The sequence below is a fragment of the Triticum aestivum genome, chromosome 6A (assembly GCF_018294505.1).
Source record: "Triticum aestivum cultivar Chinese Spring chromosome 6A, IWGSC CS RefSeq v2.1, whole genome shotgun sequence".
Lineage (NCBI taxonomy): Eukaryota > Viridiplantae > Streptophyta > Magnoliopsida > Poales > Poaceae > Triticum > Triticum aestivum.
The window spans coordinates 108430259-108501426 of NC_057809.1; the positions used below are offsets into that span (position 1 = coordinate 108430259).

Consider the following 71168-nt stretch of genomic DNA (forward strand, 5'->3'; position numbering starts at 1 on the left):
AACCAGACACTACGCAATCAGAAAAGTTGCAACCATTGACAGAGAAAGCTTCAATCGTATGTGCGAAAAGCTTCAGCCGGCGACTTGCGAGGGGGAAAGCTACGGCCAGTGACCTGGGATGGGCGAGACGAAGATACTACATTGGTCTTTCTGCTGGAACCGGCACTTGTTTTTTGCTACGACCGGTGGTTAATTTTGCTGCTACTGGCAACCCGAGGAGGGATGCATCTTTTTTGTGAGCTCGCCGTCGAGACATTGTGCCCGACGAGCCGTCGCCATCGAATCGCGGCCGTTGTGCACTGGAGTTGCGAGCATCGCCACCGAACCTGCAAGCGCGCAACCACGGGCACATGCTGTTGCATGCACGGAGGCGAGAAAATGCATAAGGTAATCGACGCAGGTGAGGATGACTGCCGGCGGCAACGAGCAGGACGCCGGTGAGGGCGGGCGGCGCAGTGCTGCGACCGAAGGCGACAAAGCACGGCGTCGTGCATTCGAGGAGCTGCGCGAGATGCAGGACCAACGAGAGGAAGGAGAAGCGCGAGGGCAAACCGTTTTTCTGCCCGATCCAATGGCCCACCTGGATCACATCCGACGGATCACGCTTGACCGGCCGGAATTGTTGGGCCGGTGCGCCGACGCGTATTAGTCGCCTAATTAATATCCTTTATCAAAGAAAGAAAGTAAGATTTCATAGAGTTTAGTTGTGTAGATTTGAACTTCCTTCGTTTTTATTTACTCTACTCCCTCCGTTTCAGTTTACAAGTCCTACGTGTATACCTAGGTTGTCAATTTTATCACCCTAATATAAACTATATAACACAAAATTATACTGTTTGAAAATAGAACATCTAAAAGTTATATCGGTATATTTTTTGTAATATATGGCTTGTATTATGTTGGTCAAATTGACGACCTAGGGGCACGCGCACGCCTTGTAAACTAAGAGAGTGGGAGTAGCGTATTATAGTTGACTGAAGTTAAACTTCGTAAAGTTTGACCAAGTTAATAAAAAAAGTACAAACATTTATTATAACAAATTTATATGATATGAAAGTACATTCAGTAATAAATCTAATGGTATTGATTTGATATTGTATATAGTAATATTTTTGTTTATAAATTTTGTCAAAGTTTATAAAGTTTGATTTTGATTAAAGTTAATACGCGGACTAAATAAAAACCGAGGGAGTGCTTATTTATTTATTTTAGAAAAATAGTCCTTAGATGTTCGGCCGGGCGAACTTCAATTCATGGATCCGCAAGTGACCTGCTACCTGCTGCTGGCGCCAAAAATTATGCACAAGGAAAGTGACCTGCTGAAACTGAAGCCTAGCAGCCAGGTGTCACAACCAGCGGAAGTTTCTCCTTCCTTCGATCACAAACGCAAATCTCAACTAGATCCTCCCGCAGCCGGTCCCGGCCTTTTATCCCCAGCCATTCCCCGCCACTCCCAGCTGCCACAGCGGATAACTAAAGCTAAGCAATCACAAGAACTCACGCACGCACGCACACGAAGAACACAGAGACCAGAGGAGCATAAAAAAGATTAGCAAGATGCAAGCATTCCTCGCCTACTCGATCCTTCCGAATCCATGCTCCAGATCCTTCTTCCCGCGTCCAACAAATCGACCCCAGTTCCTCCTGTCCTCGGTTTCGGAATCGAGGACGGGTGCTGCTCCCACCGCGAGAAGATGCGGTGGGACGGGCCGGAGCGTGGTGACCGCGGCGTCATCGTCCCCGGCGGTGGCCACCACGGCGACGGACGTTCCCGGGACGATGAAGGCCTGGGCGTACGAAGAGTACGGGGACGCCAGCGTGCTTAAGCTCGACGAGGCCGTGTCGGTGCCGGCGGTGGGCGAGGACCAGGTGCTGGTCAGGGTGGCGGCCGCGGCGCTCAACCCCGTCGACTCCAAGCGGCGTATGGGCAAGTTCAAGGCTACCGACTCCCCACTCCCGGTGAGCTCGGGCGCCCCTTCAGTTTCACTTCCTTCCGAGTTCGAGGCTTCGAGCTCTTGATTTGATCACTTGTGTCGTGGTTGGTCTGCAGACTGTTCCAGGGTACGACATGGCCGGACTGGTGGTCAAGGTCGGCAGCCAGGTGAAGAGCCTCAAGGAAGGCGACGAGGTGTACGGCCACATCAGCGAGAAGGTCCTGGAGGGACCCAAGCAGTTCGGCTCGCTGGCAGAGTACACCGCCGTGGAGGAGAAGCTGGTGGCCCTCAAGCCCAAGAGCATCGACTTCGCGCAGGCCGCCGGTCTGCCGCTCGCCATCGAGACCGCCCATGAGGGCCTCGAGAGGGCAGGCTTCTCCGCCGGCAAGTCCATCCTTGTCCTCGGCGGCGCCGGCGGAGTCGGGACCCTTGTCATCCAGGTCCGACATTGCTCCCACTTCAGTTCAGTCTCCAAATGGACTGAATTTCTCTCCAGTCAAGCAATAGCCAGCTGAACTGAACATCATTTTTACACTGTGATAATGCGTAATGAAGCTGGCGAAGCAAGTTTACGGCGCGTCGAAGGTGGCGGCGACGGCGAGCACCCCGAAGCTGGAGCTCCTGAAAAGCCTGGGGGCCGACGTGGCCATCGACTACACCAAGGAGAACTTCGAGGACATGCCGGAGAAGTACGACGTCGTGTTCGACGCAGTCGGTAAGTTCCTTTGTCAACAGTACAGAAGACTGCCAAAACACGCACACCAAGCAGTAGTCCGGAGCTGACACATGCTCGGGGGTTTCAGGCCAGGGCGAGAAGGCGGTCAAGGTGGTGAAGGAGGGCGGCAGCGTGGTGGTGCTCACCGGCGCGGTCGCGCCCCCGGGGTTCCGGTTCGTGGTCACCTCCGACGGGTCCGTCCTGGCGAAGCTCAACCCTTACCTCGAGGCCGGCAAGGTGAAGCCGGTGGTCGACCCCAAGGGGCCCTTCCCCTTCTCCCAGGTCGTGGAGGCGTTTTCCTACCTCGAGACCGGGCGAGCCACCGGCAAAGTAGTCATCTCACCTGTTCCATGAGACACTTCTGTAAATAGCTAGCACAAGTGATGTGTTTTTGTCAGAGTTTACTGAGCAAATATTTGTTGGATCGTGCGTATAAACAGAAAAATATGTGATGTTATCAGAGATGGCAGTAGGTTCCTGGCGTATTACAATGAACATAAATCTTTTTTTGTTCAATCTGTACCTGGCCTTTCACCATTCAGTTAAGTTTCAGATGCTTCAAAAGGCTACAGAGGGTTGTACTGCTTTCCTGAATTTCCAAAGTGAAAGTGAGCGCGCTAATTATTCCGAGGCAATCGACAATTTAACACCTTGATGATTAACTAGCCTACGCGGTAGGATTTTATTAGGATCAGAATGAAGAACTTGAATGATTACAGTGCCTTACGGTAGCACACCGGAAGTGGTTTAATGTAGGGAACCACTAGGCATCAGACTAGTGATGCTTAGCCTCCCGTCAGATCAGTCGATTTCTGCAGTTACTAGTGTTAAACATATGATTTAGGAACTGCTCGACACCCCTAACCTGGGGTGTGGCTATCTCATTATATAGAGGTATCCAAGGGGTACAATACAATGTTACAATACAGATATACAGAGGTTACGTATATACAGTCTAACACCCTCCCTCAATCTTAACTATGTCCTGAAGTACAAAGCAAGTTAAGATTGCGCCTACAGCCTACAAACTGTGATTGTGGAAGAGGCTTCGTGAAGATGTCAGCAAGTTGATCCTTTGACGAGATGAACTTGATACAGAGTAGCTTCTGTGCAACACGTTCCCGAACAAAGTGATAATCCACCTTAATGTGTTTTGTCCTAGCATGAAACACCGGGTTAGAAGAAAGATATGTCGCACCAATGTTGTCACACCACAGGACCGGAGGACGAGCTTGAGGAACACGCAACTCTCTCAACAGAGACTGTACCCATATGATCTCAGCAGTTGCATCAGCAACAGCTTTGTACTCAGCCTCAGTACTACTGCGAGACACAGTTGCTTGCTTGCGAGCATTCCAGGCGATCAAGTTAGGACCCAGAAATACCGCATAGCCCCCCATGGATCGCCTGTCATCCGGACTACCAGCCCAATCTGCATCAAAGAAAGCCGAGAGCTCATACGACGGTGCAGACTGAAGAAGCAAACCATAGGAGGCACTAAGACTGACATAGCGCAAAATACGCTTCACAGCTGACCAGTGAGACGTCCTCGGTGCATGCAAAAACTGACAGACACGGTTGACTGCATAGGAGATATCAGGCCTAGTAATAGTAAGGTATTGCAGACCACCAACGATACTGCGATACTCAGTAGCATCATCAGACGAGAGAGGATAACCGTCAAGAGCAGACAACCGATCAGTGGCAGACATCGGAGTGTTAACATGTTTGCATGTGAGCATTCCAGCACGACGCAACAAGTCCAAGGCGTACTTTTTCTGAGTGAGAGTCAAACCAGCAGAGGACCGTGAAACCTCAAGACCAAGGAAAAAATGAAGAGCACCTAAATCCTTGACAGCAAAATCATCACGGAGAGCAATCACAAGGCGATCAGCAGCAGCAGCAGTGGAACTGATGAGAATGATATCATCAACATAAACCAAAAGATACATCGTAACCTCAGGGCGCTGGAGGAGAAACAGTGACGTATCAGCAGTGGAGGGAGTAAACCCAAGAGCCCGAAGAACAGATCCCAGGCGAGCATGCCATGCACGAGGAGCCTGTTTGAGCCCATACAGTGCCTTAACCAGACGACAGAGATGGTGAGGTCGTGTCGGATCAACAAAACCAGGTGGCTGACGCATATAAACCTCCTCCTCCAGAATGCCATGCAGAAAAGCGTTCTGCACATCAAGCTGACGAAGGAACCATCCGCGAGTAACCGCAATAGACAGTAGTAATCGAATGGTAGTAGGCTTGATGACGGGACTGAAAGTGTCTTCATAATCAAGACCATACCTCTGTTTGAAGCCCTTTGCAACTAACCGTGCCTTGTAGCGTTCAATGGAGCCATCAACATGTCTCTTGAGTTTGAAAACCCACTTGGAATCAATGACGTTGACACCGGACACTGGAGGAACAAGACGCCAAGTATCATTCTGTTGGAGGGCCTGAAACTCTTGTTCCATTGCAGCACGCCAATGAGGAATACTTAGTGCAGCCTGAAAGTGACGAGGCTCTGCAGTGGGATCGCCAGCACTGTGAGCCATGCACGTAGCAAGCCACGCAACCGTGCCATCCGTCTGCTTCTTTGGACGAAAACCACCAGACTGGCTCCGTGTGCGAGGACGAAGGGTGACAGCAGGTTCAACTGGCAAAGTCGGTGCAGCAGAGGATGTTGACGAGGCCAACACCGAGTCGTACGAGTCAGGCACGCCAGTGATCGAGGCAGGGCTGGTCGGCGACCCTAGCGCAGAGGCGGACCGGGCCGGAGTAGGTGACGAGGCCTCCGGGCTGGCGGCAGCAGCAGTCGGCCCGGGCGAGCCACGCGAGGCTGGCGCTGGTGAGGCCTGCGCGTCGGGCGAAGCGGGCGCTGGCAAGGCCATTGGTGCTGACGAGGCAAGCGAGCCAGGCGAGCCCAGCGCCCGTGGGGCCAGCATGGAGCCAGGCTGACCCGGCGCCCGCTAAGCAGGCGAGACGGTGACGGGTTGGCAGGTGCCGCCCGTCATGCATGGCACATGCACGTCCCGACCAGGGAGCTCATCGGTGACCTATTCATCAAGTAGCTCAAGCCGGGCACCGCGTCCAATACCTGCAGCATGATTAGGGAGCAACGAAGGGGCATATGCAACATCCACAAATTGATCAGGCGTAGGTGTGGACACAGGCACCGGTGGTGTAGAAGTGGTAGGGTTAGTCGGAAGTGCACGAAAAGGAAAAACATTTTCATCAAATACTACGTCACGAGAGATGTAGACGCGGTTGGTAGGAACATGCAAGCACTTGTACCCTTTGTGAAGAGGACTATACCCGAGAAAAACACACTTCTTAGACCGAAACTCTAACTTGCGTTTGTTGTAAGGACGCAAGTGAGGCCAACATGCACAACCGAACACTTTGAAAAAAGTGTAGTCTGGAGTCTCATTAAGCAGAAGTTCAAGAGGGGTTTGCATTTTCAGAAGTCTCGAGGGAAGCCTGTTTATGAGAAAACAAGCTGTGGAGAAGGCATCACTCCAGAACCGAAACGGGACGGAGGCATGAGCGAGCAAGGTTAGACCAGTTTCAACAAGATGGCGATGGTTACGCTCGGCAATACCATTCTGCTGATGTGTATGAGGACATGACACGCGGTGCAAAATCCCAAGTTTGTTAAAAAACGAGTTGAGGTTGTGGTATTCACCCCCCCCCCCAGTCGGATTGGGCATGGATGATTTTCTGCTTAAGAAGACGCTCAACGTGTGCTTGAAACTAAATGAAGACATCGAACACATCAGACTTACGTTTAATAAGATATAACCAAGTAAAACGGCTGTAAGCATCAACGAAACTGACATAATAATTGTGACCACTAACGGATGTCTGGGCATGACCCCATACATCAGAAAACACAAGCTCAAGAGGATGTTTCACAACACGACTAGACTCTAAAAAAGCAAGTTGATGACTCTTGCCCAGCTGATAGGCATCACAAATAGTTTCAGCAGTTTTATTGGACACAACTGGAAGATCATGACGATGCAAAACATATCGAACTATGGGAGCCGCCGGGTGACCAAGGCGCGTATGCCAGTATGTAGACGACACACGAACACCACTGAACACCTGGGGAGAGGACGGCATGGAAGGTGGGCATGGTGCATCAAGTGCATACAGGCCATGGCGAAGACGACCGCTAAGCAGAACGGCCCTCGTGTCCCGATCCTTGATAAAGAAACGAAAAGGGTGAAACTCAACAAGGACATTATTATCACGAGTAAGTTGAGGAATAGATAATAGACTACGCGTAGCAGAAGGAACACGAAGGACATTAGAGAGGTGTAATGTGCGAATATTGTGTGCAAGGAGAGAGGCCTGACCAACATGGGAGATGCGCATACCTGCTCCACCGGCGGTGTGCACCTGATCATGACCACGATATGGCTCCTGAGTTGAGAGCTTACCCATCTCACTGGTGAGGTGGTGGTAGCTCCAGTGTCCATGTACCATGTAGGATCAACGGAGTAAGACGGAGTACGGCCATGATCATGGCTCGTCACGGCAGCAGCGGCTTGCTTGTCGTTCCCTTTGCCGTTGTTGCCGAGGCCCAGAAAATCTTGTTTGTAGTGATGATGGCAGCGAGAGGCAATGTGGCGCTCAAGACCACATAACTGGCAGGCCTGTTGGGCACCACAAGAAGAACAACACGCCACCGGCCGGTTACCACCTGAGATGGTCGGAGCACTGCCCTGCGAGGCCGGTTGTGAAGGCAACGCCGGTCTGCCTCCTGAAGATGATGACCGTTGGGGCTAGCCACGAGTTGCGGCATTGGCGGAGGCGAAACTGGGGGAGGCTCGGCGCGCCTTAATGCGCTGCTCACGGCCAAGCAGACGTGCATAAAGCTCACGAGGTGGAAGCGGTTCATCGCGGCCATGAACATTCTCGATGAGATTGTCATAATCATCATCAAGCCCATTAAGCACGAAGGTGTTGAACTCCTCATCCTGCAGCGACTGGCCAACTGAGGCCAACGTGTCGGTGAGACCCCGCATCTTGTTGAAGTAGTCAGTGATGCTGAGGTCACCAAGCTTCGTCTCACCCAGCTCGGTGCATATAGAGTGAGAGTGCGCCTGAGACTAAGAGGCAAAACTGGTGTGAAGTGCCGCCCACGCCTCCCGGGACGTAGCGACGAAGATGACCAGCGACGAGACGCTCGGGGTGAGCGAGGACTGAATGGCGGAGAGGATGGCCTGATCCTGAGCCACCCAGGTGTGGTACGCCGGGTGATGAGGGGGCGGACATGGGGTGGATCCGTCAACGTAGCCCTCCAGATAGCAACTCCGCAGAAGAGGGAGCACCTGGGCATGCCAGGACAGGTAGTTGTCCGGCGCGAGCTTCACCGGCAGCAGATGCGAGAAGTAGAACGGCGCAGGCACCGTGGCCGAATCAACATGGGCATGCGGCGATGCATATAGGCCCATCGACGAGGCCGCCCCAGGATGCATGGGATACACCGGGTAGGGCGGGTAGGAGCCGGGGGACGCTGCCCTGGGAGCACCATAGTGTGTCGCGAGGGGCGCCATAGGGTGCCGCAGGGGCACCGTGGTAGGGTGTCGCGAGGGCACCGTGGTCGGCCGCGGTCGAAGCCACGGGCGGCGATGCAGCCGCAGCTCTGTGCGGGTGCGGGGAAGACGCCAGCGTAACACCCTGGATATGATTTTCCCAATATGTACTCCAACTCTTGTCGTTTCCGGCATTAAGTTATTTTATTTTCTCAGGTTCGGGTTTTTGTCTCCGTGTGTTGTTGTCGTTGTCATGCATCTCATATCATGTCATCATGTGCATTGCATTTGCATACGTGTTCATCTCATGCATTCGAGCATTTTCCCCGTTGTCTATTTTGCATTCCAGCGCTCCGTTCTCCTCCGGTGGTCAATTCTACCTTTCTTTCATATGTGGGGATTAAACATTTCCGGATTGGACCGAGACTTGCCAAGCGGCCTTGGTTTACTACCGGTAGACCACCTATCAAGTTTCGTAGCATTTGGACTTTGTTTGATACTCCAACGGTTAACCGAGGGACCGAAAAGGTCTCGTGTGTGTTGCAGCCCAACACCCCTCCAATTGGCCCAAAACCCACCAAAACCCTCTCCATCATCTAGAGCGTTCGATCACGATCGCGTGCCCGAAAACCGCACCTCATTTGGACACTCCTAGCTCCCTCTACCTCTATATAAAGACCCCTCCTTGAAAATCCGGATCTCCCCCGTCCAAACCCTAAAAAAATCACCTCCGCCGCCCCCGGACACATCCGGACGGCGCCGGACGCGTCCGCCGCCTCCGCCGACCTATCCACGCGCGCCACGTGGCCCGGCAGCGCCCACTTCACCGCTTCCCGCCACCGGCCCGCGAGGGCCCGAGGCCGGCCCTCCCCGCCGACCGCGCGGGCCAGATCCGTCGCGCCCCGCCGCCTCTTCTTCTCCGCAGCGCCGCCCGCCTCCTCACGCCGAGCCGCCCGCCGCCCTCCGCCGCATCTGCTCCGACCACCGCGCGACCTCGCCGGAGCGGGAGGTCGCCTCGCCTCCTTCCGCCGCCCGGCTTCTTGCCGCCGATGTTCGCCGTGGCCAGGAGAGCCCGAGGCCGCCGTCCCGTCGCCTCCCCGCCTCTCCGGCGATCCCCGACGTCAAGGCCAGCCCCCGCTTCTCCTCCGTCTCCGCCGAACAATGCATCCCGACCATCCTCGTAAAGCGTGCCGGCCGGATCTAGATCTGGGATTTGTCTCGGGTTGACTTTTTGCCCGAAACCCTAATATTTTGGCTATGTTCATCGCATAGCATATCAAAATGTTCGCCTCAGAGAGCACATCATTTCATCTCATTGAATCATTGTCATTTGAGTTCATCTTGATGCCCTAAATGCTGTTAGAAGAATGCTATTTGAGATAATTGTCAGATCTGCTGCTCCAATTAGACATTTGTCATTTTTGCCATGATTAATGTGTGCATGATATGCCCCTGAGCTCTACATGAGTTTTGTTATATGTTTTACCATCTATCCAGAGGTGAAATCCATGTATTTTTGTGATGTGTGTAGTGACTAGCACAAGCTTGCAAAGTGGTGCATTCGTTAATGCTGATTTCAGGGACTTAGCATTTCCACTAAGTCATTGATGTGTTTATCTTAGTCTGCCATATGTTCTTATTGTTTCCTAGTGATCCGTGCCTCTTTTGAGGATGATCAGTAAGGATGTTTTGTTAATATTGTAGTGCTCTATCCATCCATGTCTTTGTTTGCAATTATGAAGCACCCTAGCTTGAGTCAATCGAGCTCTACTTTTGTCATTTCGTGAATCTGGGCAGATTGTCTACTTGTTAGCAATTTTGCCGAGGATGTTGTAGTTGATCCGTGCATGCTATGTTATTGTTCTTGCCATGTATAGCTTGTATTTTGTGTATTCTTGATGGGTGTATGCTTAGTTTGTCATGACTTGCTCTGTAGTGAGTGCATCGAGCTCGTAAACATGCCTACTTGATATCTGTTTCAGCATGCTCCAGTTTTCACTAAGTCTGAGAACTGATTATGTTTTTGCCATGTTCACATGCTTGCAATTGTATTTTTTGATCCCTTTTGGCTCAAGGTCACTAAGGGACTTTTGTTAAGCTCTTTGAGTAGCTCCATGCCATGCTTTACTTTGCCATGTTCAGGTCCTGTAGCATATAGTTTTCATGCTCCAAAGTGTGCTATCTGATCTGAAATTCCAGACAAGTGTTAATTTCACTAAGTCTGAAATCTGTTTACCAAATGCATTTTTGCCATGCTTGTTTGAACCTGTTAATGGATGAATTGGTCGTAGCTCAGTGTTCCTATTTTGTTAAGCATCATGAATGGATCCCTATCATGTATTTTGATGCCATGTTTGGGTGCTATAGCATGTTCATCTTGTTGCATCTAGTTGGCTACTTGCTGTAAATCGCAGAACGTGATCATATTTGAATTGCTTGCCATTTCCAAACCGTAACTCCGATTCCGGTGTTCTTTATATCATTTTCAAGCGATTTCATCTCATATTTCCAGTGGCACACTTGGATTTCCAAGTTGAGGCCAGGTTCATGCATTCCTTGTCAAATCTTGCATATGCATCACATATTGCATCCCGCATAGCATACCATGATTGCATCATATTGTTGGAGTTTTGCACGTGGTTGATTGTGTCCTTGTTGCTTGTTTGCCTTGTTTGGGTAGAGCCGGGAGACGAGTTCGCTAATGAGGAGCCCGTTGAGTTTGCTTTCAAGGATCCAGTCAACTCTGACAACTTTGCAGGCAAGATGATCATACCCTCGAAATCACTACTATCTTTGCTTTGCTAGATGCTCGCTCTTTTGCTATGCCTATGCTACGACGCCTACCACTTTCTTATCATGCCTCCCAAATTGCCATGTCAAACTTCTAACCCACCATGTCCTAGCAAACCGTTGATTGGCTATGTTACCGCTTTGCTCAGCCCCCTCTTATAGCGTTGCTAGTTGCAGGTGAAGATTGGAGACCGTTCCTTGTTGGAACATTATTTACTTGTTGGGATATCATTATATTGCCTTGTTATCTTAATGCATCTATATACTTGGTAAAGGGTGGAAGGCTCGGCCTCTCGCCTAGTGTTTTGTTCCACTCTTGCCGCCCTAGTTTCCGTCATATCGGTGTTATGTTCCCGGATTTTGCGTTCCTTACGCGGTTGGGTGATAATGGGAACCCCTTAATAGTTCGCCTTGATTAAAGCTTTTCCAGCAATGCCCAACCTTCGTTTTATCATTTGCCACCTAGCCTCTTTTCCCTTGGGTTTCCGGAGCTCGAGGGTCATCTTATTTAAACCCCCCCCCCCCCCGGGGCCAGTGCTCCTCTAAGTGTTGGTCCAACCGAGCGATGTCCGGGGCTACCAGGGGCAACTCTGGGCTGGCCTACCCGACGTCTGGCTCATTTGAGTGTGCCCTGAGAACGAGATATGTGCAGCTCCTATCAGGATTTGTCGGCACATTCGGGCGGTGTTGCTGGATTTGTTTTAACTTGTCGAAGTGTCTTGAAGAACCGGGATACCGAGTCTGATCGGAATGTCTCGGGAGGAGGTCTATTCCTTCGTTGACCGTGAGAGCTTGTCATGGGCTAAGTTGGGACTCCCCTGCAGGGATTTGAACTTTCGAAAGCCGTGCCCACGGTTATGGGCAGATGGGAATTTGTTAATGTCCAGTTGTAGACAACTTGAACCTTAACTTAATTAAAATGAATCAACAGTGTGAGTTACCGTGCTGGTCTCTTCTCGGTGGAGTCCGGGAAGTGAACACGGTGTTGGAGTAATGCTTGCCGCAGGATGTTCTCTAGTTACTCGTTCGCGCTTTGCCTCCTCTTCTCGCTCTCTTTTGCGAACAGGATAGCCACCATATATGCTAGTCGCTTGTTGCAACTCCACATATTTTACCTTGCCTTACCTTTAAGCTTAAATAGTCTTGATCGCGAGGGTGCGAGATTGCTGAGTCCCTGTGGCTCACAGATTACTTCCAAACCAGATGCAGGGTGTGATGACTCCATTCCAGATGACGCGCTTGAGCTCAAGTGGGAGTTCGACGAGGACTCACGCCGTTACTACGTGTCTTTCCCTGATGATCAGTAGTGGTGCCTAGTTGGGGTGATCGGGACTGTGTCGCATGTTGGGTTATCTTTTATTTTGGTGCAGTAGTCGGGCCATGAGTGTTTGATTGATGTAATGCTATTTATGTACTTTGATTGACGTGGCAAGTGTAAGCCAACTATGTATCTCCCCTTTTATTATCTATATTACATGGGATGTTGTGAAGATTGCCTAACTTGCGACATTGCGTTCAATGCGGTTATGTCTCTAAGTCGTGCCTCGACACGTGGGAGCTATAGCCGCATCGAGGGCGTTACAAGTTGGTATCAGAGCCTTCCCCGACCTTAGGAGCCCCCATTGCTTGATCGTTTTTAGCGGCCGAGTTGAGTCTAGAAAAATGTTTTGAGTCATTTAGGAATTATATATCGGAGAGTTTAGAAATTCTTTTTACTCCCCAGTCTCCTCATCGCTCTGGTAAGGCATCCTGATGTAGAGTTTTGACTCTTCTCTTCTCAAATTTCACAAAAAAAATTTAGGATCATGCGGGTATCTTGGAATCGTTCCGATGGTTTTGTGACGAGAACATTGTTCTTGGTGCCTCCTGTCTTTAGGGGTTGTGGCAGTGTCCCGGGGAGTTGAGCTCCGAGGTGTTGTCGTCACAATTTTATCGTTGCAGTTCTAGAATACCTGAGTTTAGTTCGCCAACATCGAAAATCTCTTTTATGCAGTTCGTTGGTGAGATAATCTCGACGCCACCCAGTACTGGGGCGGGAATTCGGGAGTATCGCCATAACTTGTATAACGGATGCTTTTCGAAGGTTGAGGTAGATGGTTTCCGAAGTTTTTCTCGGTTATGTGTTGAAGGATGGATACAGCTGGATGTAGGATTTGCTAGATTTGGGTGAGATATTATGCTTCCCCTGTATTCCCAACACCTGATTGCATAACCGGAAAGGTTCGGGAGTTTCATAGGTGGGAATTCTTGTAGCTCTAGTTCTTCTTCCACGGATATTAGGTTTGAGATTGGGATTTCTTACCGAGTATTCGTTCTTGATCCGTACCTTGTTGATTTATTCCTCTACCTAAATTCTAAGTGGCTTCAATTTGGATATGTGACCATTTCAAGTGGAATGCATTCGTTCTTATGTTCGGATGTGAAGACTATATGTTGCAATTTCAACCCGTTTGATTCAGCTTCATTTTATCTGTCAATGTGCTAACGGGTGTCACCCTCTTCAGGATGGCTCCCGCTAAGAGCACCAATCAGAATCAGAATCAAGATCCGCCACCACCTCCACCTTCTCCGGAGGCATGGCAAGCTGTGATGGCCGCAACCAATGCAAACACACAGTTGATCATGCAAATTCTTCAAGAGCGCAATCAAGCGAACCAAGGCAACCAAGGCAACAATCAGAATCACTTTGCTACACTCAACCAGTTCCTTGCTAACGGGCCAAAGACTTTTAGCAATTGTGTTGAGGCAACTGATGCTGACGATTGGCTCGTGGATCTGTGCAAGCATTTCGAGTGCAGTAACGTCAGGCCTGAGGACTTTGTCAAGTTCGCTTCCTTCCAACTCAAAGACCAAGCTGCAGAATGGTTCCAGCAGTACAAGGATTCCAGAGGAGGCCGTGTGATACCTGGGATGAATTCCGTCAAGACTTCAAAGCTCATCATATTCCTTAGAGCGTGGTTGAAAGCAAGCGTGAGGAATTCCGCAACCTGAAGCAAGGCTCTTTGTCTGTCTATGACTACAACAAGTTGTTTCAGAAGCTCGCCCGCTTTGCTAATCAGGACGTCCCCGACGAGAAGAGCATGATATACCAGTTCAGGGGTGGTCTCAGGGAAGAAATCCAGCTAGCTCTTGTTCTCTTTGAGCCCTTGAGGTATGATGAGTTCTACAACATGGCATTGAAGCAAGAGGCCGCTCAACTGAGGTGTGATGCTTCCAAGAAGCGAGTCAGAGATGCTACTCCTTCTTCCTCTACTCAAGTGGCCAAGCAGCAGAAGTATTGGCTTCCTCCTCCTCCGTTCCGTCAGCCGTATTAGCAGAAGAGCAAAGGTGGCAGTGGATCTTCCCACCCATCCAACCCTGGTTTTCAGAACAAGACTTCGTCTCAAGCTCCAAGATCGAGTGCTCCGTATCACCATCCGCTTTCAGAGGTCACGTGCAACAAGTGCCAACAGAAGGGTCACTATGCCAACAAATGCTTCAATCAGAGGCGTCTCCCTCCTCCTCCTCCTGTGAGATCGGCAAGTACAGCTATGGTCAAGCATAACACCAAGTCCGCCAAGGTCAACTTGCTGAATGCAGCTTAGGCAGAGGACTCGTCAGATGTCATCATGGGTAACCTTCCTGTTAACGATGTTCCTGCAAAAGTTCTTTTTGACACGGGTGCATCGCATTGTTTCATCTCAAGACCATTTGTTTCTAAGCATGAGTTACCTTTACAAGATTTGCCTAGACAGTTATCTGTTGTTTCTCCGGGTAAATTCATGAATGCAAGCGCTATGGCCCTGGATGTTACTATCACGTTGGGCGACTACAAGTTTCTTTCTTCTCCGGTGGTTCTTGGTACCTCGGATATTGATCTTATTCTCGGGATGGATTGGCTTTCTAAGCACAAGGCGCATCTTGATTTTGCTGCCAGGCAGATTCAATTGACTCATTCGTTTAAGGATGTAATTGTCTTTGCCGCTCGTGATGATACCATCTATCTGTTTTCTCTCAATGAGAAGGGTGAACTGGATGCTATATCGCAAATTCCAGTCGTTTGCGAATATCAAGACGTCTTTCCAGAAGAGCTTCCAGGAATGCCTCCGCACCGGCCAGTTGAATTCAGCATCGATCTTGAGCCTGGCACGGAACCTGTGTGTAAGCGTCCTTACAAGCTCGGACCTGAAGAGTTGAAGGAGCTGAAGAAGCAACTCGATATTCAAGAGAGAATGGGTCTCATCCGGCCTAGTTCTTCTCCGTGGGGTTGTGGTGTTCTTTTTGTGAAGAAGAAGGATGGAACGGACCGACTTTGTGTTGACTATCGTCCATTGAACAAGAAGACCATCAAGAACAAATACCCACTTCCCAACATCAACGAGCTGTTCGAACAACTCAAAGGTGCCCAAGTATTCTCCAAGCTTGATCTCCGTATGGGTTATCATCAGATTCGAATCCGTGAGCAAGATATTCCCAAGACGGCTTTCAGGACAAGCTTTGGTTCATATGAATACACTGTCATGTCTTTTGGCCTCGTCAACGCTCCTCCGACGTTCTCTCGCATGATGAACTTCATCTTCAACGCCTACACCAATGACTTCATTTTGGTCTATCTCGGCGACATTCTGGTCTTTTCGAAGAACAAGGAAGATCATGCCAAGCACTTGCGTTTGGTACTCGATAAGCTCAGGGAACACCAGTTCTACGCCAAGTTCTCCAAGTGCGAATTTTGGCTCGATGAGGTTCTTTATCTTGGTCATATCATCTCTGCCAAGGGCATTACGGTGAATCCTAAGAAGGTGTCTGCAATTGTGAATTGGGAACCACCTCAGAACGTGAAGCAACTCCGTAGCTTCCTCGGTCTCGCAAGCTACTGTCGAAGATTCGTTGAAAACTTTTCTAAGACCGTGAAGCCTCTCTCAAATCTTCTCCAGAAGCATGTCAAGTACGTTTGGTCTCTGGAGTGTGACATTGCTTTCAACACTTTGAAAGAGAAATTGGTCACTGCTCCAGTTCTGACTCCTCCTGATGAATCCAAGCCTTACGAGGTCTTTTGCGATGCCTCTCTCCAAGGTCTTGGCGCAGTGTTGATGCAAGAGAAGAAAGTTGTGGCTTATACCTCTAGACAGTTGAAGCCCAACGAGAAGAACTACCCCACTCATGATCTCGAGTTGGCGGCAGTTGTGCATGCTCTTTTGACTTGGAGACATCTCTTATTGGGAAGAAAAGTGGACATCTTCACTGACCACAAGAGTCTCAAGTACATCTTCATGCAGCCTAATCTCAACCTCAAGCAGACTCGATGGGTCAAAATGATTCAAGAGTATAATCCAAGTATCGAGTACACTCCAGGCAAGGCCAATGTGATTGCTGACGCTTTGAGCAGGAAGGCTTATTGCAACAGTCTGATTCTCAAGCCTTATCAACCCGAGCTTTGTGAAGCTTTCCGCAAACTTAATCTGCAAGCTGTTCCTCCAGGTTTCCTCGCCAACCTTCAAGTATCTCCTACCTTGGAAGACCAGATTCGCCAAGCCCAACTTCTTGATGCTATGGTGAAGAAGGTGAAGATTGGGATTGCCAAGAGTCAACCCAAGTACAAGTGCTACCGCCTTGATGACAAGGATACTCTCTTCTTCGAGGATCGTATTGTTGTGCCCAAAGGTGACCTTCGTAAAGTGATCATGAACGAGGCTCACAATTCTCTCCTCTCCATCCACCCTGGGAGCACGAAGATGTATCAGGACCTCAAGCAGGCTTATTGGTGGACTCGAATGAAGCGTGAGATTGCTCAATTCATGAATGAGTGTGATGTCTGCAGAAGAGTGAAGGCAGAACACCAAAGGCCAGCTGGTCTCCTCCAACCTCTTGCCATTCCAGAATGGAAGTTTGACCACATTGAGATGGACTTCGTGACTGGGTTTCCAAAGTCCAAACGTGGCAATGATGCTATATTCGTTGTCATCTACAAACTCACTAAAGTGGCTCATTTTCTGTCTATCAAAGAGTCTATCACTGCAGCTCAATTGGCGGAGCTCTATACCTCCAGAATTGTCTCTCTGCACAGTATTCCACAAGTGATCTCTTCAGACCGTGGCAGCATCTTTACCTCCAAGTTTTGGGATTCTTTTCAGAAGGCCATGGGCACCAACATCCGCTTCAGCATAGCTTTCCATCCTCAAACTAGCGGTCAAGTCGAGCGTGTCAACCAAATTCTTGAAGATATGCTCAGGGCTTGTGTGATCTCCTTCGGCATGAAGTGGGAGGATTGTCTTCCATATGCTGAATTCTCCTACAACAACAGTTTTCAAGCAAGTTCGGGCAAGGCCCCATTTGAAATTCTGTATGGTAGGAAGTGTCGTACCCCTCTCAACTGGTCCGAAACCGGTGAACGTCAGCTTTTGGGAAATGACTTAATCACAGAGGCAAAGGAAATGTGCAAAGTCATTCGAGATAACCTCAAAGCAGCCCAATCCCGCCAGAAGAGCTACTATGATAGTAATGTCACGCCCTCGATGCGGCTATATCTCCCACGTGTCGAAGCACGACTTAGAGGCATAACCCCATTGAAAGCAATGTCGCAAGTGAGGTAATCTTCACACAACCCATGTAATACATAAGGGAAAGAGATACATAGTTGGCTTACAATCGCCACTTCACACAATACATGAATAAAGCATTACAACATCCAAATACAATCAAGGTCCGACTACGGAACCAAAATAAAAGAAGAACCCCAAATGCGACAAAGGTCCCCGATCGACCCCAACTGGGCTCCACTACTGAACAACTAGAACGAAACAACATAAAGGACAAGATCTTCATAGAGCTCCTCCTTGAGCTTGGTTGCGTCATCTGCACGGACTCATCGGCACCTGCAAGCTGGTTTTGGAAGTATCTGTGAGCCACGGGGACTCGGCAATCTCGCACCCTCGCGATCAAGACTATTTAAGCTTATGGGTAAGATAAAAGGTATGAGGTGGAGCTGCAGCAAGCGACTAGCATATATGGTGGCTAACATACGCAAATGAGAGCGAGAAGAGAAGGCAAAGCACGGTCGATAAAAGTATGATCAAGAAGTGATCCTAAACAACCTACGTCAAGCATAACTCCAACAACCGTGTTCACTTCCCGGACTCCGCCGGAAAGAAACCATCACGGTTATACACGCAGTTGACTCATTTTAATTAAGGTCAAGTTTAGGTTTTCTACAACCGGACATTAACAAATTCCCATCTGCCCATAACCGCGGGCACGGCTTTTGAAAGTTCAAATCCCTGCAGGGGTGTCCCAACTTAGCCCATCACAAGCTCTCACGGTCAACGAAGGAATAGACCTCCTCCCGAGACATTCCGATCAGACTCGGTATCCCGGTACAACAAGACATTTCGACAGGGTAAAACTAAACCAGCAACACCGCCCGAATGTGCCGACAAATCCCGATAGGAGCTGCACATATCTCTTTCTTAGGGCACACTCAAATAAGCGCTCCATACAACTAAAACCAAACCTCGAGTTTCCCCGAGGGGGCGCTGCACATGACTCTAGTTTGGACCAACACTCAGAGGAGCACTGGCCCGGGGGGGTAAAATAATGATGACCCTCAGGAGCACGACTCCCAAGAGAAAAGAAAAGGCTAGGTGGAAAATGGTAAAACCAATGTTGGGCATTGCTGGAAGAGCTTTACTTAAGGCGAACTATCAAGGGGTTCCCATAATAGCCCAACCGCGTAAGGAACGCAAAATCCGGGAACATAACACCGATATGACAGAAACTAGGGCGGCAAGAGTGGAACAAAACACCAGGCATAAGGCCGAGCCTTCCACCCTTTACCAAGTATATAGATGCATTAATTAAATAAGATATATTGTGATATCCCAACAAGTAAACATGTTCCAACAAGGAACAACATCTCCGTGTTCCAACAAGGAACAAACTTCAATCTTCACCTGCAACTAACGACGCTATGAGAGGGGCTGAGCAAAGCGGTAACATAGCCAATCAACGGTTTGCTAGGACAAGGTGGGTTAGAGGCTTGGTTCAACAATATAGGAGGCATGATAAGCAAGTGGTAGGTATCGCAGCATAGGCATAGCAAAAGAGCGAGCAACTAAGCAAGCAAAGATAGAAGTGATTTCGAGGGTATGATCATCTTGCCTGAAATCCCGCAAGGAAGAAGAACGAGTCCATGGAGAAGACAAACGGACGTAGACGAACGAATCCTCACAACACGACGTTATCGGAACCAACCCGAAGAAGCAACACCGGAAAGAAGCAAGCAATCATGGTAAACAACCATCACATAACATGGCATGATGCGCAAAACAATTATGATGCATGTCCGGTTTAAATATGCATGGCATGGCAAAGTGCACAAACAACACTACAAGTTAAGTGGAGCTCAATATGCAATGAGTTGCATATTGACGAAACACCACATTCAAGTTATTTAGTTTCGATCTTGTTTATGTACCCAACAATATTAAATGTTGTTAAAACATGGCAAGAGGGTGAAGCAAAGTAAAACTACCTATCTAGCCAAGTTTAAATGAGGCCGGAAACAACAACCAACAAGGCCGGAAACTCCCCATGTGCATATATTAGGTTTGGTACTGTTCTGCCCTAAACATAATTTTAGAGTTTTTAAGCATGCAAAATAAGGCCACCATGTTAAACTAGGCAAAATTCTACCCCATTTACATATAAAGATTATTTAATTCGGAGTTACGGTTATTTAGTTATGAAATAAATCATTTTAGCATGACATAGAGCAAAAATTAATCAAACAATATTTTAAACATTTTAAACATGGATGAAAATGACATATTATTAAACTAGATGAAAAACTAAGCAAGTTTCATATTAAGTTTATTTTAAACCGATGCACGGTTTGTGAGTTATTATATGCATGATCTAGAGGGACTTTTCTGCAAACTGGTAAATCTCTGGATAAATAGACAGATCGCCTGATAAAAAAATAGAAGTTGGGCCGAAAGTGGCTGGCCCAACTGTGCACAGTCAAAAGGGTTGGGCGGAGCTCACATTGGGCCTGGCCCGGTCAGCAGGGAGGAGGCGCGCCAGTAAAAGGAGTGGCTAGGCCGGCGTGGGAGCTGGGCCTAGCGCGCCTGGCAGGCCACGCAACTGGCCAGCGCGGTGGAGGACGGGGTCAATGCGGTAGCAGGTCTCCTCATTCGATGCAGGGAAAAACAAGGCGATGGCGCTGCTGGTCAGCGGCGAGGCGGGGAACTCCGGTGGGACGACGGGGATGAAGCGGATGGGCGGTGCTGGGCCTTGGCGCCTGTCCACGCTGGCAGGATCGAACGAGGTGGAGGGGCGCGGTCAACTGATGTTGAACGAGGCAGCTTCCTCCTCTGCTTGAAGCAGAGGCTGGGCAGGCGCTGCGTGATGGGGCTTGGGCGCAACTCGGGCGGCGCAGTGCTCTCCGGCGAGGGTAGCAAGATGGCGGCGATGACGGCGAACTGGGGTCGCCGGGATCCGAGGCGGCGGGGACTTGGCGCATGGCGCTCGATCGGCAGCAGCGGATGTACTCTTGTAGGCATGTACATGAAATCGAGAGAGTTTCAGAGAGGAGAGATACAGAGAAGAAAACGAGAAAACGGATTGAAGAACAGGCGCAGTTGGCTCGCCGGAGCTTTGCCAGAGGCGTCCGGGCACGGCGGCGCTGGATCTGCTGCTGTTAGCGGCAGCATCTGAGGCAAGCCCCTCGAGCACAAGCAGGAGGGAGGAGCAGTGACGCTCGATCGAGCTTTGAGGCTAGCGAGGCGTTCGTCTCCTCGAACGCGACAAGGAGGAGGCGGTGCCTGTGGTCGAAGGCGACAGGAAGAGGCCTGGCTCCATGGGGCTTGAGGACGCTGCTTGAGAGGCGGAGAGATGGATCGGTGGTGGTTGGCCAATGGGGATCTGGGAGGATCCCAAGGAAGAAAAGACCAGAGGAGCGGCGGCGGCTAGGAGGATCCCTAGAAATTAGGGATTGGTCTGGAATTAGACTAGGGGTGGACTGTAAATATACATACATCACGCATTAGGTTAGGGCTATCTCGACCCTACGATCGCAATCGGATGATCGCGGATAAAATAGCTAGGGAGTCCAATTAACAAAACGGAGATGTTTTGTAGATGTTTGGGGATGATCCCGATCCAACGGTGACGACTGCTCGGGTCGGGTCCGGGACAATTTTCAGACGCGCGCGAGCGGGGGTGCGGGCTGACGAGAGAGGTTAGGTTGGACCTGGCAGTAGGTAGTGAGCTGTGTAGACGGTCTCGAGCTGAGAGAAAGAGAAGAGAGGAAGGCCCAGCGACTGTTTTCGGAGACCGAAAACGTCCGACGTTAGACCGGCTATATTGCCGCTATAGTTAATCGTTGGGGCATCAAACGAACTCCGATTGCTATGAAACTTGGCAGGCGGTCTACCTACACCATAACCAGACCGCACGCCAACTCTCATCCCAATCCGAGAACATTTTCCGGCCACTTATAAAATACTATCTCGGACATGTCGCGGGCGCGTGCAAGTGTGTCTGGGCTCAGAACGGACAACGGAGAGAACGAGGAGGCCGGGACGCATGCAAGTTTTGAAAACATGATGATGCAATGCACATGATGACATGACAAGAAGCAACATGCAAGCGAATGACATGGCAAGGACGGCGAATAAGTGGACGACAACTGGCACATCGGTCTCGGGGCGTTACAAGTAAGCACCGTCATTTGGCTTTCGAGATCGGAGATCATGTTTACCTCCGCGTCTCTCCAATGAAAGGTACTCGTCGCTTCGGTATCAAAGGGAAGCCTGCCCCTAGATACGTGGGACCTTTCAAGATCGTCAGCAAGAGAGGCGATCTCGCCTATCAACTCGAGCTTCCTTCAAACTTTGCAAATGTGCATGACGTGTTCCATGTCTCTCAGCTTTGAAAGTGCTTCAAGACTCCTGGCCGCACCGTCAACTTCGAAGACATTGAGCTCCAAGAAGATCTCTCTTATCATGAGCACCCCCTTGCTATTCTTGAAGAGACTGAACGCAAGACTCGCAACAAGTCAATCAAATTCCTCAAAGTCAAGTGGTCACACCATTCCGACCGTGAAGCTACCTGGGAACGCGAGGATCGCCTCCGTTCTGAATACCCGGCGTTCTTTCAGTCCTAGATCTCGGGACGAGATCCTTTCGTAGTGGTGGAGTGTTGTAACACCCCGGATATGATTTCCCCAATATGTACTCAAACTCTTGCCGTTTCCGGCATTAAGTTATTTTATTTTCTCGGGTTCGGGTTTTTGTCTCCGTGTGTTGTTGTCGTTGTCATGCATCTTATATCATGTCATCATGTGCATTGCATTTGCATACGTGTTCATCTCATGCATTCGAGCATTTTCCCCGTTGTCTGTTTTGCATTCCAGCGCTCCGTTCTCCTCCGGTGGTCAATTCTACCTTTCTTTCGTATGTGGGGATTAAACATTTCCCGATTGGACCAAGACTTGCCAAGCGGCCTTGGTTTACTACCGATAGACCGTCTGTCAAGTTTCGTACCATTTGGACTTCGTTTGATACTCCAACGGTTAATCGAGGGACCGAAAAGGCCTCGTGTGTGTTGCAACCCAACACCCCTCCAATTTAGCCCAAAACCCACCAAAACCCTCTTCATCATCTAGAGCGTTCGATCACGATCGCGTGGCTGAAAACCGCACCTCATTTGGACACTCCTAGCTCCCTCTACCTCTATATAAAGATCCCTCCTTGAAAATCCGGATCTCCCCCGTCCAAACCCTAAAAAAATCACCTCCGCCGCCGCCGGACACGTCCGGACGGCGCCGGACGCGTCCGCCGCCTCGGCCGACCTATCCGCGCGCGCCACGTGGCCTGGCAGCGCCCACTTCACCGCCTCCCGCCGCCGGCCCGCGAGGGCCCGAGGCCGGCCCTCCCCGCCGACCGCGCGGGCCAGATCCGCCGCGCCCCGCCGCCTCTTCTTCTCCCCAACGCTGCCCGCCTCCTCACGCCGAGCCGCCCACCGCCCTCCGTCGCATCTGCTCCGACCACCGTGCGACCTCGCCGGAGCGGGAGGTCGCCTCGCCTCCTTCCGCCGCCCGGCTTCTCGCCGCCGACGTCCGCCGTGGCCAGGAGAGCCCGAGGCCGCCGTCTCGTCGCCTTCCCGCCTCTCCGGCGATCCCCGACGTCAAGGCCGGCCCCCGCTTCTCCTCCATCTCCGGCGAACAGTGCATCCCGGCCATCCTCGTAAAGCGCGCCGGCTGGATCTAGATTTGGGATTTGTCTCAGATTGACTTTTTGCCCGAAACCCTAATATTTTGGCTATGTTCATCTCATTGTAACTTTGCATCCGTAGCTCCGTTTTGGGCATATAGCATATCAAAATGTTTGCTTCAAAGAGCACATCATTTCATCTCATTGCATCATTGTCATTTGAGTTCATCTTGATGCCCTAAATGTTGTTAGAAGAGTGCTATTTGAGATAATTGTCAGATCTGCTGCTCCAATTAGACATTTGTCATTTTTGCCATGATTAATGTGTGCATGATATGCCCCTGAGCTCTACATGAGTTTTGTTATATGTTTTGCCATCTATCCAGAGGTGCAATCCATGTATTTTTGTGATGTGTGTGGTGACTAGCACAAGCATGCAAAGTGGTGCATTCGTTAATGCTGATTTCAGGGACTTAGCATTTCCACCAAGTCATTGATCTATTTATCTCAATCTGCCATATGTTCTTGTTGTTTCCTAGTGATCCGTGCCTTTTTTGAGGATGATCAGTAAGGATGTTTTGTTAATCTTGTAGTGCTCTATCCATCCATGTCTTTGTTTGCAATTATGGAGCACCCTAGCTTGAGTCAATCGAGCTCTACTTTTGTCATTTCGTGAATCTGGGCAGATTGTCTACTTGTTAGCAATTTTGTCGAGGATGTTGTAGTTGATCCGTGCATGCTATGTTATTGTTCTTGCCATGTATAGCTTGTATTTTGTGTATTCTTGATGGGTGTATGCTTAGTTTGTCATGACTTGGTCTGTAGTGAGTGCATCGAGCTCGTAAACATGCCTACTTGATATCTGTTTCAGCATGCTCCAGTTTTCACTAAGTCTGAGAACTGATTATGTTTTTGCCATGTTCACATGCTTGCAAATGTATTTTCTGATCCCTTTTGGCTCAAGGTCACTAAGGGACTTTTGTTAAGCTCTTTGCGTAACTCCATGCCATGCTTTACTTTGCCATGTTTGGGTCCTGTAGCATATAGTTTTCATGCTCCAAAGTGTACTATCTGATCTGAAATTCCAGACAAGTGTTATTTCACTAAGTCTGAAATCTGTTTACCAAATGCATTTTTGTCATGCTTGTTTGAACCTGTTAATGGATGAATTGGTCGTAGCTAAGTGTTCCTATTTTGTTAAGCATCATGAATGGATCCCTATCATGTATTTTGATGCCATGTTTGGGTGCTATAGCATGTTCATCTTGTTGCATCTAGTTGGCTACTTGCTGTAAATCGCAGAACGTGGTCATATTTGAATTGCTTGCCATTTCCAAACCGTAACTCCGATTCCGGTGTTCTTTATATTGTTTTCAAGCGATTTCATCTCATCTTTCCAGTGGCACACTTGAATTTCCAAGTTGAGGCCAGGTTCATGCATTCCTTGTCAAATCTTGCATATGCATCACATATTGCATCCCGCATAGCATACCATCCTTGCATCATATTGTTTGAGCCTTGCACGTGGTTGATTGTGTCCTTGTTGCTTGTTTGTCTTGTTTGGGTAGATACGGGAGATGAGTTCGCTAATGAGGAGCCCGTTGAGTTTGCTTTCGAGGATCCAGTCAACTCTGACAACTTTGCAGGCAAGATGATCATACCCTCGAAATCACTACTATCTTTGCTTTGCTAGATGCTCGCTCTTTTGCTATGCCTATGCTACGATGCTTACCACTTGCTTATCATGCCTCCCAAATTGCCATGTCAAACCTCTAACCCACCATGTCCTAGCAAACCGTTGATTGGCTATGTTACCGCTTTGCTCAGCCCCTCTTATAGCGTTGCTAGTTGCAGGTGAAGATTGGAGACTGTTCCTTGTTGGAATATTATTTACTTGTTGGGATATCATTATATCGCCTTGTTATCTTAATGCATCTATATACTTGGTAAAGGGTGGAAGGCTCGGCCTCTCGCCTAGTGTTTTGTTCCACTCTTGCCGCCCTAGTTTCCATCATATCGGTGTTATGTTCCCGGATTTTGCGTTCCTTACGCGGTTGGGTGATAATGGGAACCCCTTGATAGTTCGCCTTGATTAAATCTTTTTCAGCAATGCCCAACCTTGGTTTTATCATTTGCCACCTAGCCTCTTTTCCCTTGGGTTTCCGAAGCCCGAGGGTCATCTTATTTTAAACCCCCCCCCCCCCCCGGGCCAGTGCTCCTCTGAGTGTTGGTCCAACCGAGCGATGTCCGGAGCTACCAGGGGCAACTCTGGGCTGGCCTACCCGACGTCTGGCTCATTTGAGTATGCCCTGAGAACGAGATATGTGCAGCTCCTATCGGGATTTGTCGGCACATTCGGACGGTGTTGCTGGATTTGTTTTAACTTGTCGAAGTGTCTTGAAGAACCGGGATACCGAGTCTGATCGGAATGTCTCGGGAGGAGGTCTATTCCTTCGTTGACCGTGAGAGCTTGTCATGGGCTAAGTTGGGACTCCCCTGCAGGGATTTGAATTTTCGAAAGCCGTGCCCGCGGTTATGGGCAGATGAGAATTTATTAATGTCCGATTGTAGATAACTTGAACCTTAACTTAATTAAAATGAATCAACAGTGTGAGTTACCGTGATGGTCTCTTCTCGGCGGAGTCTGGGAAGTGAACACGGTGTTGGAGTAATGCTTGCCGCAGGATGTTCTCTAGTTACTCGTTCGCGCTTTGCCTCCTCTTCTCGCTCTCTTTTGCGAACAGGATAGCCACCATATATGCTAGTTGCTTGCTGCAGCTCCACATATTTTACCTTGCCTTCCCTTTAAGCTTAAATAGTCTTGATCGCGAGGGTGCGAGATTACTGAGTCCCTGTGGCTCACAGATTACTTCCAAACCAGATGCAGGGCCTGATGACTCCATTCCAGATGACGCGCTTGAGCTCAAGTGGGAGTTCGACGAGGACTCACGCCGTTACTACGTGTCTTTCCCTGATGATTAGTAGTGGTGCCCAGTTGGGGTGATTGGGACCGTGTCGCATGTTGGGTTATCTTTTATTTTGGTGCCGTAGTCGGGCCATGAGTGTTTGATTGATGTAATGCTATTTATGTACTTTGATTGACGTGGCGAGTGTAAGCCAACTATGTATCTCCCCTTTTATTATCTATATTACATGGGATGTTGTGAAGATTGCCTAACTTGCGACATTGCTTTCAATGTGGTTATGTCTCTAAGTCGTGCCTCGACACGTGGGAGCTATAGCCGCATCGAGGGCGTTACAGCCAGGTAGGGTTGAGGCGGCGCGGGCGCCAAGTAGGGTTGCGGCGGCGGCGCGCCGTAGTAGGAGTGAGGTGGCGGGACGCCGTAGGGCTGCTGCAGGGGCGGCGCGCCATAGGGTTGGGGCAGCGCCGGCCAAGACGACGGCGGCGGCGGCCCATCATGGATCGCAGGAAGGCCCCCGCAGGAGGAGCAGCGCCAGAGGGAGCACCGATCGGGGTGGCGCCGCGGTCTCCCGATCCGATCGGGGAGCGAGGCGACGACGAGACACCATGGGCCATCGCGAGAGGCTGCGAGGCAAGAAACGACGAGGCAGTAGCGAGAGCCGGCACCGCGGCGGCGGCGGGAGGAACCAAGATCGGTGCGACGGCGGCGGTGGCGGCGGCAGCGGAAGACATCGTAACCTAAACTGATACCATGTTAAACATATGATTTGGGAACTGCTCGACACCCCTAATCTGAGGTGTGGCTATCTCATTATATAGAGGTACCCAAGGGGTACAATACAATGTTACAATACAGATATACAGAGGCTACGTATATACAGTCTAACAACTAGACCAGTCAACAATTTAATGTATCGTCATTTCTCTAGGTGATTGCGGGCAGTCTTTCTTCTGTTAAAAGAGAAATTCATTATCATTGTACTTTATTTTATAGTTACAGTAAGTAGGGTTACAGTAAGCAGAGATATCTATTCTTCTTCATTACTGACACATTAGTCTTGTTCTCGTGCACTTACAAACGGGTAAACAAGTTTATGTGAACAAGTTCCTGAAGTTGGGCAGGCACAGACATTACTCATCGTGGCTCAACACATCACATGGATGATAGAAGCGATTGAAAAAACAAATGCTGCTGGGATTCCTTGACTTGTTTGTTTGGGTGGCAATTAACCACTAGAAAAAGGGGTGAGAGTAAACGATACATCAATGTTCTTAATCTTAGCTTTGCTCCATCATAGCTGCAACAAGTTCAGGATGGTGGTGTTTTCGTTTTCCTGCTGCAATGAATTCCAAATAAACAGGGTCCTACAAACCAGCAATCAGCACATAAACTTGTTCAAAGGGCTTTAGCATGCAATCTCCACATAAACAGGGTCCTACAAACCAGCAATCAGCACATAAACTGGGTCCTACAAACCAGCAATCAGCACATAATCATACACCAGTAGACTTTAGCATGCAATCTCCAGAGCGACAGTCCAAACCGCTGCTAAATCTACGAAGTTCAGAGCGCACCTGCGCGTTAAGAACCCCTCCCTACAAAGGAGGGGTCAAGGGAATATAATTATAACTTTGATTTTGACGGAATTTAAAATTTTAGGCCTCCTTTGGTTTGGAGGAATTTCATAGGAATTCTAGAGGATATGATTCTTATAGGATTTTTTCCTTTAGAGCCCTTTGATTCATAGGAATGGATTCCTATTCCTACATAGGATTGGTTCCTATCCTCCATATTTCATAGGAAAATAAAAATGAGCCTAGACTCAATGGAAAAATTCCTTTGGTGTGAACCAAATGACATCTCGTTTCCTATTCCTACTCATAGGATTTGAGTTACATGTCATCTCATTTCCTACAATTTTCCTATTCCTACGATAATCCTATCCTATGAACCAAAAGAGGCCTTAACTTGGTTTTGATTGGGGTGCGCCTGCATGGGCTGTAGTGCAACACCTGAGGGCCCCAATGGCAAGCCACTGTGATGGACCGTTCCTCAGAAAAAATAAATTTAATATCGTTGTGGGCACATGGCCCACATATCAGATATTAAACTGATAAGAACAGATACTACACTTGATCTTAGCCAAAAGGCCGAGAAAGATATGAGTTGTCCTGCTGCCCTCCACTAGTAGAAAATAGGGCTTTGGTCCAGGCCGGATCAGCCCATTAGTCCCGATTCAGTCCAGAAACCGGAACCAATGGGGGGCATTGGTCCCGGTTCGTGAGCCCAGGGGGCCGGCCGGGCCACGTGGGCCATTGGTCCCGGTTCATCTGGACATTTTGGTCCTGATTGGTGGGATGAACCGGGACCAATGGGCCTTGCTCCTGGCCCACAACCATTGGTCCCGGTTCGTGCCTCAAACCGGGACTAAAGATTAGACATTTAGTCCCGGTTTGAGGCACGAACCGGGACTAATGGGATTGAGACCTTTAGTCCCGGTTCGTGCCACGAACCGGTACTAAAGGTCCAATTTTCAAACTCTACCCCCCCCCCCCCCGATCGCCTTTTTAGTTTAAAAAAAATAAAAAAATGATGGAAATGTCAAAAAAATAAAAGAAAATAAGTTTCCCATGTGATATATGGTCTAGTTGTTGGGAAAATTTGCAAATGTGAATTTTGACTTTATTTGCAAAATCTCTCTGAAATTTGTAAAAATGGGCATAACTTTTGCATACTAACTCGGATGAAAAAGTTTTTATATGAAAAATCATCTACTCGAAAAGTTACATCCGATGGAGACCGCCTACGGCCTGTTTGCAAATTTGTAGAATTCTCAAATTCCAAAAGGAAAAAAAGTTATGCTCAAATTTTAGTTTTTTTTAATTTTCATTAAATCTGGTCAAACTATGGTCAAACTACTTATTCAAGAAGTATTAGTGTTACTAAATATTATTCAAGAATATTAGTGTTATTAAATAATTATTTCAGTTTTTTTGAATTTTGGTCAAATCTGGTCAAACTATGGTCAAACTGTGGTCAAACAATGGTCAAACTACTTATTCAAGAAATATTAGTGTTACTAAATAATTATTGTTTTTTAAAACAATAGTTTCAAAATAAAACTATGAAATGTGTCACTTCATGCTCAAGCAAAATTCCTGAAGGTTAATAGGATTGACATCTTAGTATTGTCAGGAAAACAACAAGTGCAGACTTGGAGCGAGGGAGAATAGAATCCGGAAGTTAAGCGTGCTCAGGCTGAGGGAGTGGGAGGATGGGTGACCGTTCGGGAAGTTAGATGATTTGGAATGATAAGGGGTGATTAGAGGATAAATTGAGAATTGATGAGGGGTGGTGATTACAGACTAGAGGTTAAAATAATTCAGAAATTTGAAAATAAAAAAATTCAAAAAAATCAAAAAAAATCATAAAATTTCCTTTAGTCCCGGTTGGTACACCAACCGGGACTAAAGGTGGAGCTCCACGTGGTCGTGCCCTTCAGTCCCGGTTCTGGATTGAACCGGGACTAAAGGGAGAGGCGAAGGCCCTTTTTCTACTAGTGCTCCCTCACCCTGTGCATTTCAAAACCGAACCGAAAAACCATACCAAAAATAAACCGAATCGATTTTGTGGTTTTTATGGTTTCTGGTTTCGGTATGGTATGAACTTTTCATGCCGATTTAAACTTTGGTTTTTATGGTATATATCAAAAACCGAACGGTTAACCGAATAAACCGAAGTAAAAATAAATTTATATTTCTTGAGATGAACAACCATACAAGTTGTCATTTTTCTTGTACATGAGTCAAATTCACTAATAAGCATGTAAAATTTTCTTGTAACATAGTCATTTTTCTCTTTTTAAAATGCTAAGCACGTCCATAACCATCAACAGATGAATTAATGCATGCATATGTACTTATATATATAGTCATATACTATTTGTGTAAAATAGTATGTGTTTTGAGTCATAAATTTGCAAATTATTATTATGTCATTTTTAAATTCGCGTCAACTTTGGTTTTTATGGTATATACCGAAACCATACCGAAATAATTTGGTATATACCAAAACCGAACCATATTTTAATTTCATATCATATTTACTGAAGTATTAATACCGTACAAACCAAAAAAACGTATAAACCAAACCATATAAACCGAATAAACCGAACGCACAGGGTGAGCCCTCCCCCCTCGTTTTATAGCTATCTCGACCGCCTCTCCCTCCTCCGCAAGCGAGGTGGTACTAAAGGAAACGAAACGAAACCAAAGAGCGGGAAACCTGCTGCCTTGGGCGACCAGCCAAGCAGCCTATGCGTTTGCCTCTCGTTCGTTTGGGCTTCAACAGGCCCGACAAGAACACCACGGCCCAGTACTATGGCTTCCGGTTTATCCCTGTTCGTTCCGCTCGCTGTCTCTGACATGTGGGGACGAGCCGAGCTTGAAGGACGACGTTGGCGACTACAGCACTGCGTGAGTCTGGGACGAGATACGAGAAATTTCAAGGGATGGGAAACCGTATGAATGTCAGAGAGAGCTGTAGAGATCAATCATCAAGCCATGTAAAGTGCATGGAGAACGTACCATTGACGTAGCTCGGCATTATCTCTGATAAACTGTGATGGCTACTGGTACAATTACCATGTTTGGGTTATTTTTCTCTGAAAGCAATACACAGCACCAGGACAAAATACAGGAAGCTGGGAATAGTAAATTATGTTCAAAGTAGGTTGCAATCTCTAGGAGAGCATGTGTGTTGTTCAACCAAAAGCGACTTTCGGTAGAAAGCGGAAACTTCACTAGGTTCAGTTAAATAAAGAAAAAATAATCTTCAATGTACATTTTATTCTTAGTAGTATCTCACAGTTCTAAATACTTCAGTTGGTAGTATATGACAAGAATGAAGTACCAAAGGTGATCGGATACATATAAAAGCATCGAAATCAGCTTGACTTGTTGGTTTTATCGGTTGCTGCAGCCATCTTCTGAAGATCATCTGGAGTTTTGGACAAATGTCAGGGCAGTGTGAATCCAAAATATAGCAGAGTCCATTTCCCCAAGAATTCCTCTTCGGTGATGAGTTTCCCATCTTCTGACGATCATCTGGAGTTCTGGACAAGTGATATGTTTTTGTCACAGATTACTGAGCAAATATCTGTTGGATCATGCATGCAAAAAGAAAAGGGTGATGTGATGTTATTGTTATCAGAGATGGCGGTAGGTTCCTGACGTATTACAGTGAACAGAAATCTTATTCGTTCAGTTTGTACCTGGCCTTTGACAATTCAGTTATTGTTTCAGATATTTCAAAAACGCTCGGGGGTATTATTGCTGTCCTGGATTTCCAAAGTGAAAGTGAGCACATTAATTGGGGGATCAATTCCGAGGCAATCAACAGTTCTTGTCGTCAGAGTGTAGCATATATTCTGTATTTATTAGTCATATGAATGGTCAAAGTTTGGCTCAAAATACCAGGGGGCTTAATAAATCCGGACAGAGGTAGTAAAAACCCACTCTAGTTGATTAAAGTGCCTTCCAGTATCAGCGCTGGGAGTGCTTTAAATCTATTGTCATTTCTCTGACTGCTTGCGGCAGTCTTTTCCTGTTTAAAGTGATATATATTCTTCCTTTATTTTGTAGTTGCAGTAAGTAGGGTTATGCAGATACTAGCTAGTATGGTATGTGATGTTCAGCATCCTCGGATTACGGCTTCGTTGTTTTCCAGGAAGAAGCTTTCCAGTGGTTGTATAGTAGAGTCTGTTTCACCAAGAAATCAAATCCTTTTCGGTCGTGAGTTTCAGTTATGGCTCGGAAGCTTGAATGGCCCACCAGTGGCTGAAGTGGATGCTGATGGTTCTTGCTTCAGAATACTTACTTGCTCTGTTCTCCGACTCTAGAAAAGACTGGTCAGGGAAAAGGATGTACTACATGAGAAATTTTCATAACAGGCATAAGCAGACAGACAAGGAGATGGTAGCATCCTTTTATGCGGATCACACTTTCATGTAAACCGATGTATTATATTGTTTAACCCCCCCCCCCCCCCCCCCCCCCCTTCTTTATTTCTAAGCATGCACATGTAAAATGTTAAACAAGAGTAGTAAGCAATCCAAACTATTCAAAAAAAAGAGTAGTTAAACACATAATAGAATACAAATCTCTGTTCCTCAACATTACTGATATATAAGTGCTATACTCGTGCACTTACAGAATGGTAAACAGACTTCCTTGAAGTTGGGCAGCACAGACATCATTTAGTTGATGGCTCAACACATGGATAAAGGAAGCGCTTGAGAAAACAAAATGATGGGATTTCTCGACTTGTATGTTCCCCTTCATAGCTGCAACAAGTTCAGAATGTGGTTGTGTTTTCATTTTACCCATCACAGCGTCAGCAAGTACTACCAAATAAACAGATTCCAACAGGCCAAATTCGACGCAGAAATCAGCATGGCATGTTGCCGCTGCAGAGTCCTGACCGAGCAGCGTGACAGTTCCTGCTGCCGCTGCTGGATTTTCAGACCATTAGGCGAGACCTTGAGAACATATAACTGAAACAAGTTCAGAACGGCAGCAAGTTTGCCACAGCAGATCAGCTTTGCTTTGTGGCCGCTAGAAACTGAAAGAAAGTTCAGAACGGCAGCAAGTTTGACACAGCAAAATCTGAACCGTGCAGTGAGAGAGGCCCAGGCAGATTTTCATAATCATAAACTTGAAAACATTTGAACTTTGATTTTAAAGGAACTCAAAAAGTTTAAGCTAGTTTTGGTTGGGGTGCGCCTGCCTGGGCTGTAGTGCAACACCTAAAGGCCCCAGTGGCACTGTGATGGACCCTCCCTCACAAAAAATAAATTTAATATCGTTGTGGACACATAGCCCACATATAAGATATTAAACTGATAAGAACAGATACTACGCTTGATCTTAGCCAAAAGGCCGAGAAAGGTATGAGTTCTCCTGCTGCCCTCCCCCTCCTTTTATAGCTCACTCGACCGCCTCTCCCCTCTCCGCAAGCGAGGTGGTACTAATCGAAAGAGCAGAGAGAACCCTGCTGTGCTCGGGCGACCAGCCAAGCCAGCCTCCCGTTCGTTTGGGCTTCAACGGGCCCAATAAGAACACCACGGCAGCATCCTTTCACGGCCCACTGCTACGGCTTCCCTTTTTTCCCTGCTCGCTGTCTCTCTGACGTGTGGGGATGGGCGAGCCCAAAGGTGACCAGACCGCACCGCACGAGTCCGTCGCGCTCAAGTTCCTCCTCTCCCTTCTCCAACCGCGACCCCGCGTGTGCGTAGCGATCGATCGGGGCTGCCGACGATGTACGGCGCCATGAAGGACCAGGCGGTCGCGCTGGTCCGGCGGGCGGTGCAGGAGGACGACGCCGGCGACTACGCGGCCGCGCTGCGGCACTACGTGCAGGCGCTCGACTACTTCGCGGCGCACCTCAGGTACGAGCACAACCCCAGGGTCCGCGACGCCATCGCCGCCAGGCTCCCGGGGTACGTCGCCCGCGCCGAGGAGATCCGCGCGCTCCTCGACGGCAGCCCCGCCCCCTGCGGGCCCGGCGGCGACGGCGTGGCGGCGGCGGCGACCAGGAAGAAGGACCCCCGCGGCGGCGGGGACGAGGAGGACGAGCGCGCCTCGGAGCGGGCCAAGCTCCGCGCGGGGCTCCACTCGCTGATCGTCTCCGAGAAGCCCGACGTGCGGTGGAGCGACGTCGCCGGGCTCGACGGCGCCAAGCAGGCGCTGCAGGAGGCCGTCGTGCTCCCCGTCAGGTTCCCGCAGTTCTTCACCGGTACGTGATCAGGTGCCACAAGATTCTTCGTCGATTTCGCCTCAATTCGGAGGAAGCGCCTGTTTGTGACAGTTCACAATTAATTGCAGGCAAGCGGAGGCCGTGGAGGGCGTTCCTCCTGTACGGGCCGCCGGGGACGGGGAAGTCCTACTTGGCCAAAGCCGTCGCGACGGAGGCCGACTCCACCTTCTTCAGGTGATTGCTGCGATTCACTTATCTTCAGTTCCAATCATGTGCTCCAACAACAGAGACACATCACACATTGATTGACAATTATGTTCCAGACCAAACATGTCACATTATTTTTTGTTGCAACGCCGATGTTTGGAGCCAAGGATTGAATTATTTTGGGATTCCTTGGTGCTAATGCATATCATCACCATCCTGCCACTTATGGACTAATGCTCAGTGTTGAACTAACTGTAGTATATCTTCGTCGGATCTTCTTTCGAAGTGGATGGGAGAAAGCGAAAAGCTGGTCGCAAACCTGTTCGAAATGGCTCGTGAAAATGCCCCCTCCATCATCTTCATCGATGAAATTGATTCTTTGTGTGGCCAACGTGGAGAAGGTAATGAAAGCGAGTCTTCTAGGAGGGTTAAGACGGAGCTGCTCGTCCAAATGCAGGTGACTTCTTCAGACATTGTAGAACACTTGTCACTGTCTTCTTTTTACAAGAAACTAGCAGGATCGTTGTCCTTCAATCAAGTAGAATGCAGTGGCTCAGATTGTTGTCAGAAAAGCAACCGCATGCATATGTCTGTCTATAAATTTAGAATTTGCAAAGCAACTGCCATCGATCACGGTTTCTTCAGCAGTAACTAAACACATTTTTTTGCCATGCTTGTAATATTGCAGGGTGTTGGCCATAACGATGACAAGGTCCTTGTTCTTGCTGCTACAAACACTCCATATGCTCTGGATCAGGTAGACACATCTATCAAATATTCATATAATTACAATGTGCATATTTTCTGCGGGAAAAAAAATGCACTGCACATCTGTGTGGTGTGTTATCCTTGTAGTACTGAACCTGTGTCATACTTGTGCCCCAGGCCGTGAGGCGACGTTTCGACAAGCGCATCTACATTCCACTGCCCGACCTTAAAGCTAGACAACGCATGCTCAAGGTAATGAGCTGACCAAAAGAAAACTTCAGTCAACTCTACCCCACCTTGACATTGCTACCAACTTCAGTCACCCCTACAAGGTTCAGTTAACTCAGACTTCACCTTCGCAGGTCCATCTCGGCGACACCCCCCACAGCCTGACCAAGAGCGATTTCGAGAGTGTGGCTCACCGGACAGATGGCTTCTCCGGCTCGGATATCGCCGTCTGCGTATGCCACCATACCCCCCAGCCTTTTCTTGCACACAATAAACATATGGTGTCGAGACACTGATACTTCTCCCTAGCGCGCTTTTGACAGGTGAAGGACGTGCTGTTTGAGCCCGTACGCAAGACGCAGGACGCCATGTTCTTCTTCAGGTCAGAGGACGGCGGTGGCGGCACGTGGACGCCGTGCGGGCCAAAGCAACCGGGGGCCGTGCAGACCACCATGGAGGAGCTCGCGGCGGAAGGCATGGCTGACCAGGTAAACACTAAAATGCAGCGTGTTATTCTACCTCTCTCTTGCCTTGTTCATCTTTTGCTCAGGTGGTTTTTCCTATGGCGATGTAGATTACCCCGCCTCCGATCTCCAGGACAGACTTCGACAAGGTCCTTGCGAGGCAGAGACCGACGGTGAGCAAGGCCGAGCTGGGAGTGTACACGAGGTTCACCAGAGAGTTTGGGGAGGAGGGCTGACTTATACGTACACCCAAGATTTTACATTCTGTAAATGTTGCCATATGATTACTGACTTGAACATTTATAGGCCTGTATAGCTTTGTGAAGTCATAGCAATTCTTCTTGTACATGTTTGTTGGTTAGAAACATCAGAAATTGATTAGACAATGCGGTAGATTTTGTTGATTCTACTCACTCATGAGCACCTGGTGTCAACGGTGTCAGATGGTACTGTCACTAAAAACATCTTTACAGTTGAGCGCTTGTTAAGATTGGGCTTGTGAAGAAATTAGACATCCAGAACAGCAATTTTTCTACTTACAAACACCGTTAGGTTTAGGCTACACCGAGCCTATATGCATCATATTCCTGTGACATACAAACTTGCTGCAAAGACAATGTCACGCTTGATGGCGTTGGACGCGATCTCCATTTTCTTGTACAAAGCAGAGTTACCCATTATGGAAGCCGCATTCCTGAACTCCCTACATGTTTCATCCAACCGCACAATTGTTCTTACAATCAGCCCTTCAGATACATCTGTCAGCTCACATATGTCCGCGAAAGGCGTTCCCTGCACATCGACGCGGCAGAAAAAGAGTTAGAATTTTACACCCATCCCACAGAAAGAGTTCCTACCAAGATGTGTGTAGTGGTAATACCTTTGCCCATTCGTAGACAACCTCAACAAGACCAAACTTGAGATTATCACGTGCATACTCCTCAGGATCCACAGGCACCTCGTGCCTCTTTTGGAGCTGCCCTAAGCTGATTGCCGTGTCATAGAGCCTAATACGGAGACAGAGAGAAGAACAAAAGGTACTTGAGGTATGTATCATGTAAGCAATTACACCCTCTGTTCATTAATGTAAGAAACAGAGGTAGTACGTACATAGCAACGTTACCGGGTCCAAGACACAAGGTGTGCTGGAGAGATAAGCACTAGAAGAAGGCAACAAAAAGAAACTAACCTCTTTTTGGCATCAGCCAGTTTCGGAGTGAGAGATGGTTCTGACGCGTTCCGTTGTTGGAAAACAAATGCAGACATAATAGCCACAGCTTCTTCGGGTTCTAATTCATCCAACTGATTTTCAAATAAACACTCTGTTGATATTAACTCTTCACCAGAGTTCATTTCACATGCCACTCGGCCCTTAAGTTGCACAACAAGATCGGAATCGATGTAATGGATCTCCTTTAGTACATCGATCTGCACACATGGAAAAATAAAATTGTTATAACAGAAATCTTAAAGGGTCAAAATATTAATTGAGGTGCATGTGGTCCACACTCCAAGAAATGATATTTCCCTCTTGGTATCCTGGTTGTGGCCTTTTGAGCAATCCACGGTAACTAATCAACTATGACAGTTCCCAAACACAAACATGTGTAACTGGACCACTCCGCATGCCAATTATGATATTCTGTTTGGACTGAGCCTACATAAACACATTCCATGAAAAAACACTAGCCTCGTGATTTATACTCAAAACCAAACCGTTGTTTCAACTTTCAATACAGTAGGATAGAAACCAAAAACCTCATGTGCAGACCCAGATCAGAAATGATTGGACAACTTGCGAAATTTTAAGTTTCCCAATCCCCTTGGATTTTGTTGTGCCAGAAATAATAGATATGGTTGCTTAAGGAACTTACTTTTTTTTTCTAATCTACCCACAAGAACAAGAAAAAATATGTAAAGTCTTACTCTGCCTTGAAACTGTGGCATCTGCTGAAGTGCCTCATCTGACATTTGGTATTTCAGTTGATCCAGCTCATCCTTGTGCACCTTTTGATCCTTCATCATTGACTTATGTTCCTTCAATTTTATACAACCATGGCACTTGTTTTTAGACATTTCTTCCAGTAGGTTGTTATGTGCATGGTATCTTTTAACTTGATCCATGTCTTTCATTTTTAGGTCTGCATTGCATCGAAAATAAACAAGTCAAAACAGTTGATAAATCAAGTGCAGGAAGTGGAAAAAAGCATTAAAAGATTATTGAGCTCTTTCCAATCAAAAGAAACGCCTAAATAAATTCACAAAGGTTAGGTAAATCATCAAATGCTGATGTTACATCAGGGAACTCAAGATAAGTTCTACTGTACTAATAAGATAGTGAAAATTAAGAGTTATATGATCACATTTTTTTTGCCTTATCCTAGTTGCAACTTCAATAATTCTTGCTCAAGTCTTTTTAGCACAAACACCTTAGGAGTTTTTTTTTTCCGGGAAAACGCAGAGGACTTGCGTTTCATTGCATTGGTAAGATAGAGAGTTATTTACAATCCTCCTAAGAGGCAAAGTTCATGCCGGAGCAGAAGAAACTAGTGTACATCCCAGGTGGTGGGTAAGATGACCCGTAAGCCACGAGCACCAGCTCGTGCCCATTGCTCGGCCTCGTCCTTGATCCTAGAGACCAGGACTGGGACAAGAGGTTGGGCATTGTCGAAGATGCATTCGTTGCGCTGCTTCCAAATCATCCACGGCGTCAGGAGGGCAATGGAGGCGAGACCCTTGCGCATCGGTGTAGGCGTGTTTTGCTTGGCGTGGAGCCACCAGTCCATGAGAGTCTCCTCCTGATTTGGCCCTGCGATTGTCATCCTTAGCCAAGCTAGGATCTCATGCCAGGTTTGCTTGGCGAAAGCGCACTCCAGGAGCAGGTGTCGCATCGTCTCTGGCGCCTGGTCGCAAAGCGGGCACCGGGGCTGGTGCTGGAGGCCACGACGGGCGAGGCGGTCCGCAGTCCAGCACCTATCAAGGTTGGCTAGCCAGTGGAAAAATTTGACACGTGGCGGCGCCCAGCTTTTCCAGATGAGCTTCCAGGAGAAGCAAGTTGTGGATCCTTGGAAAGTGGCAAGGTAGCAGGAGCGTGCTGTATAGGTGCCAGAGGTAGTCCACTTCCAGACAAGCTGGTCGGGGGCATCCGAGAGTAAGAAGTGCTCAATCGCCTGCCAGACTTGCACATATTGGCCAATCTCGCTGATCCCGATAGGAGTTGAGGGAAGTATATGCCATGAGAACACATACACCATAGCCCTGTAACTTATTCTACTTACAAGATTGACTATAAACGAATTGGAACATACTAGATGAACACAATAATCAGCATGCAGACAAGGTCTTTTTTCTAATCTGATTTGACCTTTAATGGAATAGCACAAGATTATATATGGCAGTTTAGCCATCGCAGAATATCTGTACCTTTTATTGCATCTAGCGCAGGAGGATACTTTCCATCTGTCTGCTCTTTAATAAGCATTTGAACTGTTTTAGCGTAAGCTGTTTTGCTAATGTCTTCAAGGAGTCCGACTTGATCAATCTTTATTTTGCTTGTACATATACTAATAATCTCTTTATTCTCCACAGTTCTTACTTCAAAACCCATTCCAGATGCGTCCCCCGTGTATGGTAGCTTTATATTGATAACACCTGAACTTTTTCGTGTTCTAGAGGAAGAGAAAAAATCATCATCCATGCCACGTTTTCCTTTCGGCGGGATAATAAAATATCCTTGAGAATCCCCTGGCCCCTTCTCATTTTGACTGGATAAATTAGGGGCTAGCGCAGATGAAGTGCAATCACCGGTCAGTACAAGAACAACATACTGCTTTAGTGTAGCGGATGGATTTTTCACAATTACGCCAAGCAAGTGATCATCATCCTGCCATATAACATACACATTATAATGCGGAAAAGATGCCACTGTTGTGCCAGTAACCATTTGTAATAAAAGTAGGAGAACTAAGCAAGCGCAAAGCACCGCTTTATCCTCAAGCCTACTGTGGTTTATCAGAATCCATGGTAGAAGCGTAGAAAAGATGTTTCAATATTAGAACCTATATGAAATCAAGTAGATTAAATGGGTGATGTCTAGAAGGAACAAAGAACTGATTTAATTAAGGAACAAGTGAGGACCGAACCCAAGCTGTATATCCCACTAACCATGGTGCTACCAGTGAGCCCCTGGATGACCTCTAAATTCGATTCATTATATAGAAGTGACAGACTTCTTGCGTCGAATCAAATAAATTACATAGAAGTGCCACAAGAAGTCCACAGTTAATGTAGCTTGCTTAAAATGGCTGGTCAAAGTTCTTATCATTCAAACTGGAGGTGCTGAGAAAGAAGCTCAAAGGTGGTAAGCTAATTGGGGTCCAACAGAAATTTAGTTCAGTTTTGAATCAAGAAGATGCAGATATCAAGCTTAATTTCAAACACAAGATTGAATTTGGGCCAAGCTCAACTCCAGTAAGCTACTTGTGTGTATACCCATGTCTCCTGAATTGAAGGATTTCTCCCCTTGGGATGGGATCCTTATTTGTTTAATAAAAGGTCGCAAAATTGAATTCTTATTTGTGACAGGATAAGTAAACAAAAAAATCGTTGAAAGGATGAACAGAAAAAATAAAGCATGCGTAAAATGCAACCCAATAGAATGAATACATACAGATTTGGATTTAACAACCACCAATCTTCCAGGCGCAAGGAACTGCTGAGTAGTGTGCAACTGCATAATTGCTTCTGTGACAAATTCCCTGTGTTCTTCGGCTTCTAGAAACATATCGTAATATTCTTCAATAGAAGGCTCTCCTTTTATGCACCTGATGATTTAAGAATGAATTTAATAAATTATGATGCAGATAGGATAATTTATTGCATGTAATATACGATCTTGCAACTTTTTTTTATTATTACACCATATGGTTAGTGCTTTACCAAAAATGAATTATATGCTTCATAGTGCTATATAGATAACACTGCGAAGAAAATGATGAAAATGTATACTAAATAAGAAAGCCCCAAAAAGGCCCAACGAATGATTGTTAACAAGGTTGTTAACAAGGAGGAAAAAGACTGAACCGCGCCAAGTAGGGGTAAAACCTACGACCTTCTGCATAGGAAACAAACACTCTTATCTACTGAGCTGTATGTTTATTTGTTTATTAACTGTATACAAAAGAAAATACCAAGCACCAAACATATCAGCTTAGCATTTGATGACAACCAAAGATCACTGATTCTATGATATGTGCCCTGGATCAACCCAACTGTACATCTAGTCCTGCAAGGTGCTGCAAAAAATGACTATATTGCCACACTCCCATCCTTTTGGGGGCTAGATGTACAGTTCATGACTGGGAGCCTGGGAGGTAGAGGACTAAGTAAATAAATGTCTGCATTTCTGTAACTACGGTTTTTTTATCTTTTTTATCTTCTGTAACCAAGTCCAACAGACTACTCCAAGATTTGGTTATAAGATATTGCTGCGTATTTACTCATTTGCCAACTTGGACAGACGAACAAAGATTAGTCCTCTAGGAATAGATGGTCGTTTTTGCATATCCAAAAAATGAGACTAGATCAACACATTTGCCAACTACAGTATTTTCTATCACATATTTGCAGTGCCAATTACTCTAAAGCTGTGCTGGGTCTATTCTACCAAGGGTTGTAGTTCCACAAATTAGATACCCAACCCATAAATTAAACATTAGTGAAAGAATATCAAATATTGGCACCAACCGTGTTAATACAATTTGGTAAAGAAGGGTTGATGTCTCACTCGATTGTCTTTGTAGGTTGACGTAGCATTTGCAGAAGCAGCTTTTCCTTCTGAGGCAAATCCTTTTGTGCATGGAATTCTGCGAAACTTCTCTTAAGCATGTCCTCCACCTACAAGACAATGCATCTGTGAAGGATATCCTGTTTCCTCTGGAACATTTTAAAAAGAGCATAGTGGCACACATCGATCTAAGACAGTCACGCCCTCTGTAGGGCCTTTTGGCCTTGGGCATTATTCTTTCCATGAAATACATCAAGACGCATTCTAGCGTCTCCCAAAGCAAAAAATATATACTGATAGTAAAGTCAGTATGCCTAGGAGAAAAGAAAATTAAACTTAACAAAGTTTTATCAAGTATTGAGTATTTCCAGCTGATAATAACATTAATGACAATGCAATCAATTATACTTCCATCTTATGCTCATTCAGAACCAGTGCCAATTGCAACTGCCCGCGACCTCACATCAAACAGTAATGCAAATTAAGCAGACTGCAATTCAAGAAATTTAGTTGAATACATGAGTCGATTTTCTGCTTGTATGTATGGCTGGGTGCTTCCACTGTGTCAGCCATTCAAACAATACCTCGAGATTTGTGCACATGCTCTCACGATATATTTGTGGTAACAGAATGTGCGCAGATCTCAATGCACATCCAATGGTAGAGATAATGGGGGCACCAACCCATGCCAGGTACAAGGTGTTACCCCCGAATACAGACTCTCTGGTCAACATATTTATCAAAACATGGATTGACAATATACTGTGGTTTAACAAGTAAATAACCTGAGTTGAGCAGTGCAGCTGTTAGGAATAGGAACTTGTATTCTCATGAGGCCATAGCCAGTATACAGGCAAAGAAAAAATGCACTAAACCCCTTAAAACAATAGGGATATCAGACAGCTAATATATACATGTCTAACAGAAGCAAGAGCAACATATATTTCTACCTTATTTCAGTTTTTGGTCTATAATTCAAACATATATATTCGCAATGCATGTGCTTCAGCGCTGATAAGCTCAAGAAAGAAGATTGTATAAGAGGAAATAAGCTGATTTGAGCAGTTTAGCAAGAGGGACATATATGTCGAGTTTATGTTGCAATTTTGAGTATCCAGAGTTGAAAGTTGAAACATATATATTTCAGAGCATGTGCATGTGCCCCATGAGCTCGAGAAATTGAAAGATGGTTGGCCACAGGAAATACACCCACATCTAAATACAAAACTTATTCAAATAACATGGCTGAGCAGGAAACTTTTCTAGTCGACAGTGAGAGGTATACCTTAAGTTCCTCCACACGTAGAAGATGTAGTATCATAGTGTATGTTAGTCGAAACTGAGATTCCAGTCGAGTTGGTTTTCCAACAAGAAGATTTTTCAGATCACTTTCCTCAGGAATTTCATCACGGCACATCATTATCACTGTACCTATGGTATCTAGTCCTCTCCTACCAGCTCGTCCAGCCATTTGAATATATTCCCCTGGAAGTAACCTTCGATGTTCCTTTCCATCAAACTTCCTTAAAGTATCAAACACGACCTGTTGAATTTGCAAGGTTTAGTCGGAGGCACAGAGCAGTTTATCAGAATCTTGGGCTTAAAAGGCATGGTAAGCTCAAACCTATAAACTAAGCATGAGCAACAATTAGCTTGATTCCAAATGGCGCACAGAAATAAGAAAAAACACTATGTGCATCAACCTGACTACATTTATGTTTGCACGAACTAAACACTGGACATTATGTGTAACTGTCAACAGCAAACTGCAAAATATATTTAGAAAAAGAAACCTGTCAATCAATGTTGGCAAGATACTAACAATACATTAAAATTGGTCTAGTCCAAAGCATATTCAACAGAAGTGACCGCAAACCATAATACAATCACTAGATATTATTGTCCCAAACTCCCAATACACATGCCAAGACAAAAAATTGACAGTTATATCCCAAATCTCAGTGAGGTGAGTGTTAAGTGGTGACTACTTCATGCTTCCCACATGAATAAATCGAAAAAGGACTTCCAAGGTTCTGAACTATAAAACATAACAATTTGACCATTAGCACCTCGCTGCAATTAGAATTAATTGCTAAGGTATAGCAGCTACCAGCCAGAATGAATGATGTTAGTTTACACTAAGTATAAGATATGCATCATTAGCACATTGCAGTCAATTCGAAAAATGAGGAGACAATTGATTGGTTTCATTACCACAGTTCAAATATACAAATATAAGTAAAACTACGAGTGGGTCGACCATGCTTAGTTTAAGTATAATAGAAATATGAAGTCTGAACACAAGATACAGAAATACTGAAACCCTCCGTATGAGAGAAGAAACAAAAAAGAACTCACCGTTCTTGCAGGAGCATTAACACCCATTGCAAATGTCTCAGTGGAAAACAGTACCTGCAACGAGTTTAAGCAAGTCAAAAGGTTCCCACTCGGTTAATTTATAAAATATAACTGCAGCAGCACATGCTATTTTAAAATATAACTGTTTAACTAGTAGCTGACAACACTGTGGTTTGAACCGAACAATCATTTCACTGTTAGCTCACTCAAGCTAAACAAATTGTCCCCATGATACTGGTTCGGCAATGATTATTCGAGCACAGTGCACAACTGCCAACTAGTAGCTAGCCACTACTCACTAGTAAGCATTTATAGTTTTATACTTTGTTTACATCTAGCAAATATCCTACATCATATGGACCGTCCATGAATGTTTCCCTTCAGGCTTCAAGAAGTGCAACTATTAAGACAAAAAGTAGATAGATGACAATGGAGTAGTTAAAATCCTGGTAGCTTAGTACATCAGTTTCTAACATGTAACTGAAAGACGAAAAGAGAAGTCCAGTTTACCCTCACAAGTATAATACTTGGCGCACTTAAACCTCTCAACTATCAAACCTGACATCTGATCTTCCCAGCTTCCAAAACCAGTGCAGAAAACCCTTTAGAGCGGTTTCGCGAGGTGGTTTTGCAACTGTGCTAATAGCTCTTCACGGGTGGAGCTCCGGCTTAGATAAGTAGGAAGACTGCACAGCCATGTCAGGACCCCACATGGACACATAGCATCATGTTCCACTCACTCTCTTCAGGCGAGAGACACCATTGGAGACGATCGGAAAATCAGCTGGGAGGAAGAGTACAACGCTAGTTGGCAGTATTTGAGATGAGCTCGGCTCCATGTGAGCAGCAGACCTGCACCACTGGACTCGAGACACAAGCAGCATACGGGTCAATCATTATCAGCTCCAGATCCGCGCTCGGGTTGAGGAGATAGTTCCACCATGCCATGGCACACGGGAGCTTCATCCTGCTCCGAGTCAGTGCGGAGTGTAGCGAGCTCTGGAAGGCATGGAGGAGCACGCGGCCATCGAGTAAGGAGGTGATGGCTAACAAAGAGGAGCAGGTGGCAGATGTTTGGGGGGGGGGGGGGGGGGGAGGCCAGGAGAGACAGAGACAGAAGGCGGGAGGAGGAAGAAGATGACATGCGGGGCCATGATGGTGTGGTTGTCCAATATTCTAACCTGTCCACGTTGGAGCTCCATGTGTTCAAAATCGCTGCAACCGTGAAAACACCACCATGCAAAACCACCATAGAGGGTTATTTCCACCAATTTTTAATGTTAGGAAGGTCAGACCTCAGATTTCAGGTTTTATAGTTGACAATGTTAAGTGTGCTAGGCACTATACTATAAGGGGTTTGCGGACCACAGTGAACCTTTTCCAAAGAAGAAATATCAGTTGTTCAAAGCTTAACCTTGATCACACCGCGACAAAACAGCATCTCAACTACTTCTTTCACAATAGGAAGAAGCCCAGCATGGTGAACTCCAATTCCTCTTCGCAGAAGGCTTTGTATTCCTACGACCTAACAAAGATGTCAAAATCTATAGCATTAAAACAAAGTTAAGTTAACCAGTCAAAAACTTTGCTATTGGATAACCTGAGGAAGGTTCCTGTCGGATCCTTTGAGGCGCGAAAAGGCCTTATCACAGAAGACACGGATTTCGCTTTTATCAGAACTACTGGTGAGATCAGCACCAAACATGCTATCTGCTGACCTATCACACCTGTTCTTTGAGAAGCAAAAAATTACCACCTGCAGAAGAACCCTAGAAATGATCAGAAAAGGTCATGTCAAATGTTAAGTAACATACAATAGTACAATAGATAAAGGAAAATTATGTTCATGACCAAAAAATGATAAGATAAATTGTTATTCTACAATGGAGTATTAGGTTCAGAATGCACAATGAAAAGTAACATTTCAAAGCAGAAGAACATGAGGTCCAAAGAACTTGTCGTGAATTAAAACATGGAGAGATGTCAAAAGCAATCTTTCTCACATACAGGCACAAGTGATTTCTTCAAAAGGTTATTTATAAGCGGCATCCAGAATGAAGACTCAGATCTCCTTGACCCTGAGGTGCTTTGCTGAATTGCTGCTGCTCCTGAATTGGTTTGGTGGTGCTTTGGGTGCTTCTGATCTCTCCCTTTACTAGACGTGTCTGGATTTCTGCCTTGAGTTCCAGCACGTACTGCAGGAGTTCCTGATTTTGTTCCAGGTTTCGCTCCAAACTTGTTTGCATTTTTCATTTTGAAAGCGTCCTTGGCGTCTCTAAATCCTTGAGTAAGAAATATATCCTTCTCACATACTTTGTATACCTCTCCAGAGTAGAACAGGCAATGCTCGAGGGGAACGGGCCTTTTGTTAGTCCTGGTGAAATACAGTGGTCATACGGTGATGCAAATTGTGATATGACAGTATATGGTGAAAGAGCTTAAGAACAGGAAGCATGTTATTACAAAAGTGCAGTTAAGAATGTAAAATTACACTGTAAGGCGCTGAATTATTTAACCTCACCTAGAGCCCAATATTGTTGAAGCTCCTACACTGTCCAATTATGTGCAACCAAGCCAAAAAGGTATCTTGTGTTATGCCCCCCATATCGGGGAAGGGCAAATTGTTGTCTGTATACTAGAGTAAGAAGAGTGTTTCAAAAATACCCCTCCTTTAGGGAAAAATGAGAGGGCAAGAAGCAGAACTCAGCTCCCACTATAAACATGTCAAAGGAACGCAGTACCCTGACTGTTTCCTCTAGCTACTCAACTCCATCCTGTGTAATTCAACTCCTCCCTCTATCTCTCTGAGTGTATTTGCATTCTCTCTCAGCCTCTCAGGGACAAATACACACTTGCGATAGGCAAATGTTTAACACCAAATGACACATTTTGTTCCACTGAAAGATGAATCAAATAGATAACCAGCTAATCATGCAAGCCACTACCACCTGAATTATCTCCATGATCCACGCGGCCAGGCCCTCTAACAAATTACTGGCTCAATCAAACTACATGAAGGTGATTAACATAGCATGTGTATGTAATATCATCATATGTGCGTGCATGTTGATTACTTCTCCGGGATCCAAGCGTGCACCTCCTCATCCATACAGCTAGCAAGTTTTAGTAGGCGTGGACCATCAATAGGTCATATGACATGTTATTAATTTATTATACATGTGAAAAAAAGGGCCTAATAGGATCATCATAATTAGCTTATATGCTTATACCAACAGAAACAGTTATCAAGATTTTTATTGCACAAAATACTATAGTAGAGGGGCTGGTTGGAATTAACAAAACTAGATTAGAGGAGCAAAATCAAATAGGTTCAAGGGTAAACTGTACATTTTTCCCCCGCTTCAAAATTATAGCACGTTACACTTACGATGTGACACGAATTTTCTTCTGTTTTGTTCGGCCAATCCAGTCAGCAAATTCAACTGTATTCGGAACCTGGCAGAATAATTAAAAAGTCAAGCCTAAAGTAAACCTGAACATGAACGAAATAATATGGAATATCAAACTTCAGATTTTTCGTAGCACAACAGTGAAACGCACTTTTCCAATATATTTAATGTGTTAGTTTGTAATCAAATTTTCACACTAACCATTGCTTATCATTAAGCGGTTGCTACAGCCAGTAATAGGTGTGGTTGAATACTGTAGCAGCCAGAAACTTGCATAACCATAACCAGCAAATAAATTGCATTCCTGTACATGTATGACATAATCTAGGTTCCTGGATCATAAGACCGTACTTGCTTGCTATGAAACTTACACAATCAGACAATCTTCGATACTATGAAACTTACACATACTTGCCATAATGCTACGACCAAATCACCTTAAGATCTTCAGTATCAATTAAGAATCCAAAGGCAGCTGAATAGTACTAGTATTCCCTGTTCTGAAGAGAAGTCTGAACTATTATGTACTCCCTCCATTCCAATATCTAGTGCGCATAGTTTTTAGCCCATATACCAATGAGTGTGCTGGCATCAAATTTTGGACGAGAAAGCCCCCACTCCATCTCTATCCCAGCCCAGGTCCAAGTAGTAGTACTAGTTCGTACTCCACCCATCAGCGTTGCCGATGCTAGCTAGACTCCGGTGGTGCCGTCGTCAGCCGTCTCCTCCTCCAGCGCTGCCGTTCGTTAGGCGGCTCCTCCTCCAGCACCGTCGTTCGTCAGGCGGCTCCTTTTTTTGGCTCTTCCCCATCTTCTTCCTCCTCTCCTCCCCCTCACCCTCCTTCATCCTTCAACCAGTGTCGCCGTCGCCAGCCATACACGCAAGCGGTGGCCGCCCAGAAACCGGACACAGGCGCGTTGCTTCAGCTGCTAGTCGAATCTTGCCGCCGCCCATCGATTCTCGCTGCTGCCAGACACGGTGCGCAGCTGCACGTGTTGAACGGGCTGGTGGCCGTGATTCCCCCCCCCCCCCCCCCCCAGTCGGTGGAGAACATGCTCTGCCCCGTTGATGCTCGCGTGCGCGTGCTCACGCTGGAGCTCCTGTGGCTGGTGAACCTGCTCTGTGCCACTGAGCTTCACGTGTTGGAGCTCGCCCTCCGTGCGGCGTACTACGGCCGCGGCGCTGGAGCTCCCGCTTGCCGATTTGTGCAGCACCTCGTCCGTCAACCTCGGCCCTCTTGCCTAGAAGCAACTCGATCTACTGTGTCGTCGCAATGGAGGTAGGGATCAGTGGGGATCAGCAACAGAGGTGGCAGATCGGTGGCGAGGCAGGTGGGAAAAGCCGCGAGACGAAGGGATAAGGAAGAGAGAGATGCGAGTGAAGCGGTGGGCTGGGGCGCTGGCTGTTCGGTTTGGTGGGAGGGTAGTTTCGTCCAAAATCGCTTGGGGAGGGAGATACGCACTACATTGCGGAATATCTCTAAAAAACTTATACGCACTATATTTAGGAATGGAGGGAGTACTAAATTAATGACATGCCATTCTTGCATAATTGGCATGACTCAACTATTACTGGGTAACAGTTAACATCAATACTATATATAACATATTTGGTTGATTGCAACAGTCGTAATAAAATTGCAGTTTTCACTCGATCCATACCGTTGCTGAAAGGAGGACAATGTTAATGTGCTTTGGGAGCATTATAATAACTTCCTCCCAAACTACACCTCTCTCGGCATCATTCACATAATGCACTTCATCAAATATTACCTGATTGCATCATTAATCACACATCAGAAACATGAAGCATGATCCCTTAGGCCTTGTTCGGTTGCTTAGGATTTCAAGGGGTTCGAAGGGGATTGGAAGGAATTAAATCCCCAGCAAGTCAAAATCCACCTCAAACCCCTCCAATCCTCTCCAATCCCCTTGTGGTGGGGATTAACCGAACAAGCCCTTAACAAGATTGCAAAAATGTGAAGTGAAAAGTGAAAAACAGAGCATATTACACTAAGAAAAAATAATCAGAAATACAATGACATACCCATTCAATATCCCGTATAATATCAGCACCTCTGTAGAGCATTGAGCGCAATATTTCTGTTGTCATAATTAAGCAAGTTGCCTCTGGTCTGATGCTAACATCTCCAGTAAGAAGTCCCACATCAAACTTCCCGCAGAAATCTCGGTATTTCTGGTTGCTGATAGTCTTAATGGGAGCAGTATAGACAGCCCTGGTGCAATGCTGCACAATAACGTCTGTTATCATAGTGTCCACACTTACATTCCTTCTATCGAGACATGTCATAATATGTTTGGGAGGGCCTGAATAAACTGCTACAGTACATGGAGAAATAGTGTAACAAAGTATGCAATACTCTAGACATAAATCTACTAACAAAAGTAAAAGTGAGCGTGATTCAGGAATACTGTGTACTTCTCAAAGCAGCTATAGGTAATAAATAGTAAGCTAGAGATCTCCTAACTCAAGCACATTGCTGTCAAGCACATTGCTAACCGCAAATAACAGAGTAAATAAGAAGAATGAAAGGCCGCAGTTTCGAAAAAATATACAGAAAAGAATCAGTGAAGTCAGCCGTACTTTTGATGCTAAAGCAAAGGCATACTCTGCAACAACCGTCTTTCCTGCTGATGTATGGGCTGCCACAAAGACTGATTCCCCCTTCTCAAGATAATATATAGCCTATTTATGGTAAATACAAAGAATACAGGTTAGCAATTGTATCAAGCATTAAGTAACATACTATTCTAACCATAAGGTGATAGCAATTAGGGATTGCTCTTGCTTGTATGCATAACTTTGATAGGAAGTATATGAAGGGGACACCCCTTCTTGCTTCATGTTTCCTTTCGTTCGAAATTTATATGGCAGTCTTGTGTCCCAAAAGGGCCAAAGACAAGGAACAAATAGAAATGGAATGTACCATTTGCAGCTATCATAATACGTAATTTGTTTCCATATGTAGTCAATGTGTGAGCCGTAAGTATGAACACAAGTGTCTGGATGTGATGGATAGAGAATTTGGAAGGGATGCTGAATTCCTAGACTCCTAGTCTATCGACCTCTCAGTATTTCACAAGATGGTGGTAAAATCATATGAGTGCAAATTTATTAGTTCTTAGCACATAATTCTGTATCATGCATAAACCTGAAGCCCTTCAAAACGTGAATGAGCTTTGTCAGAACTATGGTTGAGACTTCAAAACACATAGTTATTCACAGTTTTCAGGGCATAAGGAGAAGGTTAAGACGACAGCTTCAAGTTTCTTAATGTTGATAACTCGCATGCACAAAGAAAGTTTGTGCCATCCTAAGTAATACCAATACAAATTTAAAAATTCTTTCATATAGTTGCTAGGTAAATTGAAATTGGATGTTTTCTGTTCGTGGTAATTGACAAGGCAAATGGTGTAGACGGTCAAAGCACAGAGATATGGTACCACACTATCACCGATTTACTGGTGCATGAACCCACTACACAAGCATGTGGCATGGTTGTGCCTATTGAACATCATGTTAAAAGAAATGTGGTTCATGCTCTTAAACAGCATAACACACTAGATGCTCATCAGCATAGGAAACTTCAAATATTCAGATAAAGGTACAGATGCTAATGAGAATTTTACCTCCTTCTGGAACTTATCCAATTCAAAGGGATATTCAATTGCCATATCTGGAACAAGTTTGTGGAAGTTTGTCACAATAGAATTATCCCCAACAACGAGTGCCCAATCCTATTGAGTGAAATGGAAACAAATAACAATCAGTGGTTCGGTTTTCTTCAGAAATGTTGCTGCTTCTGCAACACCAAGCACCAATGAAGATAATGGAATAAGAAACACAACAGATGCAAAGAGTCGCATTTTTTTTATTAATGTGCGCCTACCGTGCCCTCCTGTGCTGGCTTATCATCAACTAATCCACTTGTTTCTCTGCGGGTATCTTTCACTTCAGATGATAACATTTTATCCAAGTCCGTTTGAGCTTCAGAAATATCTCCTCTGATATTAGCTTCCTGTTTGTCAGTGTCTGCCATTGTAAGAGTTTCAGAAGCATCTTGCAACTTATCAACCTTTCGTTCATTGACATCTACAAATGGGAAATGGGAGGATTAACACGGAACCGGATAAGACTTAATAGCATTGAGAAACACATGTAGCCTATATACAGTTTTTTCTTTAAGTAACCGTAATTTATATATGTTTTTTTTTCACAAGAAACCATACTCTATACATAGTAGTAACGGGCATTTTATCAATTACTTCATATTCCATCTCTAAGTGTAGGTTTTTGTGTGATCCTTGCGGACTGCATTTTCAAACTTTGGTCTATCTTAGAAATGCTTTCATAATACATTTCTTTTGTCTTTTGCTAGTATTAAAAAACATATTCAAATTATTGCATTGATACTGTGAAAAGTCAAAATGGCATATCTGTAGGTGTAGAAAGTAACTGCTGCGATTCAAAAAAAGAGAATATACTCATGTGACTTGAACATATGAAGTACATCGGCAATAAATTACCGTTGGTTCCCTCATCTCCAGCCAATTGCTCACCATCATCTTCATGTGGCACAATGTTGACATCATCTTCCTCCCAAGCTATCTTGAACAAATCATCAAACTGCACCGAGTACTTATCCTGCAGGACCATGGGGCAATCAGAATATAATGCCAAAACTGCAGGGATGTGGATGTTGAACCGTAAGCATTTAAGCTGGTTACCGTTGTGTCATTTGATGAAGATGCACGTTCCTCGACATGCTCACCATCCCGGAAACACTTCCAGTGGCTGTTATACTCCTATAACATAAGACAGGAGTTCTTAGTTGTTACTGCCCCAGTTTAGAACACCCATATCATTCCTTAGTAAAATAAACACACACTTTGATATTTAACAAGGATCGCACCTTCAACTGGCCTAAGTCCAATCCCTTGGGGAACCCTGGCGGAGCATTTAGAGCAGGGCCACCACTCATAAGCTCACGCACCCAATCACCATTCCGCGCACCCTCTGGAAATGCCTTCTCCAATGCTGCCGCCTCAGCTGCATCGTCCTGCAGGCCTCCCGGGCGGAATGGCCGGCTGTTGACTCTCCCCCTCACAAAGTCCTTCGCCGGGCCTGGCATTCGTGGCACCATCCCCCCAGTCCCCGAGTCGAACACTTGGCTCATCTCCATCTGCACAGACTCAGGGTCCCAAACTTGCTGCTCAGACGACGACAACGATTGTCGACGAAAAGGTGGCTCCCAGGCGGGGACGAGCATGGTGCGCGGGGCAGAGGGCTCCAAAGGCGGCCTGGCGAGGTCGAACCAGTCCACATCCCACACCCTGCCGTCATTGGCCGCGGTAGGGACATAGAGCTCGGGGTTGAGGTAATTGGCCTCGAGGTACTCCTTCACGCTGCTGGGACTCTCGGGTGGGTAAGCCGGCGGCTGCGGTTGCCATTACAGCATCGGTGGGTTTAGGGTTCAGACTCCGCACTGAGTAAAAACGTGCAGTGTGGGACGGAGTTTGGGGGGTCGCGTACCAGGACGAAGTCGGGCACGGGGCTGAGCGGGTGGGGGGTAGGGTCGAGGCGGAGGTGGCCGCCGTGGCCGGAGAAGCTGATGCGGAACGGCACCTCGCTCGCCGGCGATGGGGTGAGGTCGTCCATGGAGGCCCCCGCAACGAGGCGGTCCGTTAATCTCTCCACTGAACTCTGCTTCTTCACAAGCTTAATAGGGCGCGGGCGGAGCTAAGCGGCGGCCGGAGTTGGGGCCGCGGGGCGGCGCCGGAGATGGGGGGTGGGGATGGCGTCGGCTCGGTTGCTCGCATACTCCGATGCGTCGGGTCACTCTGGCTAGTCGTCTCGCTTCGCCCGCTCGGCTACGCGGTGCGACTCGACCAGATTAGAGCATGTCCAACCGGCGCGACATGACTACGTTTTCCTTTTTTTTTTAGGAGAGACTGCCTTTTTCTTAGGGAAAACCACATGGCAACTTTATTGATCATCATGTCAAAAAAAACTTTACTGGTCATCAAAAAAACTGTACATTGTATGCAAGGGAGATTACAAGATAATCAAGGGCCTACTCATGCCAAACAACAGTGCAAGCCATGGCATTGCTTTAATTTCAGCAAAGCCCTTACCTAAGCTACTACAATGTTCATACGTAGTCGCAGTAGCTTCACTAGAGTTTTCTCCATCTTGCACTATGTTGATAACGTCGAGGCAATCATTGTTAACAACTATACAGTTGTAGTTTATTTGTCCAACCAGGATACAATCATCACGAAGAGTTTTATCTTTTGTCGAGGGCACGTCCACAATATGGTTGGGTGAAAATTCGCTGCAAGAAATGAACCATGATCATCTTGAACTACTAGTTCCTTGAATTTCATGCTTGCAAGAATTGAGAACGCAACGTCAACATTTAATTTGGTCAATCCCGTCACTGGCTTCACCCAGCCAACCTTCCAGGCAGTGGCGGAGCCAGGATTCGATTATAGGGAGGGCCGAGTACGTATATTGATCTAATCTTGTTGGTAATTACTCGTAGCTCCTATTAAAATTGTCGATCGTTGGGGGGGGGGGGGGCAGGCCCCTGCTCGTCCCCCCTGGCTCCGCCCCTGCTTCCAGGGTATAGAATTTTTTTACAACTTTTCAATAATTTAGAGCTAATGCAAGAATGGATCGGCCCAATCGCATTGGCTTCTCGATATTTTTGCCATGGACTACCTGACATCTCTCCCACCACAAGTATCATGGGGTGTTGGCAGCTAATTCACCCAACCCTTAGTCGCCAAAAAGGTGCGCCTTTGATTATTCTTAATCAAAAAATGACTCTAAGAAACAAATTAACCCCTGTCATTGGGCCTAACGGCTCGGCAAACAGCTACAGAATGACCAGAAATAGTGGCAGATTTCTACTGTTTTAGGATATTAAAAGAAGGCATGCTATGTATCTTCAAATGGATTTTTACAAACCAGACATGAACTACCGCTCTAGATATGTCAATTGGCAAGAATACTACAACAATGGTGTTTTCCATAAGTCTCCAAGAAAGTATTTTTACTTGGGAGCCTACTCTCGGCGACCAGACTTTTATGCATGCCAGTCTTATTTTGGAGGTTGATTGACCATTGTTGGTTCAAGCTTACGACAATGTTGAAACTATCATTCCGTGGTATAAGCTGATGAACTGGAAATACCTAGTTTCCTTGTTGTTCCAGGCGACAAAGTCTTCCATCGGTCCAATGGCTAAGGGACTGTTCAGAATTTTATTTCGCATATATTGCTAGAAAAATATCTTTTACTAGCTCTTCATCCCATTACTAGTTGTTCACTTGTGCAATACTTGGATGTGAAATAGGTTATAAATGCAATTTTCAAAAGATTGAAATGCATGTGGAATGGTTGTGTGGTGAAGGATTATGGTCAACGATGATATGATGCAAAATAGGAATATTTGTATATTTGAAATCGCACTGTAATGGTCGCGAAACTGCACATAAATGATTGAAAAAGTGTTTCAAAATGCATGTGGATTTATATAATTTTTTTTCTTTTTTGAGAAGGATGTTGAAACCCTTGGCCTCTTCATATAAGGATAACACATCCATTTTTCTTATATTATTAAACAAAGCTTGGCAAAACAAACACATAGATCAACCCGAAGCCCCTTCCCGGCGACCTTTATCGTTATACCTACAAGCTTGATGTTGTGTGACGGAGTTGAATCTGACAGATCTCAGGTAGAGGTCCCGAGCTGGCACTCTTGGCACGATAATAACATGACACAAGAGGACACGATGTTTGCCCAGGTTCAGGCTCTCTCGATGAGGCAAAACCCAACGTCCAGCTTTGTTTGTATTTGATTGTGGGTGAGGTATAAGGTATAGGTTGATCTACCTCAAGATCGTGCGTGAATGAGTTGGCCTCTATGGTCTAAACCCTTTGGTTTATATAGACAGCGAATGTGTGCCTAGGGTTACACATAGATCGGTTGCATTTGAAGATAAGCATGCTAAAGGTTGCATTCGTGCCTTGGATTATGCATCAAATCTTTAGAAGATTCCATCTCGATCCTTTCATGGGGCCTGGCGAATGTGGCCCACTTGTTAGTTATATGGGGGTCCTTGGCCTGGCCCACGCCATCGGAGTCCGACATGGTTAACACCTCCTTATCCAGGACAACATCAATGTGCCATGGCCTTGCACCAACACACAACAACTAATTCGATGACTTCACAAAACGGCACAACGGTGAGCCGAGAGCACCAACCGGTCTAGCAGACGCTCAGCGCGCACCGTATTCGCACGCTCTAGAATTTGTTGCCGCCATCTTCCATCATCCCATCTTCAGGAGGGATCAATACATTGACCTTGTCAGGCATTTCTGTCGTCGATGCCACCACGCCGCCAGACAACGTCACCATCCTGCGCGCGCCCACCAATATGCGTTCGTCGCCGAGGCCCCACTGCACCACGCCGCAGGGGCGAATCTACGTGCATGTCTGTGGGGGCGAATGCCCCCACTCGTTTTGTCAGCCCACTTATACTAGGCCCAACATATGTAGCGTTGCCCCCACTCAGCCCAAAGGATTTGCCCCCACTCCTTTCTTTTTTTGTTGTATGTTTAAAGCCTGTGTATGAGAAATAAATAAGTTATTAGCCCAGCAGCCCATCCAAAGAAAATACGAGCAGGCCTTATGCATACGATCGTGGTTCTCAATTGGATAATCGCTAGCGCTAGAATAGTGAAAGGATCGAGAAGAGGTGTCTAGAGGGGGGTGATTAGACACTAAGTCCCAAAAGTTGTAGTTTTTAATTTCTTTAAGTTGAAGTGGAGTTTTGGCACAAGTTTAACAAACAGAAGACATATCAAGCAAGCATGCAAAGAGTATATGAGTAGCGGAAAGTAAAGCATGAAACTTGCAAGAATGTAAAGGGAAGGGTTTGGAGGATTCAAACGCAATAGGAGACTCGGATGTTTTTGTCGTGGTTCCGATAGGTGGTGCTATCGTACATTCACGTTGATGGAGACTTCAACCCATGAAGGGTAACGGCTGCGCGAGTCCACGGAGGGCTCCACCCATGAAGGGTCCACGAAGAAGCAACATTGTCTATCCCACCATGGTCGTCGCCCACGAAGGACTTGCCTCACTAGCGGTAGATCTTCATGAAGTAGGCGATCTCCTTGCCCTTGCAAACTCCTTGGTTCAACTCCACAATCTTGTCAGAGGCTCCCAAGTGACACCTAGCCAATCTAGGAGACACCACTCTCCAAGAAGTAACAAATGGTGTGTTGATGATGAACTCCTTGCTCTTGTGCTTCAAATGATAGTATCCCCAACACTCAACTCTCTCTCACAGGATATGGATTTGGTGGAAAGAAGATTTGAGTGGAAAGCAACTTGGGAAAGGCTAGAGATCAAGATTCATATGATAGGAATGGAATATCTTGGCCTCAACACAACTGTAGGTGGTTCTCTCTCAAAAAAAGTAAGTTGGAAGTGTAGGTTCGTTCTGATGGCTCTCTCTACGAATGAAGAGGAGGTGGAGGGGTATATATAGCCTCCACACAAAATCTAACTGTTACACACAACTTGCCAATCTCGGTGGGACCGAATTGATAAACTCGGTCGAACCGATTCAGCAAAGCTAGCGACCGTTTGGATTTTCGGTGGGACCGACTGGATCAACTCGGTGGGACAAATGTGCTAGGGTTAGGGTAAATCCAAAACTCGGTTTGACCGATTACTCAAACTCGGTGGGATCGATTTGGGTAATAAGCGAAACAGAGAGTTGGCCAAGCAAACTCGGTGGGGCCGATTTCATATCTCGGTGGAACCGAAAATATTGCAATAGGTAACAGAGAGTTTGCAAGCCCATCTCGATGAGACTGAGATCCCTATCAGTGAGACCGAACTGATTAGGGTTTGTGGCAGTGGCTATGACATCTAAACTCGGTGGCGTCTGATAGAAAGAATCAGTGGGGCCGAGTTTGTGAGAAAGTAGTTGAGGGCTTTGGAGCATATTACTAAGCATTTTGAGCAAGAGCCTCATTAAGCAACACCTCATCCCTCCTTGATAGTATTGACTTTCCCTATAAACTTAATGTGATCTTGAATCACTAAAATATAAAATGTAGAGTCTTGAGCTTTGAGCTTGAGTCAATCCTTTTGTCCTTAGCATTTTGAAGGGGTTCCACATCCTCTAGTCCATGCCACTTCATTGTTGAACTTATCTGAAACATACTAGGTAAAAGTGTTAGTCCAACAAAAGATATGTTGACATTAATTACCAAAACCACCTAGGGAGCACTTGTGCTTTCAATCTCCCCCTTTTTGGTAATTGATGACAACATACATCAAAGCTTTAGATAAAGATATAGAGAATAGTAAGTAAAGCTTTGGAAAGACATGTAACATGCATAGGCTCCCCCTACATGTATGCAATCATGTGAATATGGAATATAGAAGCATGTGAATGCATAAACATGACAGAGTAAGCAATGAGTTACATGTATCTTGGATATATGCATCAGAGCAAATGATGTGAATATGAGAAATGTACCTTCATGCTTATGAGTCCTTCTTGCAAACAGTATGTACATCAGCAAGAATTTCTCATACACATGACTGTGATGCATATACTTACCTTGTGGTCTTGAGTTGGCTTAGGATGGGATGAACCTGCGTAAACAAGGTTAGATAACACAGATACACCTACTGGCCAGAGCAAACAAAAGAAACCACAAGAGTACCAAGACTGGGATGACATGTAGAGTGAGTACTAAGTACCACATTGGATATAGACATGTCCCCAAAGGTAAAGGTGTGCAATAAATTCAAGAATTTCCTTCCCTTAGATGTCTTGCTCCCCCTGAATCTAGCATGAGATACTGGGAGAAGATAGGGAACAGAAAATCAGAGCAAAACCAGAGCTCAAAGGAAATAAACAGAGCTAATGCAAACGAGCAAATATGAACATGTCTTTCCCCTCTTGAAGACATGTGACTTCTCTCCTCTTGAACACCAAGCATCTGGGGTCCTTGATGATTACTCTTTCTTCCCTAGAGTATTCTCTCCCCCTATAGATATGATTAAGTTTTGATGTGATCTCTCTCCCCCCCTTTGACATCAATTTCCAAGAAGGGATCTTCTGGATTTTTGTCATGATGGGTTTGGTCCTTGAGTCACAGAACAAATCAGCAAGTTGAATGGGATGCTGGTCGAGGACAAGATTCTTTGAGTGAAGCTGGATCAAAAAGAATGTAGAAACAAGTGGCAAGATGTCTTTTCTGTAGTGAAATCGGTGACACCGAGTTGTATGGTTCGGTTGTACCGAGAGGATTTGGTTGGACCGAAAGCATCAGACCGGTGAGACCGAGTTCACCGAAGAGAGAACACTTGTCACCTTAGCTCACTAGACAAGTAAGATCTCACAAGGATTTGCAAGGAATAAACTAAAAGATTTGCAATGAATTGGATGCAAGGAATGCAGAAAAGATAAGAAACTAAAAAGAAGTCTAGATGAAGTTGGAAACAAATATGCATGAGACAAGTGCAAGAGCACAGAAAAGAACACAAGAGAACTTCATCTAGAATTGGTCGGCGACAAAGTCACCTATGTTAGAGTATATTGACTTAGGAGTCAATTGAGATCACTTGATCATAGGTCATACTCATCGTTTAAGCTCAAAATGGGGTTACCATTTTTCGTTTAAGCTGTTTTTGATGTATTCACATCTTGTCGAGTTGCTTTGACTCACGACTTGGAGTAAAGCTTCTCTAAGATGGAATAACATACCTTGGGTGGTGGCGTTAATCATGATCACGTAGTTAAACTTGTGTGGGTTGCTCAAGGTTGATGTAGCTCATCAAGAGTTGGGAGCACCACTTGGAGTTTGAGTTCATCTACCTACATGGGTTAGTTTTTGCAAGGAAGAGCACTTGTGTATCCAAAATGACAATCATGAAACTCAACATAAATTTTGTCAAAGGATATGTTTGAATGGTTGCATGCTTCCTTGTCTTCATCCACCATTGTGTAGAGACTTGGTGATATAGAAATTGCTCAAGATGTGAGTGAGTTGCAATCTCATAGATTTAGATTCATCCAAGTACCTACACGGGTTAGATAACATGCAAGGTGCAAACTGTTGGAAATATGCCCTAGAGGCAATAATAAAAGCATTATTATTATATTTCCTTGTTCATGATAATTGTCTTTATTCATGCTATAATTGTGTTATCCGGAAATCGTAATACATGTGTGAATAATAGACACCAACATGTCCCTAGTAAGCCTCTAGTTGACTAGCTCGTTGATCAACAGATAGTCATGGTTTCCTGACTATGGACATTGGATGTCATTGATAACAAGATCACATCATTAGGAGAATGATGTGATGGACAAGACCCAATCCTAAACATAGCACAAGATCGTGTAGTTCGTTTGCTAGAGTTTTCCAATGTCAAGTATCCTTTCCTTAGACCATGAGATCGTGTAACTCCCGGATACCGTAGGAGTGCTTTGGGTGTACCAAACGTCACAACGTAACTGGGTGACTATAAAGGTATACTACGGGTATCTCCGAAAGTGTCTGTTGGGTTGACACGGATCAAGACTGGGATTTGTCACTCCGTATGACGGAGAGGTATCACTGGGCCCACTCGGTAATGCATCATCATAATGAGCTCAAAGTGACCAAGTGTCTGTTCACGGGATCATGCATTACGGTACGAGTAAAGTGACTTGCCGGTAACGAGATTGAACGAGGTATTGGGATACCGACGATCGAATCTCGGGCAAGTAACATACCGATTGACGAAGGGAATTGTATGCGGGGTTGCTTGAATCCTCGACATCGTGGTTCATCCGATGAGATCATCGAGGAGCATGTGGGAGCCAACATGGGTATCCAGATCCCGCTGTTGGTTATTGGCCGGAGAGTCGCCTCGGTCATGTCTACATGTCTCCCGAACCCGTAGGGTCTACACACTTAAGGTTCGGTGACGCTAGGGTTGTAGGGATATGTATATGCAGTAACCCGAATGTTGTTCGGAGTCCCGGATGAGATCCCGGACGTCACGAGGAGTTCCGGAATGGTCCGGAGGTAAAGAATTATATATAGGAAGTGCTATTTCGGGCATCGGGACAAGTTTCGGGGTCACCGGTATTGTACCGGGACCACCGGAAGGGTCCCGGGGGTCCACCGGGTGGGGCCACCTGCCCCGGGGGGGGCACATGGGCTGTAGGGGGTGCGCCTTGGCCTATATGGGCCAAGGGCACCAGCCCCAAGAGGCCCATGCGCCTAGGGTTCAAGGAAGGGAAGAGTCCCAAAAGGGGAAGGCACCTCCGAGGTGCCTTAGGGAGGAGGGATTCCTCCCTTGGCCGCACCCCCTAGGAGATTGGATCTCCTAGGGCCGGCGCCCCCCTTGGACTCCCTATATATAGTGGGGGAAGGAGGGCCTCTCCATCCACGCCTTTGGTGCCTCCCTCTCCCTCTCCAACACATCCTCCTCCTCCATAGAGCTTAGCGAAGCCCTGCCGGAGTACTGCAGCTCCATCACCACCACGCCGTCGTGCTGCTGCTGGAGCCATCTTCCTCAACCTCTCCTCCCCCCCTTGCTGGATCAAGAAGGAGGAGACGTTACGCTGACCGTACGTGTGTTGAACGCGGAGGTGCTGTCCGTTCGGCGCTAGGATCTCCGGTGATTTGGATCACGTCGAGTACGCCTTCCTCATCCCCGTTCTTTGAACGCTTCCGCGCATGATCTACAAAGGTATGTAGATGCAATCCGATCACTCGTTGCTAGATGAACTCCTAGATGGATCTTGGTGAAACCGTAGGAAATTTTTTGTTTTCTGCAACGTTCCCCAACAGTGGCATCATGAGCTAGGTCTATGCGTAGTTCTCTTGCACAAGTAGAACACAAATTTGTTGTGGGCGTAGATGTTGTCAACTTTCTTGCCGCTACTAGTCTTATCTTGCTTCAGCGGTATTGTGGGATGAAGCGTCCCGGACCAACCTTACACGTACGCTTACGTGAGACCGGTTCCACCGACTAACATGCACTAGTTGCATAAGGTGGCTAGCGGGTGTCTGTCTCTCCCACTTTAGTTGGAGCGGATTCGATGAAAAGGGTCCTTATGAAAGGTAAATAGAAGTTGACAAATCACGTTGTGGCTTTCAGTAGGTAAGAAAACGTTCTTGCTAGAACCCTATTTTAGCCACGTAAAACTTGCAACAACAATTAGAGGACGTCTAACTTGTTTTTGCAGCAAGTGCTTTGTGATATGATATGGCCAAAGTTGTGATGAATGATGAATGATATATATGTGATGTATGAGATGTTCATGCTATTGTAATAGGAATCACGACTTGCATGTCGATGAGTATGACAACCGGCAGGAGCCATAGGAGTTGTCTTTATTTTTTGTATGACCTGCGTGTCATTGAGGAACGCCATGTAAATTACTTTACTTTATTGCTAAACGCGTTAGCCGTAGTAGTAGAAGTAATAGTTGGCGAGCAACTTCATGGAGACACGATGATGGAGATCATGATGATGGAGATCATGGTGTCATGCCGGTGACAAGATGATCATGGAGCACCAAGATGGAGATCAAAGGAGCTATGTGATATTGGCCATATCATGTCACTATTATTATTTGATTGCATGTGATGTTTATCATGTTTTGCATCTTGTTTACTTAGAACGACGGTAGTACATAAGATGATCCCTCATAATAATTTCAAGAAAGTATTCCCCCTAACTGTGCACCGTTGCGACAGTATGTTGTTTCGAAGCACCTCGTGATGATCGGGTGTTAGATTCTAACGTTCACATACAACGGGTGCAAGACAGATTTACACATGCAAACACTTAGGTTGACTTGACGAGCCTAGCATGTACAGACATGGCCTCGGAACACAGAAGACTGAAAGGTCGAGCATGAGTCGTATAGAAGATACGATCAACATGAAGATGTTCACCGATGTTGACTAGTCCGTCTCACGTGATGATCGGACATGGCCTAGTTAACTCGGATCATGTTATACTTAGATTACAGGAGGGATGTCTATCTAAGTGGGAGTTCATTGAATAATTTGATTAGATGAACTTAATTATCATGAACTTAGTCTAAAATCTTTACAATATGTCTTGTAGATCAAATGGCCAACGTAGTCCTCAACTTCAACGCGTTCCTAGAGAAAACCAAGCTGAAAGACGATGGCAGCAACTACACGGACTGGGTCCGGAACCTGAGGATCATCCTCATAGCTGCCAAGAAAGATTATGTCCTACAAGCACCGCTAGGTGACCCTCCCGTCCCACAGAACCAAGACGTTATGAACGCTTGGCAGACACGTGCTAATGATTACTCCCTCGTTCAGTGCGGCATGCTTTACAGCTTAGAACCGGGGCTCCAAAAACGTTTTGAGAGACACGGAGCATACGAGATGTTTGAAGAGCTGAAAATGGTTTTTCAAGCTCATGCCCGGGTCGAGAGATATGAAGTCTCCGACAAGTTCTTCAGCTGTAAGATGGAGGAAAATAGTTCTGTCAGTGAGCACATACTCACAATGTCTGGGTTACATAACCGCTTGACTCAGCTGGGAGTTAATCTCCCGGATGACGCGGTCATTGACAGAATCCTCCAGTCGCTTCCACCAAGCTACAAGAGCTTTGTGATGAACTTCAATATGCAGGGGATGGAAAAGACCATTCCTGAGGTATTTGCAATGCTGAAATCAGCAGAGGTAGAAGTCAAAAAGGAACATCAAGTGTTGATGGTGAATAAAACCACTAAGTTCAAGAAGGGCAAGGGTAAGAAAGCCTTCAAGAAGGACGGCAAGGGAGTTGCCGCACCCGGCAAGCAAGCTGCCGGGAAGAAGCCAAAGAATGGACCCAAGCCCGAGACTGAGTGCTTTTATTGCAAGGGAAGTGGTCACTGGAAGCGGAACTGCCCCAAATACTTAGCGGACAAGAAGGCCGGCAAAACGAAAGGTATATGTGATATACATGTAATTGATGTGTACCTTACCAGTATTCGTAGTAGCTCCTGGGTATTTGATACCGGTGCGGTTGCTCACATTTGTAACTCAAAGCAGGAGCTGCAGAATAAGCGGAGACTGGCAAAGGACGAGGTGACGATGCGCGTCGGGAATGGTTCCAAGGTCAATGTGATTGCCGTCGGCACGCTACCTCTACATTTGCCTTCGGGATTAGTTTTAAACCTTAATAATTGTTATTTAGTGCCAGCTTTGAGCATGAACATTGTATCAGGATCTCGTTTAATTCGAGATGGCTACTCATTTAAATCCGAGAATAATGGTTGTTCTATTTATATGAGAGATATGTTTTATGGTCATGCTCCGATGGTGAATGGTTTATTCTTAATGAATCTCGAGCGTAATACTACACATGTTCATAGTGTGAGTACCAAAAGATGTAAGATTGATAATGATAGTCCCACATACTTGTGGCACTGTCGCCTTGGTCACATAGGTGTCAAATGCATGAAGAAGCTCCATGCTGATGAACTTTTAGAGTCTCTTGATTACGAATCATTTGACACGTGCGAACCATGCCTCATGGGTAAAATGACCAAGACTCCGTTCTCAGGAACAATGGAGCGAGCAACCAACTTATTGGAAATCATACATACTGATGTGTGTGGTCCAATGAGTGTTGAGGCTCGCGGTGGCTATCGTTATGTTCTCACCCTCACTGATGACTTGAGTAGATATGGGTATGTCTACTTAATGAAACACAAGTCTGAGACCTTTGAAAAGTTCAAGGAATTTCAGAGTGAGGTTGAGAATCAACGTGACAGGAAAATCAAGTTCCTGCGATCAGATCGTGGAGGAGAATACTTGAGTCATGAGTTTGGCACACACTTAAGAAAATGTGGAATAGTTTCACAGCTCACGCCGCCTGGAACACCTCAGCGTAATGGTGTGTCCGAACGTCGTAATCGCACTCTATTAGATATTGTGCGATCTATGATGTCTCTTACCGATTTACCGCTATCTTTTTGGGGCTATGCCTTAGAGACTGCCGCATTCACTTTAAATAGGGCTCCGTCAAAATCCGTTGAGACGACACTGTATGAATTATGGTTTGGGAAGAAACCTAAGCTGTCGTTTCTGAAAGTTTGGGGATGCGATGCTTATGTCAAGAAACTTCAACCTGAAAAGCTCGAACCCAAGTCGGAAAAATGCGTCTTCATAGGATACCCTAAAGAAACTATTGGGTATACATTCTACCTCAGATCCGAAGGCAAGATCTTTGTTGCCAAGAATGGATCCTTTCTAGAGAAGGAGTTTCTCTCGAAAGAAGTAAGTGGGAGGAAAGTAGAACTTGATGAAGTATTACCTCTTGAACCGGAAAATGGCACAACTCAAGAAAATGTTCCTGAGGTGCCTGCACCGACTAGAGAGGAAGTTAACGATGATGATCAAGATACTTCTGATCAAGCTCCTATTGAAATTCGAAGGTCCATAAGGACACGTTCCGCACCAGAGTGGTACGACAACCCTGTCTTGGAAATCATGTTGTTAGACAACGGTGAACCTTCAAACTATGAAGAAGCGATGGCGGGCCCGTATTCTGACAAATGGCTAGAAGCCATGAAATCCGAGATAGGATCCATGTATGAAAACGAAGTATGGACTTTGACTGACTTGCCCGTTGAGCGGCGAGCCATAGAAAATAAATGGATCTTTAAGAAGAAGACAGACGCGGATGGTAATGTGACCATCTATAAAGCTCGGCTTGTCGCTAAGGGTTATCGACAAGTTCAAGGGGTTGACTACGATGAGACTTTCTCACCGGTAGCGAAGCTGAAGTCCGTCCGAATCATGTTAGCAATTGCCACATTCTATGATTATGAAATATGGCAGATGGACGTCAAAACGGCATTCCTTAATGGTTTCCTTAAGGAAGGATTGCATATGATGCAGCCGGAAGGTTTTGTCGATCCTAAGAATGCTAACAAGGTGTGCAAGCTCCAACGCTCGATTTATGGGCTGGTGCAAGCATCTCGGAGTTGGAACATTCGCTTTGATGAGATGATCAAAGTGTTTGGATTTACGCAGACTTATGGAGAAGCCTGCGTTTACAAGAAAGTGAGTGGGAGCTCTGTAGCATTTCTCATATTATATGTAGATGACATACTTTTGATGGGAAATGATATAGAACTCTTGGACAGCATTAAGGCCTACTTGAATAAGAGTTTTTCAATGAAGGACCTTGGAGAAGCTGCTTATATATTAGGCATCAAGATCTATAGAGATAGATCGAGACGCCTCATAGGTCTTTCACAAAGCACATACCTTGATAAGATATTGAAGAAGTTTAATATGGATCAGTCTAAGAAGGGGTTCTTGCCTGTGTTACAAGGTGTGAAATTGAGCTCAGCTCAATGTCCGACCACGGCAGAAGATATAGAAGAGTTGAGTGTCATCCCCTATGCCTCAACCATAGGTTCTATTATGTATGCCATGCTGTGTACCAGACCTGATGTAAACCTTGCCGTAAGTTTGGTAGGAAGGTACCAAAGTAATCCCGGCAAGGAACACTGGACAGCGGTCAAAAATATCCTAAAGTACCTGAAAAGGACTAAGGAAATGTTTCTCGTCTATGGAGGTGTTGAAGAGCTCGTCGTAAAGGGTTACGTCGACGCTAGCTTCGACACAGATCTGGATGACTCAAAGTCACAAACCGGATACGTGTATATTTTGAATGGTGGAGCAGTAAGCTGGTGCAGTTGCAAGCAGAGCATCGTGGCGGGATCTACATGTGAAGCGGAATACATGGCAGCCTCGGAGGCAGCACATGAAGCGATTTGGGTGAAGGAGTTCATCACCGACCTAGGAGTCATACCCAATGCGTCGGGGCCAATCAAACTCTTCTATGACAACACTGGAGCTATTGCACTTGCCAAGGAGCCCAGGTTTCACAAGAAGACCAGGCACATCAAGCGTCGCTTCAACTCCATTCGTGAAAATGTTCAAGATGTAGACATAGATATTTGTAAAGTACATACGGACCTGAATATAGCAGATCCGTTGACTAAACCTCTCCCTTGAGCAAAACATGATCAACAACAGAATTCCATGGGTGTTCGATTCATCACAATGTAACTAGATTATTGACTCTAGTGCAAGTGGGAGACTGTTGGAAATATGCCCTAGAGGCAATAATAAAAGCATTATTATTATATTTCCTTGTTCATGATGATTGTCTTTATTCATGCTATAATTGTGTTATCCGGAAATCGTAATACATGTGTGAATAATAGACACCAACATGTCCCTAGTAAGCCTCTAGTTGACTAGCTCGTTGATCAAAAGATAGTCATGGTTTCCTGACTATGGACATTGGATGTCATTTATAATAAGATCACATCATTAGGAGAATGATGTGATGGACAAGACCCAATCCTAAACATAGCACAAGATCGTGTAGTTCGTTTGCTAGAGTTTTCCAATGTCAAGTATCCTTTCCTTAGACCATGAGATCGTGTAACTCCCGGATACCGTAGGAGTGCTTTGGGTGTACCAAACGTCACAACGTAACTGGGTGACTATAAAGGTATACTACGGGTATCTCCGAAAGTGTCTGCTGGGTTGACACGGATCAAGACTGGGATTTGTTACTCCGTATGACGGAGAGGTATCACTGGGCCCACTCGGTAATGCATCATCATAATGAGCTCAAAGTGACTAAGTGTCTGGTCACGGGATCATGCATTATGGTACAAGTAAAGTGACTTGCCGGTAACGAGATTGAACGAGGTATTGGGATAACGACGATCGAATCTCGGGCAAGTAACATACTGATTGACGAAGGGAATTGTATGCGGGGTTGCTTGAATCCTCGACATCGTGGTTCATCCGATGAGATCATCGAGGAGCATGTGGGAGCCAACATGGGTATCCAGATCCCGTTTTTGGTTATTGGCCGGAGAGTCATCTCGGTCATGTCTACATGTCTCCCGAACCCGTAGGGTCTACACACTTAAGGTTCGGTGACGCTAGGGTTGTAGGGATATGTATATGCAGTAACCCGAATGTTGTTTGGAGTCCCGGATGAGATCCCGGATGTCACGAGGAGTTCCGTAATGGTCCGGAGGTAAAGAATTATATATAGGAAGTGCTATTTCGGGCATCGGGACAAGTTTTGGGGTCACCGGTATTGTACCGGGACCACCGGAAGGGTCCCGGGGGTCCACCGGGTGGGGCCACCTGCACCGGGGGGCCACATGGGCTGTAGGGGGTGCGCCTTGGCCTATATGGGCCAAGGGCACCAGCCCCAAGAGGCCCATGCGCCTAGGGTTCAAGGAAGGGAAGAGTCCCAAAAGGGGAAGGCACCTCCGAGGTGCCTTGGGGAGGAGGGATTCCTCCCTTGGCCGCACCCCCCTAGGAGATTGGATCTACTAGGGCCGGCGCCCCCCCTTGGACTCCCTATATATAGTGGGGGAAGGAGGTCCTCTCCATCCACGCCTTTGGTGCCTCCCTCTCCCTCTCCAACACATCCTCCTCCTCCATAGAGCTTAGCGAAGCCCTGCCGGAGTACTGCAGCTCCATCACCACCACGCCGTCGTGCTGCTGTTGGAGCCATCTTCCTCAACCTCTCCTCCCCCCTTGCTGGATCAAGAAGGAGGAGACGTTACGCTGACCGTACGTGTGTTGAACGCGGAGGTGCCGTCCGTTCGGCGCTAGGATCTCCGTTGATTTGGATCACGTCGAGTACGCCTTCCTCATCCCCGTTCTTTGACCACTTCCGCGCGTGATCTACAAAGGTATGTAGATGCAATCCGATCACTGGTTGCTAGATGAACTCCTAAATGGATCTTGGTGAAACCGTAGGAATTTTTTTGTTTTCTGCAATGTTCCCCAACACAAACATATCCAAGACATAAGATAGTCAACATAAGAGAAATATCAAGAATTAGTCATAGGATCATGCCTTGCATGTATCAAATGGAGTTCTTACTCCAAGTTTGAAGCATCAATGATGCTCAATTCACCTCTTAACCTGCAAAACACTTTCTCATCAAGTGGTTCGTGAATATATCAGCTAACTGCTTTTCGGTGCGAACATGCTTAAGATTAATGTCCCCTTTCGCAACATGATCTTGAATGAAATGATGACGAACTTCAATATGCTTAGTTCGAGAATGTTGCACAGGATTGTGAGCAATCTTAATAGCACTTTCATTGTCACAAAGAACATGTTTCACAGATATCCCATAATCTTTAAGAGTTTGAGTCATCCAAAGTAATTGAGCACAACATGATCTAGCGGCAATGTATTCCGCTTCGGCGGTCGATAAGGATACCGAGTTTTGTTTCTTGGAAGACCAAGACACAAGAGATCTATCAAGAAATTGACAAGTACCCGAAGTGGACTTTCTATCAACCTTGTCACCGGCATAGTCTGAGTCGGAGTAGCCAACAAGATCAAAGGAGGCCCTCTTTGGATACCAAATGCCAAAGTTTGGTGTATGGATTAAGTATCTCACTATCCTTTTCACGACCTTAAGATGACATTCTTTAGGAGCGGCTTGATATCGTGCACACATGCACACACTTAGCATAATATCGGGGCGTGAAGCACATAGATATAACAATGAACCAATCATAGAGTGATAAACCTTTTGATCAACCGGTTCACCATATTTGGTTAAATCAAGATGTCCACTAGTAGGCATGGGTGTAGTCATACCTTTGCATTCTTGCATATTGAACTTCTTGAATAAGTCCTTGGTGTACTTCGTTTGAGAGACAAAGGTACCTTCCTTAGTTTGCTTGATTTGCAAACCAAGAAAGAATTTGAGTTCACTCATCATCGACATTTCAAACTTCTCCGACATTAGCTTTCCAAACTTTTCACTAAAATGAGGGTTAGTTGATCCAAATATAATATCATCGACATAAATTTGGCACACAAATAGTTCTCCATTAACCCTTTTAGTAAAAATAGTAGAATCTATTTTTCCAATTTCAAAGCCTTTTTCAATAAGGAACTTGGTCAAGCATTTATACCATGCTCTAGGAGCTTGTTTAAGACCATAAAGAGCTTTGTGAAGTTTGTAAACATGATTAGGTTTCTTAGGATTGACAAATCCAGGAGGTTGCTTAACATAAACTTCCTCCTCTATTTCACCATCTAGAAAAGCACTTTTAATGTCCATTTGGTACAAGGTGATATCATGATGATTAGCATAGGAAGTAAGATGCGAATGGACTCAAGTCTAGCAACGGGGGCATATGTCTCACCATAGTCCATACCTTCGACTTGAGTGTAGCCTTGGGCGACGAGACGTGCTTTGTTGCGAACTACTTGTCCATCTTCATCTTGATTGTTCTGGAACACCCATTTTGTACCGATGATGTTGTGGTTGTTGTCGGGCTTCTCAACTAATGTCCAAACTTGATTTCTCTCAAAGTTGTGTAGCTCTTCATGCATGGCATTTATCCAATCTGGATCTTCCAAAACTTCTTCAACCTTCATAGTTCAATGCTAGAGATGAATGAATAGTGTTCACAAAAGTTAGCTAAACGAGTTTTTGAGCGAGTGATTGTAGCGACCAGACCTCAAACAGTCTGATCTCTGTGCTCCGGTGTCATTCCTGGATCAGTAATGCTGACACCACACAGTACTCGGAGGACTTATAATAGAGTAGCAATCACACACTTATTACATCGAGTGTCTCAAGAGAGAACTTATTACAATAAATATGGCTTAAGGCCATCTAATACGATAACAGCGAAAGACTTGGAAGATAAGTGAGTCCATCAACTCCAACGGCATCACTGAGTATAGAACCACGACCTAAAAACTCCTTAATCGTTATCTGAAAAGTCTGCAACATTAACGTTGCAGCCCGAAACGGGTTAGCACATGGAATATGCTGGCAAGGTAACACATAGAGAGTAATGGAATGAAACAGCTATACTATATGCATATTTGGCTGGTGGAAAGCTCTATGGTTACAGCTTTGCGTAAAGCCAATTTTTCCCTACTGCAAAGGAATAAATTTATTTAACTATCATGGTAGTTGTTAAACATTGAGAATGGTTGACAGCATCCTCAATCCCAATTAAACATCATCATTACAAAACTCAACAAAATTAATTTAGAGTAACATGTTGAAATTCACATGATAAATCCAGGTACTAGATACTCAAGATTGTCCATAACCGGGGACACGGCTAACCATGATTAGTTTATTACACTCTGCAAAGGTTTGCGCACTTTTCCCCACAAGACTCGATCGCCTCCGTTTGGTTTCTCGCACTACATGGTGTTTGAGAAGACGGATGACCGAGACATAGTCTTTCAGAAGTGCTAGCACCTTACGATGGATAGACCGTTACACCTACTTTCCCCTACATCTGCTAGTCTACCCTGTAAGAGTTCGCACGACTTAATCAACTATGCTAGAGCCCATAATAGCTTGTGGCTGCACACAAAAGTTTCTAGTATGAATAGTCTCATGATCCCTTTGAGCCTGGGTGGCGGTCCAAAGAAAAACAGGCAAGTCCTGGAATACCCAGGTGCCTCAATCCACCCAGATGTGTGTTTAACTTGCCACCTTAGATAAACCATTAATTAACAAACTCACATCTGTCATGGATATCACTTACCCAATCCATGTCTACTAGCATAGCATGGCATAATAAGCAAACGTAGAAGTAACTCCCAAAGAATTGTAAGTAAACAGGTAATAGGTACTACCTCAACTACTTCCCATCCCACAATTTAATTAGATCCTAATCATGCAATGTGTGAGGATTGATCTAATGCAATAAAACTGGGTAGTAGGAAAGGTATGATCAAAGTGTTACTTGCCTTGTTGATGATCCAGAAAACCTAGCGATTCGAAGTAACAGGCGGCGCACTCCGGGTATTCTATCACAGACAAACAAACAAGCATACAATAAGTACTCATCTAATGCACAGGTAAAAGTCAAATAAGAGATCTAACCAGAAGGTTCAACTTAAGAACTCTGGTTTGCAAAAAAATCAGATCGAACGAAGCAACGAAAGTCAAACGGCGAAAGAAAACAACTTCGTTCTACTAATCTGGATCTAAGGCAAATTTTACAGTAGCAAAAACTTGTTTAAGTT

General features: G+C 45.9%; 3 protein-coding genes and 2 pseudogenes across 5 annotated transcripts; 2 read left to right on the forward strand and 3 right to left on the reverse strand.

Annotated features, from left to right (window-relative positions):
- Nucleotides 1-1426: 1426 nt before the first annotated feature.
- LOC123132361 (2-methylene-furan-3-one reductase) lies at nucleotides 1427-3165 on the forward strand. The gene is made up of 4 exons (XM_044552134.1): nucleotides 1427-1959; nucleotides 2051-2374; nucleotides 2490-2649; nucleotides 2738-3165. Exons 1-4 carry the CDS (start codon nucleotides 1558-1560, stop codon nucleotides 3001-3003), a joined length of 1152 nt encoding a protein of 383 aa, XP_044408069.1. The 5' UTR covers nucleotides 1427-1557; the 3' UTR covers nucleotides 3004-3165.
- A 24901-nt stretch (nucleotides 3166-28066) lies between these two features.
- LOC123132683 (uncharacterized) lies at nucleotides 28067-28251 on the reverse strand (annotated as a pseudogene).
- Nucleotides 28252-32859: 4608 nt separating this feature from the next.
- LOC123132687 (uncharacterized) lies at nucleotides 32860-33039 on the reverse strand (annotated as a pseudogene).
- Nucleotides 33040-33305: 266 nt separating this feature from the next.
- LOC123132363 (protein SUPPRESSOR OF K(+) TRANSPORT GROWTH DEFECT 1) lies at nucleotides 33306-35824 on the forward strand. 3 transcript variants are annotated; one of them, XM_044552139.1, is made up of 8 exons: nucleotides 33306-33882; nucleotides 33972-34077; nucleotides 34309-34507; nucleotides 34739-34807; nucleotides 34936-35010; nucleotides 35121-35219; nucleotides 35310-35493; nucleotides 35561-35824. In XM_044552139.1, exons 1-8 carry the CDS (start codon nucleotides 33405-33407, stop codon nucleotides 35764-35766), a joined length of 1416 nt encoding a protein of 471 aa, XP_044408074.1. In that variant the 5' UTR covers nucleotides 33306-33404; the 3' UTR covers nucleotides 35767-35824. The 3 variants fall into 3 exon arrangements, with proteins under 3 accessions (XP_044408074.1, XP_044408072.1, XP_044408071.1); XM_044552136.1 differs by having other exon boundaries at nucleotides 33308-33882; nucleotides 35310-35474; XM_044552137.1 differs by lacking the exon at nucleotides 35561-35824 and having other exon boundaries at nucleotides 33307-33882; nucleotides 35296-35474.
- On the reverse strand, nucleotides 35825-52893 carry LOC123132362 (DExH-box ATP-dependent RNA helicase DExH11). Its single transcript, XM_044552135.1, has 22 exons — nucleotides 52557-52893; nucleotides 51937-52461; nucleotides 51752-51829; nucleotides 51551-51668; nucleotides 50914-51116; nucleotides 50654-50761; nucleotides 49608-49709; nucleotides 49050-49250; nucleotides 48665-48775; nucleotides 46982-47049; nucleotides 45601-45967; nucleotides 45194-45349; nucleotides 45008-45118; nucleotides 43594-43647; nucleotides 42521-42778; nucleotides 41236-41345; nucleotides 40120-40273; nucleotides 38874-39333; nucleotides 37377-37591; nucleotides 36640-36878; nucleotides 36331-36457; nucleotides 35825-36242 (listed from the first exon to the last, which is right to left on the reverse strand). Exons 1-22 carry the CDS (start codon nucleotides 52680-52682, stop codon nucleotides 36030-36032), a joined length of 4104 nt encoding a protein of 1367 aa, XP_044408070.1. The 5' UTR covers nucleotides 52683-52893; the 3' UTR covers nucleotides 35825-36029.
- Between the last annotated feature and the right edge of the window lie 18275 nt (nucleotides 52894-71168).

Excerpts from the sequence above, each read along its gene's own strand:
- LOC123132362 (XM_044552135.1), bottom strand. The coding sequence starts at position 52,682 with ATGGACGACCTCACCCCATCGCCGGCGAGCGAGGTGCCGTTCCGCATC. Across the intron at positions 50,762-50,913 it reads AGCCAGCACAGGAGGGCACG|GATTGGGCACTCGTTGTTGG; the intron begins GTAGGCGCACAT and ends TTCACTCAATAG. Across the intron at positions 48,776-49,049 it reads TTATACGGGATATTGAATGG|GTAATATTTGATGAAGTGCA; the intron begins GTATGTCATTGT and ends TGATGCAATCAG.
- LOC123132361 (XM_044552134.1), top strand. The coding sequence starts at position 1,558 with ATGCAAGCATTCCTCGCCTACTCGATCCTTCCGAATCCATGCTCCAGA. Across the intron at positions 1,960-2,050 it reads CTACCGACTCCCCACTCCCG|ACTGTTCCAGGGTACGACAT; the intron begins GTGAGCTCGGGC and ends GTTGGTCTGCAG. Across the intron at positions 2,375-2,489 it reads TCGGGACCCTTGTCATCCAG|CTGGCGAAGCAAGTTTACGG; the intron begins GTCCGACATTGC and ends TGCGTAATGAAG.
- LOC123132363 (XM_044552139.1), top strand. The coding sequence starts at position 33,405 with ATGTACGGCGCCATGAAGGACCAGGCGGTCGCGCTGGTCCGGCGGGCG. Across the intron at positions 34,808-34,935 it reads CTCCATATGCTCTGGATCAG|GCCGTGAGGCGACGTTTCGA; the intron begins GTAGACACATCT and ends CTTGTGCCCCAG. Across the intron at positions 35,011-35,120 it reads CTAGACAACGCATGCTCAAG|GTCCATCTCGGCGACACCCC; the intron begins GTAATGAGCTGA and ends TCACCTTCGCAG.